The 72,089-nt window shown below is 33.8% G+C and overlaps 1 protein-coding gene and 1 non-coding gene across 4 annotated transcripts; one reads left to right on the top strand and one right to left on the bottom strand.

The window, feature by feature from the left end:
* The first annotated feature begins 20,868 nt into the window (after positions 1–20,868).
* On the top strand, positions 20,869–62,006 carry LOC108466813 (callose synthase 3-like). Of its 3 annotated transcripts, XM_053031391.1 has the most exons (44): positions 20,870–21,168; positions 21,289–21,326; positions 21,596–21,841; positions 22,659–22,759; positions 23,810–23,934; positions 24,050–24,143; positions 24,303–24,413; positions 24,490–24,606; positions 24,713–24,805; positions 31,174–31,265; positions 31,446–31,572; positions 34,890–35,027; positions 35,164–35,240; positions 35,319–35,409; positions 40,148–40,273; positions 40,361–40,478; positions 41,275–41,609; positions 41,695–41,747; positions 41,837–41,897; positions 42,184–42,265; positions 42,351–42,400; positions 42,498–42,584; positions 42,971–43,105; positions 43,211–43,305; positions 43,388–43,472; positions 43,542–43,702; positions 43,834–43,957; positions 44,054–44,154; positions 44,253–44,397; positions 44,762–44,913; positions 55,407–55,516; positions 55,599–55,724; positions 55,845–55,913; positions 56,074–56,260; positions 56,351–56,501; positions 57,048–57,167; positions 57,321–57,439; positions 57,519–57,602; positions 59,095–59,207; positions 59,295–59,524; positions 59,605–60,402; positions 60,491–60,541; positions 60,664–60,849; positions 61,395–62,006. In XM_053031391.1, exons 3-44 carry the CDS (start codon positions 21,655–21,657, stop codon positions 61,641–61,643), a joined length of 5,856 nt encoding a protein of 1,951 aa, XP_052887351.1. In that variant the 5' UTR covers positions 20,870–21,168; positions 21,289–21,326; positions 21,596–21,654; the 3' UTR covers positions 61,644–62,006. The 3 variants fall into 3 exon arrangements, with proteins under 3 accessions (XP_052887352.1, XP_052887353.1, XP_052887351.1); XM_053031392.1 differs by lacking the exon at positions 21,289–21,326 and having other exon boundaries at positions 20,869–21,104; XM_053031393.1 differs by lacking the exon at positions 60,664–60,849 and having other exon boundaries at positions 20,869–21,168.
* A 7,456-nt stretch (positions 62,007–69,462) lies between these two features.
* Positions 69,463–69,569, bottom strand: LOC128279918 (small nucleolar RNA R71). The gene has a single exon (XR_008270103.1). It is a non-coding gene; the product is annotated as a small nucleolar RNA R71 (small nucleolar RNA).
* Between the last annotated feature and the right edge of the window lie 2,520 nt (positions 69,570–72,089).

The following is a 72,089-nucleotide window of genomic DNA, read 5'->3' as shown; positions in this document are numbered from 1 at the left end:
TAGTAGGAATGGAATTAAATAGTGAATAAATTATGTAAACGAACCTTGACGAGTCTATTTTCATAGGAAAGTAACGAAACAATCATATGAACAGTATGTTAAGAGATATTTAAGTTTTCGTGAGACAGGGCCAGAACAGCTTCTGGAGTCCCTGTTCGGACTTTGGAAATTCTTTATAAATTGACCAGAGATAATTAGAAGTCATGCCATATATTTACAGATTCCTTTTTGAGTCTAGTTTCTGTAGAAACAAACGGCATCAGTATTGAAGCCCTGTACAGGGAGATATCCAAGTCGTAATGCGCAAAGGTCAGTATAGTCGATCCCTGTAACATGGGGGACTTTAACTAATAAACTGTACTAATTGGACCGACCAAAAATTCTAGAAAAAAATTTTCAGATGCATATATGAGTCTAGTTTCAGGGAAAAATCACGAAACTGATTTTTGAGTTGTGGAACTCAAGATATGATTTTTAAGGTGACAGTGACACAGTTAGCCAGCTGTCTGGAAATTTTTAAAATGAACTGTGCAAGTAAGTGGATTAAGCCCGTTAACCCCTCGTGTCCGACTCCGGCGACGGTCTCGGGTACGGGGTGTTACATGTACCACAAAATGATATTCCATTTTATACCAAATTCATATTTCCAATTCAGCTAAATGGACGCTTTCAAACATGCATCAATTTACCTAAACCCAAAAGCATACTAATTCTCAATTCATCAACCATTTGACATCCACAATACCTATTATCAACAAGCATCACATATCCATCATTTAACACATAACCAAAGCCATATGCACCATTTTATACAAAAAAAAAAACCAACCAAATTAGGCCAACTCTCATTGCTATATACAAAGCATAATTTAGACATTTACAAGCCAATTCAAATGACCAACGTCATTACCAACCCATATACCAAAATGACCAAACTCCTATACGTGCCATACACTTAAAACACTTAAGTTCAAAAGTACCAAAGAGATAGTAGGATAGTGTGACGAAGTCTCCGACGGTCCTAGAATTCGAGCTAGCTTTGATTTCACTATACAATATAGAAAAACTAAACAAAGTAAGCTATAAAGCTTAGTAATCCCTATGAAAATAATAAGCAAAATTCACCATTTAATTATCATTCAAAATATGCATATAACATACTATAAAATATTTAATCACAATATTAACATGTATACAAATCACCTATTTAACAATGAAATCATTTCTTCCATATGTTCGATGCATATATAGTTTTCGTACATACCTGTATTGATATGTATCTATTTCTCACCATTTCATATCTTCGATATACCCGTTGAACCATTTGGAATAATACAGGATACTCAAGAATCTCTCACCCTAAGTGCCAAAATATATAGCCGAAGCTATCTCAATATCATATCTCAATAATGCTCAATCTTGAGATATCAACGGGTTTACTCACACAAGCTGATGGTCATGATGTAACTACACGGTGTTGCTCACACAAGCTGACGAGAATCCGCAACACATGCTGGATAACTCAGCCACCGGTAGGACGTACGGACTAGCACCCAAAACAATAATAACCCCTAATGACAAGTCATCCATATCCTAATCTATTCCTAAGGTTCAACAAGGGTTTCCAATATCGAATCTTCGTCGAATAAGTCTGCAATGTCGTGTTCACAATTTATACAATAGTAAAGCATTTATAACACAAATCTAATAATACTTATTACATACGAACTTACCTCGAATGCAAAAAAGGTAAATTAAGTCGATTAATCCGAAACCTTATTCTTTCCCCGATCTAAACTTGTATTTCGCCTTTCTTGATCTAAATATAATCAAAATTAACTTATTTAATAATCTATTTATTCAATTTAATCCAAAAACACACATTTAGGGAAAATTTACATTTTTCCCCTAACATTTTAATATTTTTATAATTTAGTCCTTATTTCATAAAATTACAAATTCATGCAATTCAACCAAAACCCATGCTAGCATAATTTCAATTAGGCCCCTAGCAATCCATATTTTTCATTTATTTCACAATTTAACCACAAAAATTATACTTTTCATAATTTAACCCCTAATTGGACTTTTCACTAAAAATCACTTTATAAATGTTGTTTATCTCACAACAAAGATGCATTTTCTACCATTAAACATCAAAATACATCAACATTCATCAATGGAAAACCCTAAACCTTTAACAGTTTTGCAAATTAGTCTCTGGGCTATCTAGACTAAGCTGCAACAATCTAAAAAACATAGAAATCATTAAAAACGAGACAAAAATCATAACTTAATTACCTATACAAGATTGACCAAATAAAACCTAAGTTTGGCTTTCGTCTATTCAAAATTCGGCTAAGGAAGAAGATGAAAGCACCAAAAATTTTGTTTGTTTTATTTTATTAACCTTAATACATAATTTACTAAATTAACCTTTAATATAATTCATTAAAATCATTTAATATAAGTTCATAAATGTCCACTAACATTAATAATGGTCTAGTTACAACATAAGGACCTCCACTTTAATATTGCATAGCTATTAGACACCTTTAGCTTGTAGAACATAAGTTTTACATTTTACACAATTTAGTCCTTTTTATTAAAATAAACATTCAAACGATAAAATTTCTTAACCAAAATTTCATACAAACATACTATAATGTTGTAGACATCAAAATAATAATAAAATAATTATTTCGACTTCGAATTTGTGGTCCCGAAACCATTGTTCCAATTTGACTAAAAACAGGCTTATTGTTATTATTCATCCAACAATCTCCAAAATGTCATTGACCATATGGTTGACACTCAGGTTTATTGTTTCTCACGCTACCAACACTCGATACTGATGTAGCTTAAGCTTTAGGACTTGAGTATTGCTTTCCACGATCTCTGTTTGGATACCCGATTGAAGTAATTGAACGAGTATATGAATCTTTTGATTTGTTTGAAAAAGACTGATACGATTTATCCATCGATCTTTTTCTCAAATCTCTAGCCTCGAAATCTGCCTTTCTCTTTTCTTTGCCAAGTTCTTCGACTTTACAAGCTCGGTCAACTAGCACTAAGAATTCTTTCAACTCTAGAATCCCAACTAGCAATCTGATATCCTCGTTCAACCCATCTTCAAATCTTTTGCACATAATGGCTTCATTTGAAACAAATTCTCGAGCATACTTACTGAGTTCAACAAACTCTCACTCATATTCAGTCACAGACATACAGCCCTGTTTCAGCTCTAAAACTCTTTGTGTTTTGATCGATAAACCGTTGACTGATGTATTTCTTTTCAAACTCAGCTTGAAAGAATTCCCAAGTAACTCTTTCTCTCGGTACCACATGTAACACCCCTTACCCATACCAGAGGCCGGGATAAGGTACGAGGTGTTACCGGACAAACATACAAACATTAAACTAAAATATAGGCCATAAAATTTCATTCATATTTCAAAACATTCATTCACTTACACATAGTCCCTTATTTGAGTCTACGGAGCCCAAAACATACTTTAGAAAGGGTTCAGGACTAAACCGAGAACTTACGAAAATCTTGGAAATTTCATGCTTTAAGGTTCCACACGTCCATGTCCCAAAGTCGTGTTCCATACACGGCTGAGACACATGGTCGTGTCTCTACCTGTGTGGAATATACCTAGGGTATTTTCCAAGCTTTGGTCAACCTTAATCTCTTACACACTTATACATTTATACCAAGATTATCATCTTACCAAATATCTTTAGCTTAAACATCAAGCATTCATATTTAAAGCTAGATCATATCTTTATAAAATACCACAATTCAGATCATGAGAATAACATGTTTGCTCGAAACATTTCAATTCAACTCCATAACCAACAAGCATTACATTGAGACTAGTCATATATATATATATATATACATGTCATGATACATATCATTCTCTTTCTGTTTTCTTATAAACACATATCATTTATTTCATTATATCAATATTTCATATACCATACTTTCCATGTATTCCACATAAATTTATTTTCCTCCTCCTCCTCTCCATTCCACATCCTTAATGTATATAGCATTCTTGTAAGTACGATTGCTATTTAAGACCTCGTAATTAATATTTCAAAGCAATTTCATACTAGAAACTTCTAGAATGCAAGTTTTGCAACTTATTCAATTTAGTCCCTAACTTCAAATTGAGCACTTTATGCATAGAATTTCTTCACGAAATTTTCACAAAATCATGCAATCATATTATAGACCTCAAAATAATCATAAAATAATTATTTCTATCTTAGATTTTTTGGTCCCGAAACCTCTGTTCCAACTAGACCCAATTTTGGGCTATTACGCCACAGACACCGAAGTATTCCACCATTGATACGCAATGTCCCTCAGACGTGATATGACATATTTTAAACACTCTGATTGTGTGCAAGAAAGTTCATCAAATGATCTGATAGTGTTTTCAATCCAAAACTCGGCTCTCTTGGGATCGTCGTCAATATTAGCTCTAAACTTTTCAGCTTCGTGTTTTCGAATCTTATCAACTGGCCACTTATTTAGTCGTAAAAGTTCCACACCTTGAGGAGCTACAGGAACCTGTTGGGGATTAGGTAGGGGTGGAGGTTGTTGAGTAGCCAGATTTGTTCGAACAAACTCCGTAAACCACTCATTCATCATCTAGAAGAAGGCTTCTTTAGCCTCTCCTTGGCTACCCGATATGGGTCTCACTCTGATTGCACTACTCTGTGAACAGAGGTAGCCGCATTACTTTCAACATCATCAGCTACAGCTCGATTGGGATCCATTTACTATACAAAAACACGATTTAAACTATTAGGAGATATCACACTGTCACACGTTATATATGGCATGTATAGCTAGATTCTCACATACGTTATGTTAGTTCAAGAATCAACTAAACCGTAGCTCTGATACCAATAAATGTAACACCCCTCACCCATATTCAAAGCCAAAATAGGATTACGGAGCATTACTTGACTTATAAGACAATTAAATATTCAATTCACTTACAATTTCAAATTTCATGCAAACATCATTCAAACTCAATCACATTGTCCCTAATACGAGCCTATGAAGCCCTAAACATACATTTGGGGTAGTTTGGGACTAAACTGATAACTCGAGATTTTTACAAGACATAGAAAATTTTTCAAACTATAAGGGACACATGGCCAAAGACATGTCCATGTCACTGGCCGTGTGGACATTCGAAATGGGATCACATGGTCGTGTCCCAGCCCGTGTTTGACCCTATGTATCTCTCTAAATTGGGTCACACAGCCAACACACACGCCCGTGTGACTAGCCCGTGTGCCCTAAAAATGGCCACAGACACCCATGTGCCAGGCCATGTGCTAGGCCATGCCAAACCTGTAAGGTATACTGACTTATGCCACACGACCAAGTCAAACGCCCATGTGCTAGGCCGTGTGGAGCATACTAACTTGATCTCTAATTGTAACACCCCAAACCCGACCCAGACGTTATTGTCAAATTTGAGATGTCACATTGGGGTGTTAAAAAACAAATTTCGTGAAAATCCGTTCTACGTAAAATCTTTTCTAGGTTCCTAACAAAAGTTTAGTATGTCTGGTTCATTGTGAAAACTCAAGTTGTTTTAGAAAAATATTAATTATAATATTTTGTTATTAGAACTTTAAAACAGTGTTTGTTGCGGAAGCTTTCAAAATGTGTTGCGTAAGCGTGGTGTTTTCAGAAAACATTTGTTTATATTTTCTTGGAAATCCGAGGCCTACTACTACCAGATTGAAATTCAAGTAACTAAATCACCAAAATAAAAATAAAAATTAAAGAGGCCTTATTACATAATGAAACCCAAAATAAAGACTTAATTAATATTAAAGAAACTTCATCGAGTGGCCACCTCTGAGTCTTCCGTCGCCTCGATCCGTCTAAGCTTGGGGATTTCCTACAAAGTTAACAAATGGGTTAGTTTACAAAAACTCAGTGTGTGAAATCCCATAAAAGCATACAATCAGAGTAAACACAATTTGGGTCTAAGCCCTCAGTTTCAATTAGGGCCTTAGCCCCTCTTTCAGTAGTAGTAATAGTCTGGGCCTAAGCCCATTTCAGTATCAGTGGCAGTCAGGGCCTTAGCCCATTTCAGTACAGTATGCAAACACAGAATCCTAGCCAATCCATCTGCTACACACCATCTTCGTACCAGCCCTACACACCATATGGGGATAAAATCGACTCATCCAACCCTACACACCAAGTCGTACCGGTTACGGCACTAAAATAGTATTTGCAGCATAGCTGCCAGTAATAGGCTTATAGCCTTTCAATATATTTCCTTCGAAATCATATATCCCACCCCATGTAATGCAACATGATATAAATGTACATATAGTAAAAATGGCATGCTTAAACAGTCATACATCACATAAGGGTAAAACAATCATCTTACCAAAAATAAGGGTCCAGGTACACTTACCGGCCCAACAGTAGGTCTACAGTAATCTTGGGTGACCCGTGCAACCTTAACAGTCAATCGATGATAATGGGCCTATGGCTCATATTGCTGGCCCATGTGGGCCCACATGCTCATATGGTCCACATAGCCCAAATTGGCCTTAGCCATCTGGTTTACACATCCTAGCCCAATATAACCACACTTTTATGTGATTGATTTTGTGTGGGGTCCATAGGCCCATTGGGCCTACATGGCCTAGTTCGGCACAAAATGGCCCGGTATCGTTTCAGCCCATGAAGACGCTCATGGCCATCTCTTCGACCATAGGGCTAAGTTTTGTCACACGACCTGCCGCACGGGCTCCCACACGCCTGTGTGGTGTCGTCAACCCACTTCTGGCTTTTTAGCCTTTGTAGTTTCACATCCAATGGCAGTGTTACACACACCTGTTATGGGGTTGTAACCGAAACGCTTCCGAGATCAACGCACCTATGATTAACAACAATCCCTCATTAGCCTAAAACCATTGTTAATCCATACCACGATATCGAAAAGGATTCGTTCGATCCACTGTCACTTACCAAACTAACAATCGCAGATCCTTACTAACTTAACACCCACGTACCACTCCAAAACTTCGACCTCCATAAGAAACATTTGATCGATTCATAAGTATTTAAAGTCCAATAAAAACACATCTCACTTAAAGCACTTACCCCAAAAGTGAATAGACCGCTTGTAATGAGAAGAATAATAGACCTAAACTTCCACAATAAAATCCACACTCCTACCAAGATTAGGCCGATCATAAGAAGTATAGACGAAAAGCATACCTTCGACCCCAAAGAGAAAGAGAAGGGGAAAGCCGAAACTTAGCAGTAGAGCTAACAGAGATTCGGCTAGAAAGACATAATGAAGCGATTGTACTTACCTTTACCAATAACTCAAATGACTTTCGGCAATAGTCAATCAAGCAGACTTGGCCAAAGCAAGAAGAAAAGACAGATTTGAGAGAGGGAAGAAGGAGAATCAATGAAGCCAACCGAATCAAAAGCAATGGAGGGGAGTTGATGAGATATTCCACCTAAGGCAAAAGAAAAGGTAAATGCTAATGGCCGACTGGGAGAGGGGAATAATAGAGGTTCGGCAAAGGGTAAAGAAAATAAGGGGAGAAAGATGAGGGAGAGAGAAGAGTCGATCAAGCACAACATAATATTGGAGAGAAACCCAAAATAGGCTAACACAAAAATACTCTAAAGGTCAGAAATAACATTCGGCTACCAACAAATAGCAAAACCGAAGATGCAAAAGAAGCAGAGAGAGTGGTGGTTATCGAAATGGAGAGCAAAAGCTAGAGCAATTTCGGCACTAAGTGGCAAAACTATCCTATGGTCGAATAGCTAAGGACACCAAAACAAATGAATGGTTGAAGAGAAACCCATTTCGACACCAACTCTTTCACATTTCAAATTCCCCATTTTCCTTCCTAATACACTCCTAAAATCCCTCCTAAAATCCCTCCAAGACCAATTCAATCTCCACTTCACTCCACTCAGTAGTGTTTTAGTTACCCTCTACTACCCACACAGCCAGTGCAGCAAAAATAAACACTCACATGGGTCAAAAGGACTTGAACCTCAGACCTCTTGGAACACTCTACACGCCACTTACCACTAGACTAGCAGGCTTTTTCTGTCATGTTTTATCCGTATTTATTTAAGAAGCCTACCTACAAGAGGCAGTGCTTAACCCTTTAAAAACAAAACTTTTTGCACCTGACCAGGCTTGAACCCAAGACTTTTCAAACACTTTCCAAAGCACTTAACCACTGAAACAGACACTCAATTGTGTGTCACTTTCTTAAGTGGTGGATGCATGTTGAAGTGATAAATGTTTGAATATGTTAGATATCCTATTTTATTGTGATTTTAGGCAAAATGTACAGAGGTACTGATAATCAGGGCATAGGTATCGATACCTCGATGTACAAATGTGCAGGAAGTTAGTAGCTTAATTTCGTATCGATACCCTTATTCGAGTATCGATACTCGGGATGAAAATATAGATACTTTTGCTTTGTATCGATAATTTTGCTTAGTTATAAAATTTGAGGAGAAACATAATGCTAAATGGTACCAATTTTCTTAATGGTATCGATAACTATCTTCGTAAATATCGATACCTGCGATTTAGTATTGATACCTACGTGATTGTCTTTGGAAATTTGTTAGATGGTTCCTAAGCACATTTTTAAATTGCTCATAATGTTGATTAATGGTTGTTAAGTCATTTTGGATGTTGCCTAAGGTGATTTACATTTAATACTCCTATAAATGTTTGAATGTGATGACTATTGTATGTAATTGAGACTGTGTAATAATGTATGAGTTTAATGTTTGATGTAGTATCCTATTACTTGGGCTCAAAAACCGAGACGAGTATAGGGTGCTACAAATATGATCTTATTTTATGTCATGCTAACCATTACATCTGTAACACCTTGATGCCCGACCCGATCATCGGGTTTGAGTAACTGAATGTCACATTTGTTGTTAGAGAAACTTCCATCGAGATTGCTTCATTTAAGATCATTTAAACACTCAAAAAATTCATAATACAATCATTACACATTAAAAAACCTTTCCGAGACTCAATTGAGCCTACGAAAACCCAATTACTAAACCGAACATGAAATAGGACCAATTTGCAAAAAAAATTAATTTTCTGAACATGTATTGATACCCTTTATAGGTATTGATACCATTTTTAGTTTCGATGTTCAGAAAAATCAAATTAAATAAAATGGTATCAATACTAAGCTTAAAGTACCGATACTTAAGAACTGATATCGATACCTTTGTATGGATAGCATTTTATGGTTTGATATTTTGCCAAAATTTAACAAAAACCAATTGTATCGATACTTTTGTAAAGTATCAATACTCTAATATAAATTATTGATACTTTAGTTTGGTATCAATACCATTTTGAGATTCTATTTCTTGAAAAACTTGCCTGAAAAGTGCTAATCGATATCTTTACAAAGGTATCAATACTTTAGCGCTGAATATGTCAAAATCCTCCATTTTGGTACCCATTTCATGTGACAGCCCTAAAGTGACCCTAGTCGGAAAGCGGTTTCGGGACCGCTAAACCGAGTCACCAAATTATTTGAATATGATAATTATTGTCTAAAATATGTGAATATGAATGTGTGAAAGTTTTAAGCTTCGATTTAGTTAATTGCTTGTGAATTTAGTTAATAGGACTTATGTGTGACACTTGTGAAATGTGATAGGTTAATCTATAAGGACCTATTAAAGCATGTAGTGAAAACAATGGTTTTGTATGTCAAATACTCCTTTTTTTATACATAGTGGCCGGCCATGATGGTGCATATATTAGAACATGTAGTGAATCTTCATGAAATGTTCATTATTTTATGTAAAAGAAAGGAAATAAATAAAAGAATTACTAAGGATAATAAAAGAAAGAAAAGAATGAAAGTGTGATGAAAACAAGAGAAGAAATCGGTTCCTCTTGGCCGAAATGAAAAGAGGAAGAAGGGAGTGAAGTATTCGGTCATCTAAGGTCAATATTAAGGTAAGAAGTTTTGGTTAATTTTTGAAATATTAGTTAAATCCTAGTAAATTTCTAAGTTCCTTATTGGACCCATGTTAAATTTTTGATATTTGGTGAATGAATATGGGTTTAGGTCATGGTAGATAACAAGGAATGTGGTTGTTGTTCTTGTTAATTTGGATGAATTTTTGGTGGATAGGTGTTTGAATCAAACAAATGATCATGTGTGTACACTAGGTGCTAGTTGAGAAGAATCGGTCACTATATTGGAGGCCATTGCCGAATATGAACTTAGTTATTGTGAGTGATGAATGTGTTTTGAGTTGATGCAATAAAAGAATGCTTAAAGATGTGTTACAACAAATTATATGTTAAGCTAAGGTTGTTAAATTATCAATCTTTCTTCCTAGCCGAATATGTGTTTATAAAGTTGAGTTGTTAAATAGATTTTGAAGTTAGCCCATGCATTTATTTTTGAATTTAAGAAGAATGATACATTCGACTATGCTTTGATGTGCTTGGATTGTTGTTCATTGAGTAAATGATTGAGGAATGGTTAGAAGAATTTGAATGCTAAACTAGTTGATTTGTTTATAATGTCCGATTATGACCATTTATAGAGATGTGAATGAATTATTGTTATGTGAATAAATATTTGTTTGATGATATATATATGTATTTGGCAATGGGATAAAATGTGTATTAAGGCAAGTTTCATGGTGATTATGCTTGTGATGTTGGGTTAATATTCGGCAATATGATTAAATTCATGTATAAGGAAGCATGATAAATTAAGTGGCTCTTTGCTTGTGAATGTGAATTAGATATAAATTAAATAATCATGAGATCGAGTCATGGCATGAATTATTAAATATGATACATATTGAAATCTATTATTTTAGATATAGACTAAATGATATGTGATTGCCAAATGCGATTGTTAAGTGAATAATATTAGTTAAGTACTTAAGCAAATCTATTGTTTCACTTAAGCTTAAGAGCAAAGAGGATCAAAGTCGGATAGGGGAAAAGAGAAAGTAAACGAATAGTCGTGGATATCTAGTCGTCGACCACTTCCAAGGTAAGTTTTAAGTGATTAAACGTTGAGTAAATTCAATCATAATAGGACATAATGAGTTGATTTAATAAGATATGATGTGGCCATGATATGTTTTAAACTCAAATGGTGAGTTCATAAGTGTTTGGACTTGGAAATTTAAGAGCAAATTGTAATATTTTGCTTAGGACAGCAGCAGTAACGTGATTTTAGAAAATCACCATAAATTGATGATGTGGAATTATAGGCTGAATAAAATATGTAATCAAAGCTTAATTAGTCTAGTTTCTTATAAAAGAGACCGTGTGAGCAAATAAATTTCCTATAAAGAGATATTTAAAGTTGAGTGAGACGGTGTCGAATGACTCGAAATCCCTGTTCGGTTTTAGAAAATCATTATAATTTGTACAAAAATGGTTATAAGATAAAATTTATATGCTTAGACTCCTTAATGAGTCTAGTTTCAAATGAAATCAAATAGAACACATTTTGAATTCTGTACAATGAGAAATTTGATTCGTAGTGAAGAGTGGTCAGATTAGTCAAACAGTGAAACAGGGGAAACTTTAAGAAAAATCTGGTATTGATTGGCCAAACCTAAAATTCTGAAAATTTTATGGATAGAAGATATATGAGTTTATATTCAGGGAAAATTAACGGCAATTGATTTTGAGTTTTGTAGCTCCAGTTATAAATAATTTAGTGACTATTGCTCAGGAAAACAGCTTGTAGTGAATATGTGAATTTATTGTAAACATTGATGAAACTATTTGAGTTGCTTATAAGCTGTTGCTGAAATTGATGTATAAGATATGTATATGTGGTAAAGCCGAATGGCTAATGTTAAATATGTATGAGATATGTATATGTGGTAAAGCCGAATGGCTAATGTGAAATATGTATGAGATATGTATATGTGGTAAAGCCGAATGGCTAGTGTGAAATATCTATGAGATATGTATATGTGGTAAAGCCGAATGGCTAGTGTGAAATATGTATGAGATATGTATATGTGGTAAAGCCGAATGGCTAATGTGAAATATGTACGAGATATGTATATGTGGTAAAGCCGAATGGCTAATGTGAAATATGTATGAGATAGGTATATGTGGTAAAGCCGAATGGTCAATGTGAAATATATATATGAGATATGTATATGTGGTAAAGCCAAATGGCTAGTGTGAAATATGTATGAGATATGTATATGTGGTAAAGCCGAATGGCTAGTGTGAAATATGTAGGCGATGTGCGTATATTGTGGCCGAACGACCAAAAGTGAAAGGTGTGTATTATTAAATATTTGATGAGGCAAATGAATTACAAATATGACAGTCGATGTGAATGTTGTAACATGTGATTAAATGTACATGAAACTTGGAAATATATTCCGGGTAAGACCCGATGACTACGTGTAGAGATTATGTCCGGGTAAGACCCGATGACTACGTGTGGAGATTTTGTCTGGGTAAGACCCGATAACATCGTGTGGAGATTTCGTCTGAGCTAAAGGTCTCGCCGATAATCCGAGTAGAGGTTAAAGCTATAAGACTTCGTAATAAGAATTGCTTATAAATATATTCAATGCGAAAGGTTAAGCAGTATGTACTCCAAGTTTATATGTGAGCCTGATTTGAACTAAATCATAAGGTAGTTATGTGATGCATACGAGAGCAATCTATGATACTATTCCTATGATTATGTGACATCAGATCAGTGTGAGAGGTTATGTGAAATTATACAATATATCTATGTCACATGAGCTCACTTTTATGTGAAAGTTTATCTGCCTATTGTATATGATGAGATGTGCATATTCGGTAAAGGGATAGTATGCCCGAAGGAAGAGTGAAATAAAAATACGAACAACTATGTTATAATTTGATTGTTATTTGTTGACACTGCTTAAAACTTACTAAGCATTGTAATGCTTACTCCGTTTACTTTGTTTTCTCTGTTTTATAGATCTCATTTCGAAGCTACAGGCTCGGGGATCGTCAGCAACTAGTCACACTATCACTATCCACTGCTTGTTACTGTTATGTTTAGAGTTATTTTATGGCATGTATAGAATAGACCAGTGGTCGAAGAATATTTTGGTTAATGTATATAAGCCATGCGAAAATGGCATCTTTTGAAAGTGTACTTATAGAAGTTTAAATTGTATCCCTGACTGTCTTTAGTACTTATCTAAAGGAATGTTCAAAAAAAAAGTAAAAAAAAAAAATTACTGTTCTGATATGAGTTTCAAGTCCGGTAATGCCCCTTTACCTATTCCGGGGACGGATACGGGATTGGGGAGTTACATTTCATGTCCAAAACAAACCTATTCAATTTGGTGCCTATATGCACACTTAAAACTTGCACAAACCAATTCAAAAGGTACCTCATATTCAAACTCAAACATTTCTCAATCAACCAAAATATACAATCTTTAAATAAGCACCTAATTCACACCATTCAATTTAACATTTGATCATACTAACTCCTCCATTCTATATTCCCATTTCAATCATGCATGTTCCTAATTTATCAACTTTCAAAATTTAACATAAAAACCAAGACATACCACTTTACAGACCAACTTGCAAAACATAGTTATATGTCATTAACCAATTCTAAATTAAACATCACAACATAGCAAAATTGTAACGCCCCCTAACCCTATACCGTCATCGAAACAGGGTTATGAGACATTACCAGTCATTACAATCCAATTTCGGTCATTAATTAAAATAAATATTTTCACACATCCTAGTTTTAAGATGTCGTCCCTTTAATGGGCCCTCGCGGTCCAATATGAACAGTAAATTCAATTCGGGACTAATTTAGAATCACTACGAATTTTTAGTAAATTTCAAAATTCATACTACATACCGTTGCCAACCATAATTTACTCATTTCATGAGTACATCTACAACCTAAATGACTCTCATAAAACATCCTAGGTACATGCCATTACCAATAATTAACACACTTTACCTTAATGAATTCGGGATCGAATCGGGATCTTGATTCAACGTTCTATCTTTACTAAACTGCGCACGAAACAAACGTGACACTGAGTATGGTATACTCAAGTGGTATTTCCATAATCCGAACACTTAATAATATAACAATTAAACTTAAAATCACAATAACAATTATAAGTATTCATTTATTTGTTTTATAGATAAAATTTCAATTACTTACCATATAAATTCTATACAAGTCATATAACAAACACAATAACATATTTGTTCAATTCTTTTCATTTACTTACCGTATAAATTCTATACAATATATTCACAATTCACTTGTTTTCACACTTTACTTCTTAACAATATACCATTTTAATTCATTCTAACATCAATCATCATCCATATGAACTTCACTCATTTCATGAACCTTTTGGTTCATGTTTTCAATCTCATATCTCAATTTCAATTCTCAATTCAATTTCTTATTTCATTCCAATAGCTCAATCTATCAAATTCACTCGATTTATCTTTTCACTTATTTACCCCTATTAACAAGACTCGGACCTTGGCGGATACACGGATCCAACCAAACACACCAATATGGCACCCAGTGCCTCATCGGATAGTTCGAAGCAATATTTGACACCCAGTGTCTCATCGGCCTAGTCAAGTAAAGTTGGTACCCAAGACCTCATCGAATCTATCCAAGAAATATAGTGACACCAGTGTCTCATCGACTCGAGGTCGAAGAATCCTGAACACTTCCAATCCTATGGCATGCCAACTATATCCGACTCAGCCCGATCATCGTTAATAGGGTATTCAATTCACTTTCAATTTTTTAATCAATACACATTTTAATTAATCACATAAATTCATAATTCAATACAATTCAATTCACTTTTCAATAACAAATATCCAAATATCGCAAATCTCATATTTAAAATTTTCAAACAATTTATATTTCAATTCAATTCAAATAATCAATATATATTCAATATTCAATATATATATCTATATATATATCGCCAATTCAATCAATATAAATTCAATAAATTCATCACATACTATATCAATCCATTTCATTTGCAAAACACAATAATTCTTACTTCAAAACACTTAATATACATATTAAGAAATAAATTCAACAATTAAGTATTAGGTTCGGATTATAGAAATACAAACCGTAATTTTCGAGCTAACTCCGTTGACTTTGTCTTGTCCTTTCTTAGCCGAGATTTACGGTACCACATTGACTACTGAAATTAATACAATTCATAATCATTAATACATTACTAATTCATATCTTGAGTTATAGAATTCTAAATTAAGATCCGCTAATTTTTCCTGAAACTAGACTCACAAATCTTCTTACAATAAAATTTTCAGAATTTTTGGTTTAGCCATTAAGTACAGTTTATTCTTTAAATTCACCCCTATTCTGCTGTCGACAGTTTCGTCCCTTCTTCACTAAAATTAATTATCTCACAGTACAGAACTCGGATAACATTCTCGTTGATTTCTAATGAAAATAGACTCATTAGGGATTCTAAACATATAACTTTGAGCCTCTAATTATTTTTATTCAATTTTTGGTGATTTTCCAAAGTCAGAACAGGGGAACCCGAATTCATTCTGACCTTGTCTCACAAAATTTATTATATCTCATAGTTTACAATTCAATTGCTTATATAGTTTCTTCTATAAGAAACTAGACTCAATAATATTTAATTCTATATTTTATTCATCCTCTAATTCAATTTCTACAATTTTTGGTGATTTTTCAAACTTAGACTACTGCTGCTGTCCAATACAAAATGTTGATTTACTTTAATTTCAATTTAATTCTAACTAAATTCACTTACTTTTCTATCTTAATTCATACTTTATTTCTACTCAATTTTTAACCAAACTTAGACATAATTATCTATTTTTCATCATAAAACCATAATTTCGAAATTCTTCCAATTTAGTCCTTAAAGCATAAAACTTATGAATCACTTTACAATTCAATCCTTATATCATTTCTAACTTGAATTTCTATCAATTTAGCCCTTAATTCATCATTTTATTTAACATGGACACTATCTAAAAATATAATAACTTCAAAATATTAACTTAATTTCATCAAAACTTTGTTCTAAAACTTCTAAAACATCAAAATTAAGTAAAATGGCTAAATTGACTTACCAATTAAAGTTTAAAGCTTCAAAACATTAATTTTCCCTTTTCTCCCTTTCTTTCTTTCTTTCCTTTCTTTCTCCCCTGTTCTTCTCTGTTTCGTTTCCATTTCATTCTGTTCTTATGTTTATATATAATATAATATAATATAATATAATATAATATAATTAAAACATAAAAAAAATCTTAGATTTTCTTCACGGTACACCGCCTCACTTAGGACAAATGGCATAATTGTCATTTTGGTCCTCTTCATTTTCTTTTAATCTACAATTTAACTTTCATCCTTTATTCAATTTAGTCCTTTTTCTTAATTACTCTTCATTAAATTAAATTCACTTAATTAAACTCTAATTAACCACTCATTTTACTTCGTAAATATTTTTAATAAATATTTACGAATCCGTTTTTCAGAAATGGAGACCCGAAAATACACTTTTTCAGTAACGGTAAAATTCGGGTCGTTACAAAAATATAAAAGACTTCACTAGGTACATGTCAATTAAATAACAAAAGAACATCACCAACATTCTCGAGTCCAGGATTTCGTCTAGATGCTGATGTCAATAATCAGGATCTCATATTAACCTAACCTGCACACATAAAATAAAACTGTGTGCTAAGTAATAAACTCAGTTGTATTTCAACAAATCAAAGATCAATGCAAGTAAAGCTATTGTATGCTAGTCATGTTATCAATTGCAACATCTATATTATATGAATCAATCCACACAACAAAGGTTAAGTTGAGAATATTCACATTAACATATCAAATTTCAAATAGGGTCATTTGATTCATTCACTATGTACCAATCTTCCGGTTCACATAATATTTCACAGTAGTAATTCATGAGTAATTTTATTAAACCAACCTATTCAAAAAAATTATAAGTATACAAACAAATATACTATACTTAGGGCACTCAATTCAAAAGATAATACTTCAAGCCGATTTTACCTTAGACACACCCCACGGTAAATATTGTAATGTAGGACTTCACTAGGGAGATTTCCTTAAGAGGACAACTAGTCATATATGTTACTCGTTGAGATTGTCCCATGATGATTCATATGTAGTACATATTTATGATGGGTGTTGAGTTTATGGTTATGCACTAAAGATTATTCTAGTTAAGTAAGTTCCCACGAAGCTCTACTTAAGTTAGAATAGTGGAAAAAAATGAAATGATTATTCATATGTGTGAATGTCAAATGAATTAAGTCCACGTATTAATTGGATGGAAATCCATGTTCTTACTAGTTGGTTAAGATTACCCTACAGTAACTTAATTTAGTGAGTGTATGAATTATCATTGTAATAGCTTACAAATGTTTTCAAGGTTTAATGCATAACCATACATCATTTAAAAGCATATGTATGTTGCAAAATTTGGGAATATTTGCTTAAATACATGATAATTAATGGATGAACATTTTATTTTAAATTCAAAAATGACACCAACTCCCTCAATTAATATCCTAACTAAGAACAAATTGAATGGAAACAACTATAAAGACTAGAAAAGAAATCTTGATATTGTCCTAAGCTATGATAAACACAGGGTAAGAAATTGTTAGAAGGAATATAATAAGATAGCTCGTTACTATATACTAGCAAGTGTGACCAATACCTTATAAAAACAACTAGAGAGTTGTAATTCCACTAAAGTGATGATAGACAAAGTAGAGGACATGTTCGGAGGCCAAACTGTTTTGGCTTAATAGTCTAGGATAATTAATTTGATGACTGCTCAGTAGAAACTCAACACTCTGATCAAAGGTCATATGTGTTAGAGTATGCCCAAAGACCAATTATGAGATGGTTGTAATTACATACTCATTTTACCTCATTATTAATATAAGGCAATGCCATTGTTATTTCAATTTCTTTTTCTATGTATATAAATAATCTGATCAATAATAAAGTCCTAAGAATAATATGATTATTCTTAAAAGGTCCTTAACCAAGTATTATTGTGGGCTTAGACTATAATAATGCATTAATACTAATTTGTAGTTGATTGATGACAAAGTGTTGTCATTGACATAGGGATGTCAAAATCAATACATGAGTATGTGTTAGAGAACAACATATTAGACTGACCCGCCATGAATATGTTTCTTGAATTATTATGCAATAGTCAAAAACATTACTCATAGTGATAACTATGTATATGATTTTCAAACTTGAGATCATCATTGTCTCAACATGTGAGTCGTATATTTTGATACAGTCAAATGTCTCCATAAAAGGTTATACTATAAATACTGATGTTGAGTATACCATAGTCCATGTAGTGAGATATGATTGATCACATCTTACATAATGGGAGTAATATAATAGGTCACTTGATAAAGTGAGACTAGAAATGTATAACCATACTCAAATAAATTGATATGAGATATCACACTTATTTGTTTATTGTAGTCTATTCGAATATCAAGAAATATGAGATTGGACTATATAAGTATGACTATATCATGACTTGTGCCCAATCTAGATATAAAGGATAAAATGATATGATATATGAAAAAATTATCATAAAAAATTATATCAAATCACGACTTCTTATAACTTGAATAACAACAATGCATTGTAAATAATTATTAACTTTATATTAAACAATCCACTAACGAAAGCTTTCCATTTTTATTAAGGCTTAAATGCGTGGAAAATATAAACTATGAAAATTATAATTGTAAATAGTAATTAGCTTTATATTAAACAATAGACTAACGAAAGGTTTCCATTTTATTAAGGTTTAAATGCGTCCAAATATTTCTACTTTTTAAAATTTAAGATTTAGTTTTTATACTTTAATTTTCGAGATTTTGAGTTATTGTAATTTTTATTTAAAAATATTGATCTCTTCATGTAATTTTGTTATTAAATTTAACGGCATCAAAGATAAAATAAATTTTTAACTTTCAATATTTATATTTTTGTGAATTTGATCCTTACCCTTCAAAAGTACATAAAAGTTTAAAAATATTTTTTATATTTTAAATAAAAACAAAAAATTATAATTTTTTAAAAATAAAAATAATTATGAAAATAAAAACTGTTTAAAATAAAAAAATTCAAAATTCAAATATAAAAATTCAAAATTTAATGTTATCTAAATTGGATCGGATTGGCCAATCGAATTGATTAGACCAAGAACCCATTGGGGTATCGGTCTGGAGAGATAAAAATTGGTTGACTTATGAATCAATATGGATTGATTGAACCAAGCTAAAAAATTGGTTGAACTAGTAATTGAAATGATTTTAAACTAGTTTGACTAATTGATTCCCAAAATGATTAGATCGATTGATTCAAAACAAAAAAATATATTAAAAAATAAAAGAAATTATAAAAATTGGTTGAGCTGGTTTTTTTAGCCCGATTCAACCAACTCGTACCAATTCATGGGTCAATCGATTTTTTTACTTCTCATAGGACCAATAGCCTAACCGATTCCTAATCCAATCGATCTGATTTAGATAATATTGAATTTTGAATTCTTTTATATTTTTAAATAAAATATTTTTATTTTTTATTTTTAAATAAATTTTTTTTCCATATATTTGATTTTTAAAATATAATTTTTATTTTATTTACAAAAACATATATAAAAATGAATTTTAAGTTAAAAAAAAGCTTTACATACTTTTAAAGTACATGGACCAACTTGACAAAACATATAAATATTGAGGGCTAAAAAAGTTTAAAATTTTAAAAAACTGGTTGACCTATAATCTAGTACGAACTTGTTGAGTTGAGCTAAAAAACCGTTGAACTGATAATTGAACTGATTTTTAAAATTTTTTAATAATTTATTTACTTTTAATCAGTAAGATCGATCATTTTGAGAACCAATTGGTTAGACTAGTTAGAAATATGTTCAACTATCGGTTCAACCAATTTTTTTAGCTTGATGTAATTAGTCTTTATCAGTTCCTTTGGTCAACTGATTTTTACCTTTCGCTAACCAATACCCAATTGGTTTTCATCCAATCGCTCAATTGGCGAGACGGTCTAGATAACATTAAATTTTAAATTTTTTATATTTTTAAAATAATTTTGTTTTTTCAATTTTGAAGAGTTTTAAAACAAATTTTTAAAATTAAAATATTTTTAAGAATAAAATTTTAAGTTTTTATTTAAAATATGCAAAAAAATTAATTTTAAAATCTTTTAAAATTGTTTATGTGCTTTCAAAGGATAAAAATTAAATTGACAAAAATATATAAATATTGAGAGCTAAAAATATTATTTTATATTTCACATCATTAAGTTTAACTGTAAAATTAAATGGAAGGATCAAAATTTTTCAATAAAAAATACATAAATTTAGTATCTCAAAATTAAAATAAGAGATTAAATTTTAAATTTTAGAACATTACAGGATGTTTGGTAGATTTAAACTTATTTTTTGTAATACCCAAACCTGTTTTGAGAAAAAACATGAACTCATATGCGTTGGAATTTCTGTGTGATTGTGGGGTCCAGTTGAAACAAAAGGACAAAGCAAACAGACAATCATCTCCAACCGTTGGATCTGATCATATTAAAATTTTTCCTTTTAAGATGCTTACCTTTAATCAAACTTCTAATTTACTACCAATTCAATCTTTTTCGCGCTACATAACAAAAAGGGGAGAATTCTGAAATTACCATACATTATCTCTGGTTGATTTACCTTTGCTTTTTTCAACACCGAGGATGAAATATAGTATCAGTAAATATTGAAAAATAATGAATTTACTGAGAATAAAATGGTCCTTTCATGCTTTTGAAACGGCTACATTCTCCTTTTCCCCAATAACTCTACTTGGGATCATAAAGAATCTTACCACTTTTTGGAAATTTGAATCCACTTACCAGAAAGACCTTAGGTGTGGGTTGTAATGTAGACTTGTGTTTTTTCTTAGCTTCACTCTCTGCTTTGCTCCCATTGAGGTTAAGTAGCTTAAAGTAGCCGCCCTTCTGTTTCTCACTCTATAATGCAGTTTTTCTTTCTAATTTTCTCCTCACATTACCTTTACTGGTCCAGTGTTTAACCTGTTCCTATTTATGCAGATGGTTTAGTAGCTTAAAATCTTCTTTCTAGTGATCTAGTACGTCACTTTCTTTTCCCAGCTACTTTATTTTACGATGTTCGATTAGGGTTTTACTTTGCTTGATCTGTTAATTTTTACTAGGCGTTACTGTAGTTTCTTTGCTCTCACCCGTCTTTTTCTTCTCTTTCGAATGCTAGATTTACTTGCTTTTGCTTTCTTGGCTTCTATTTTTTTTTGTTTTGTTTGTTTAAGTTGAACTAGGGGTTAAATTTTGGTTCTGATGTTGTACTTATATGTTTCTAAAAGGATGTTTTTTTATGTCGCAGGGAAGTGAGTGTTTTCCTTTTTTCTTTGTTGAGATTTTGAGTGGAAGACGAGGGCAAAAATGTCCTCGAGCAGGGGGTCAGATCAGTCACAGCTGATGAGGCGGATCACCCGAACGCAGACTGCTGGTAATCTAGGAGAGACCGCTTTTGACAGTGAGGTGGTGCCATCTTCTCTTAGCGAGATTGCACCCATTCTCCGTGTTGCCAATGAGGTCGAATCAAGCAACCCAAGGGTGGCTTACCTCTGTAAGTTTTTTATTTAGTTTGCTTTCGTATATGATTATGATTTTTGTGTGATTTTTACTTAATGCTGTTACTTGCAGTATTATTTTAATGTCTGTTTCTAGCCGTTAGTATGAGCTAGCTTTATTCTGGATCAGTTTTGAATAACAATAAATCTAACCAGCTTTGTTAACCCTTATTGTGCTGCTGGATATACATTCGGTGTTTTTGCACATACCTGTGAAGATATACATAGTGTCTTGTCTCTTGACATGTTGGTGCATGCTGTTTTCTACTTCACTGAGTTAATTATTTTTGTAGTACTTTTGCTTTTAGTTGCATCACTTCCTTGTTAAGATACTTACTCTGGTTAGGAATATATACCTATCTAGCTTTTGGTTGTTTCCAATTATATATTGTTTAAAAATGGATTTTTTGGTCCTATTGTTGTTATATTAAGAGTATCTAAAAAAATATGAAATTTTGTGATCTGTTATTTCGCCCAAATGGTCAAGAAATAATACTTTTTCCCGTTTCCTGTCCTCAAGATCTTAAAATCATACTTTTTTGGAGTGTCGGTAATTTAGTGGATGTTTGACATCACTACATACTTAGTTTTGCTTTGGGGCTGATATATAAAATTCCTTATTTTATGTTTGTAACATACTTTTTACATTTATAAGCATGTTTATTTATATGTCTATTTTTAGTAATAAGCATCTTGGAATAGCTTATTTCTTTTCATTCTTGCTCTAATCTGCTTCATACTTCATGGTTACGAGCTGTGTGATTCTGTTATATTGTCTACAGTTTTAAGTAGAATTTATGGTATTCTTTGTAGGCCGATTCTATGCATTTGAGAAAGCTCACAGGTTGGATCCCACTTCTAGTGGACGCGGTGTTCGCCAATTTAAAACTGCACTCCTTCAGCGTCTTGAAAGAGTGAGTATAGTTGTGTTTGCATCTAAAGATTTTGCTTAGCATATATTTGAAGGGCCTTTGAAATGTAGAAATGTTTTTGCAATTTGGGTAGATTAGTGTGACAATAAAGGTGTGCTTTATAAGCATTGGGGTTTAATTATCTGTGGGCAAATAATGAATCATCCGTTCACTTTACTTCTTTCACACCGTCAAAAAATTGTATTTTGTTAAACATGTTCTTAGAGTAAGAGTTATCATACAGAAATTAAAATGCTTTATACAAGGGAGGGGGAACATAGACTGTTTTATAATAAATTTTGTTGTTGTTGTTAGAATTGTTCTTTAGAACTTTGGGATCAGTTGAAAGTCTGTTCCAGGCTTTTGGCTTCTTCTTATGAATGTGATTTACCATTCCTGCAGTTTGTTTCTTTTTTTTTCGGAAATCTACGCATGCCAGAAGGTTTTTCACAAATTGGCTAATTGAGAATGAGCTTATCTGCTTGTTCAATTTCACTTGTATTAAAATTCCTCTGAGGCTCTGTGTTAAACTAGCTCTAAATTATTGTCTCTTTTCTTCCTTTCTCTCATGCATGGAATGCATCTGTTGTAAGCTTGTTTGTCTTTTTTGCTTAATGAATTTTTGTGCTTATCTCTTTTTATGGAAACTTATGTTAGCTCATACATAACTTTGCATTAGATGCTTTGTGCTGATAAGCCCAAGGGTGATTATTTTCTAACAGTGATTTGTGACATGAGGCTTAGTTGTGACAATAGACATTTATTGTACATGAAACATGACAAATTGCTTATATTTCCCTGGAACATAGAAAAGGACATGCAATATTTGTTTAAAAATCATCATGAGCTGGAATTTTCAAATTAATTTATCTGATACTTAATGGCTTTAGCAAAGTATATTATTTTGTTTGATCTTATGTAGTTCTTAGAAGTTACCGGATTAGACTATCAAAGCATCCTTGCATGTTTTCATTTGTACATGTTTATACTTCTAGTTTCACATCCCTTTTTTTGTTATTGTTCTTATGAGGAGATATGATCTTGTTATTACAGGAGAATGATCCAACTTTACAGGGAAGGGTTAAGAAAAGTGATGCTCGTGAAATGCAAAGTTTTTATCAACACTATTACAAAAAATACATCGAGGCCTTGACAAATGCTGTTGATAAGGCTGATCGGTAAGTCATCAGATTACATGGTGATATTTTTAATATTCAAGTTATTTGGATGAGTTTTTGTGGAAATTTTATTAGCAGTTTTTCATTTGATGGTAAATTTTTTGTTCTGTTGTAGGGCACAACTCACTAAAGCATACCAGACTGCGAATGTTCTCTTCGAGGTTTTAAAGGCTGTCAATTTGACACAATCTATTGAAGTTGACCGTGAGGTACCCTTTTAGATTTCTTGACTTGTTATCATTTTTTGATGGTGTCTTGTTTGATGTAGATATCTTTCACTAGCTATGACTAATTTGCTAGAAAATTATGAACTACTAATTTCAAAATTCTATATGCGAAGGAGGTTATAATTATTAAGGTTTATGCAGATTCTGGAAGCTCAAGATAAAGTTGCAGAACAAACACAGATTTTGGTCCCCTACAACATCCTTCCTCTTGATCCTGATAGTGCAAACCAGGCTATTATGCAATACCCTGAGGTATGTTTTGAATTCGTATTTTTGAACTAAAAATTTACTTTGCCTTTTTCTCATATTGTTATTTACCAAAATGTAGATCCAAGCAGCTGTTTATGCTTTTCGTAACACAAGGGGTCTTCCATGGCCCAATGATCACAAGAGAAAGAAAGATGAAGACATCCTAGATTGGCTTCAAGAAATGTTTGGGTTTCAGGTGAAAAACGAATTGACTAGAGTAAATTAACAATAGAATATTGTTTAAGAGTCGGTTCAATATGTTTTTTGGACCTGTACTCATATCTTAGTTGTGATTTCTTCAGAAAGATAACGTGGCAAATCAGAGGGAACATTTGATCTTATTGCTTGCCAATGTTCACATAAGACAATTTCCAAAGCCTGATCAACAACCCAAGGTGTGTTTGTTAAGTGGCTAACTTTGTTCTGTTTTTCTTAATGAGCATGAACTTTCTATGACATATTAGAACGGTGATGGTTATGTTTATCCTCTTTTTATCTTATATATTGCCAATTTCAGTGTTGAATTTTTATCCAAACTATGGCTCTCTCTCTCTCTCTTTTTAATATATTTGATATTTTGATTTTGACATTTTATTTGGTTAAATATATTGGTGTGGTGAAAAATGGACCCATATTAACCGATGTTTGAAAGTTTTCAAGAGAGCATTTAATAAAACTGTTCTATATTTAATTAATTAAAGAACTGAATTTAAATAAAGAAAAGAGTCATAACCTAATTGGGAAAATAATTCTCTTATTTTAATAAACTACTAAAAGATAAGGGAAAACAGTTCTCTTATTCTAATAAACTACTAAACAATGAGCATGAACTTTGTTCTGTTTATTTTAATAACTTTGTTCTATTTTTCTTAATGAGCATGAACTTTCTATGACATATTAGAACGGTGATGGTTATGTTTATCCTCTTTTTATCTTATATATTGCCAATTTCAGTGTTGAATTTTTATCCAAACTATGGCTCTCTCTCTCTCTCTCTTTAATATATTTGATATTTTGATTTTGACATTTTATTTGGTTAAATATATTGGTGTGGTGAAAAATGGACCCATATTAACCGATGTTTGAAAGTTTTCAAGAGAGCATTTAATAAAACTGTTCTATATTTAATTAATTAAAGAACTGAATTTAAATAAAGAAAAGAGTCATAACCTAATTGGGAAAATAATTCTCTTATTTTAATAAACTACTAAAAGATAAGGGAAAACAATTCTTTTATTCTAATAAACTACTAAACAATAAAATAAAATAACCCTAGAATATCTCAAATGATTTATTTTAAGATTTATCTACCTAAACACCCTCCTTCAAGTTGGTGCATATATATCAATGATGCCCAACTTGTTTACAAGACAATCAAAGCTTGTTTTGAATAGCCCTTTGGTGACTATGTCAGCAATCTGTTGTTTTGAAAGAACAAATGGCATGCACATTTGACCTTCCTCAATCTTCTCATTGATAAAGTGTCTATTAATCTCAACATGTTTAATTCTGTCATGTTGGAATGAGTTGTGAGCAATCTAATTTTAGCTTTACTATCATAGTATAACTTCATTGGAGAAATTATTGGTTTCTTGCTCTTTCATAATTCTTTTTAACCACATTATTTCACAAATTCCTTGAGCCATTGATCTAAACTCAGCCTCTGCACTACTTCTTGCTACAACACTTTGTTTTTTGCTTCTCCAAGTGACAAGGTTTCCCCAAGCAAATGTATAGTATCCTGATGTAGACTTCTATCTATTATTGAGCTTGCCCAGTCTGCATTTGTATAAGCTTCAATTCCTCTTTGTTCGGATTTCTTGAAGAATAAGCCCTTTTCAGGTGAACTCTTTAAGTATCTTAGAATTCGAAAAACTACTTCTTCATGTTTCTTCATTAGGGAGTGGATAAATTGACTCACTAAGTTCACGGCAAAAGCTATGTCTGGCCTTGTATGTGATAAGTAAGTTTACCAACTAATCTTTGGTACTACCCTTTATCAACTAATTGACCTTCTTTATTTCCGAATTTTACATTTGGATCAATTGGTGTGTTAGTTGGGTGGCAATCGCTCATCCCAGCCTCTTTTAAAAGATCAATCATATATTTTTTCTGATAGACCAGAAGACCCTTCTTTAATCGAGCAACTTCCATTCTAAGAAAGTATTTCATTGGACCCAAGTCTTTAATCTCAAATGCCAATTCTAGACGCTCCTTGAGACGCCTTATTTCATCCACATCATCTCCTATAAAAATGATATCATCAACATAAGTTATAATAACTGCTATTCTACATCTTTGTGAGTGTCGATAGAACATTATATGATCAACTTGCCCTTGTAAGTAACCTTATTTTCTAACAACTTGAGTGAACTGTTCAAACCAAGCTCGAGGAGATTGCTTTAGACCGTACAAAGATTTCCTGAGCTTACATATTCGAGTTTCAAATTTATATTCAAAACCTAAAGGAGGAACCATGTGAACTTCTTCAAGTTTCCTATTTAGGAAAGCATTCTTCACATCTAGCTGCTGTAAAGACCAATCAAGATTAACAACAATTGATAAAAGAAATCTAACAGAATTTAATTTGGCTACTGGAGCAAATGTTTCGAGATAATCTATCACGAATGTTTGAGTATACCTTTTAGCCACCAGCGGGCTTTGTATCTATCTAAAGATCCATCTTGTTTGAATTTGGTTGTGAACACCTATTTACATCTCACTGATTTTTTCCCTACGGGTAATTTCATTGTTTCCTATGAAACTATTTTTTCAAGAGCGCGCATCTCCTCTAAAATAGCCTCCTTCCACTCAGGAATCTGTAGAGCATCTTTCACATTTTTGGGTATTTTAACAGTATCGAGACATGAAACAAAGGTTGAGAATGTCGAAGACATGAGATATTTGACAATATTTTTAACACCTTTTCTTTTGGAAATTGGAATATCTAAATCAGAAAATTTATTGGCTGGATTATAAGCTGTACCTGAACTTTTGACAGGATCTTGCGAGTTGGATTCTTGGTGATGAATCTGGTGGATTCTACTTGATTTCGATTTCTTATTGAGTAAACAATTAACTCCTTTGTTTGTTCTTTATTCTCATGATCAGACTATACATTTTCATACTCCTTTTCATTAACATTAACATCATTAATTTCTGTGTTAATCATAAATTCACCTTCCCCATTATTAGAATCCCTATGTTATATATTCCTAATCTTTTTTTTATCAATTATAGAATCTTCCTTAGTATAATTCCCTCCTTGAAGATTAGAATCAAAATAAGATTTTGTTTCAACAAATGTGACATCCATGGTAACAATAATCTTCCTATCAATTGGATCATAACATTTGTAACCCTTTTTATTAGAAGCAACTCCAACAAAGATGCATTTTTTTTTGCTCTAGGATCTTGTTTACCTTGATTGTGAAGATGAACAAAAATACTACACCCAAAAACTCGGAAGGATAAATCTGTGATCATTTAGAGTTAGAAAGGTTATCTTTAAAGGGACGAAAAGGAGTTTTATAGTTTAGAGTTTTACTGGGCATTCTATTAATAAAATATTTAGTTGTTAACAAGGCCTTGCCCCAAAGATAACATGGTACCTGACTAGTGAACATCAAGGCTCTAGTTACTTCCAATAGATGTCGGTTTTTTTCTTTTTGCAATCCCATTTTGTTATGTATTTTTACAAGAGCTTTAGTGGACTATTTCATGTTTGGTTAAAAAAAAATCTAATTGGCAATTAAAAAATTTCCCACCATTGTCACTTCGAAATACTTCTATTCTCACACCAAATTGTGTTTTCCTATAACATAAAAAGAAAAAAACACATTTTTAACTTCAGACTTATCTTTTAATAAAAACACTCAATAAATGTGAAAACTAACATTTTCCTGAAAAAGTTGAGACTCTCGAAGGTCCCCAAACATCATTATGAATTAATGAAAAAGGTTTGGAAGCTTTACATTTTTAAGGTAGAAAGAATGACCGATGATGTTTAGCTAATTCACAAAATTCATAGTGATATGCAGAATGACTTTTATTTTTAAATAGATCAAGTAACAAATATCTTCAATGGTAAAAATTAGGATGTCCAAGCCTAGAATGCCAAATTATAACCTTATCAAAACTAGAAACAAAATTTAAATATAAAGTAGTTGTTGGTTGACTTAGATGATCGTTAAGAAAGTAAATTCCACCAGATTCTTTAGCATTGCCAATCATTCTCCCCGATACCATGTCATGAAATTTACACATAGAGAAGTTAAATATAACATGACAATTTGAGGAATGGGATAATTTATTGACTGATATGAGATTAGAAGTTAGGTTTGACACATGTAAAACATCATGTAAAACCAAGGAAGGCGAAATTTTAACAGTGCCTTTCTCGGCTATTGCCGAGAATGACCCAATATGCTACTTTGTGATCTTTTTGTTTCGTACACAATGTGTGTAAGTTGAGAAAAGAAAATGACTACTAGTTATATGATCACTAGCTCCAGAATCAACGATCCATGTGTTTGTTTTACAAGACTTGTCACTGAAAAAAACAAAAAAATTAGTACCTGATTGGGCAAAGGAGGAAGAAGGATTATTGGATTAGTTAGGAATGGAAGAATTCATTCAAAACTGTGGTGATTGAAAAAGCTTGTGTAAATGCTCTAATTGTTCCTTAGTGAATTGAAACCCTTTTAGGGAACTTTGGCCATCATAATTTTCATTAATTGTTTGGAAAGTTCTGCTATCACCTGATTGTGAACCACGACCATTGCCACCCTTCTTTTTTCCATTCGTCGATTTTCCATAGAGCTTCCAACACGTTTCTTGAGTGTGCTAATTTTTTTTCAGTGATCGCATATGGTTTTTTTTCTTTTTTCACTATCAGCATTATTTTTGACAGTTACAAGAGCTGAATTATCATCATTAGCTTCAAATCCTGGCCTTAACATTACTTTTCTCCTTGTCTCTTCTTTTCTAACCTCAGAAAAAATCTCACGGACTCTTGGAAGCGGTTTTTTTTCCTAAGACCCGAGATCTCATTTCATCAAATTCTCTATTTAAACCAGCTAGAAATAAATGAGCTCGTTCATTCTTTTCTTTTATCATAGCTTTTACACCATTTTCGGGACGTTCCCATTCATCATTATAACACTTATACAGTTCTTGCCAAAGAGACATCATCTCATTATAATAAAAAGTAACTTCCTTTTCCCATTGTCTATCTTTTTAGAGTTTTATTTTTAATTTAAAGATTTGTGAAGCGTTTTCTAAATCTGAATAGGTGTCTTTCACAATATTCCAAGCATCTTTAATAGTCGGGAGAAAAAGAAAAGGTTACCTATGGATGCTTCCATGGAATTAATAAGCCACGCAATTATTATAGAATTTTTTAACCTCCACTTGCTCATCTTTAGATCGCCCACTTGTGGTTGCTTGGGCTTCTCCAATTAAATGACCTAGCTTACTATGCCCATCAATTGCTAACTTTATGGGTTGCGACCATTTCAGATAATTCTTGCCATTCAGCTTTTGAGATGTCAGCTGAAAACAGAGGTGAGATGCCTCTGTCCATTGAGTCATTATACTCTCGGTAGTTGTTTCAACGGTAGAACTTTCTACCTCTGTTTGATTGTTGGATCTCTTATCACTAGTGAAGGCTGTTTTAACCATGATGTTACTAGAGATTTAACGTAGCGCAAATGCCATAAAAGTTTTCAAGAGAGCATTTAATAAAACTGTTCTATATTTTATTAACTAAAGAACTGAATTTAAATAGAGAAAAGAGTCATAACCTAATTGAGAAAATAATTCTCTTATTCTAATAAACTACTAAAAGAGAAGGGAAATAATTCCCTTATTCCAATAAACTACTAAAAGACAAAATAAAATAATCTCAGAATATCTCAAATGATTTATTTTAAGATTTATCTACCTAAATAACTTTAAAATATATCCCCAAAATATATGGGTTTCACATATTTCAACAATGTTAGTATATAATTATGATTTCTCTCCTTTTTTTTTTCAAGATAATTTCACAACTTTATCTTATAGATTTGTATTGAAGTCCTTGTGTCATGTCACTCTTGGCACCACCAAGTGAGCAATATGGTTTTTCCTTTTCTGCCAAAACTGTTATAGGTGCTATTTGTTAAATAGAAATAATTCAACACTGAAAAATTAAGCATTGATTTGAAAATTAAAAGCACTAAACGTATGATATGGTAATTTTTTTTGTAAGCTACTGAAAATTGTGTTTAAGTAGATTCTATATTCAACCTTTCATAAGAGAGATAGTTTTATAGGTATCTTTTCATTTTATCAAAAGTTTAGAAGGAAGATAATTATGGTTAGTAGGAGCATATAAGATTAATGTAATTGAATAACAGAATTTTCCTTGAATAAAAGTAACTCAATACATTTAGTAGTTTTTAGCTGCAGTAAGTTTTTCTACACTTTTTCATCTTACATCTTTCATTAAGTCATATCTAAAATCAGTTATAAATGCATCGAGAAAATTTATTGAAAATTTTAATTTGCAAAGGTTTATCAAAGCTGTAGTGATGATTTATGAACTATTATGGGAAAGCATAAAACAAGCAAATCCTTTGGACATAATCTAAATTCTCGAAGAGTAAAGATGCAAAATTCTTGATCTGGGTCGGTTAAAAATGTTTTGGATCTTATCTTCTTGCTTGAATTTTGGTGCTTTTATGTGGATTAAAATTGTGACTTTTTTTTTCTTGCACAGTTGGATGACCATGCACTGACAGAAGTGATGAAGAAACTTTTTAAGAACTACAAAAAGTGGTGCAAGTACTTGGATCGCAAAAGTAGTCTTTGGTGAGATGCTAAACTATTATCAAGCAATAATATTTGGCTGGACTAGTCATCAATGGAAGCTTTTATGCTGCTTCGAGTATATTTTTAAGAGAAATGCATGCTATGAAATAAGTTAATATCAGCATAAATAGGTATCTCATATTTTTCTGTCTTAATTCTTCTTGATATTTAAATCTGCAGGTTGCCCACCATTCAGCAGGAAGTGCAACAGAGAAAATTATTATACATGGGTCTGTACCTTTTAATATGGGGTGAAGCTGCAAACTTGAGGTTCATGCCAGAATGCCTTTGCTACATCTATCATCATGTATGCTCTAGACACTCTATCCCCCCCTCCGGCCATAAATGTGCCTACTCATGTAGTTTTAAATAAGTGGGGTCAGGTTTGGCTATAATTGTATGGAGATAATAGTCATTTTCTTTGACCTTACTTCTCTTTCTTGTATTATTGGCATTATTTAGATTGACTTCCATAAGAAAAAATTAGCAACTGATATGAAGTTTGTTTTTTAGTCGTTAGAAATCTTGTTTTTGTGGAATTGGACATTATTACACTTGAATGTTTTCATTGGTGCCCTGGATGGTAGATGTTAAATTAGAATAGGTCATCCTTTGATAGTATTGCATTGCTCTCTCGCTATTTACAAGAGGTTATCAGACTTGATGCATGATGTGAGGTTTATAAAATGTTAGTTCTTTGTAGCCAAAACTGGTAATATGCTATTGGGGTTTTGAATTGCATCCGGTGCTAATTTCTATTAGTTTGAATGATGATTGTTGATAACTGATACATTTGTAAAATTGGTTAAGTCATCGTGCTACACTCAAGTTTTCATGCGTATGATATTGCCATTATAAATGCATATAGCAGTCATTTTTAGTGATGAATTGAGTATTGTTATTGCAAATTGGCTAAGTTTGGGTTGTGGTGTTTTATATTTAAGTTAATTCTTTTTACTTAGGTCTAGTTGTTATTACTATTTCAAAGCCTAGTTTGGGTGTTGCCTTGCTTGTTATGTTTGTTGTTACTACTACATATATTTTAATGATGCAAGATTGTTTAAATTGCTACTGATAATATTGGTCATATACATATAAGCGAGCATGTCAATAATATGTCACACATTGGCAAAGTTTGGAATTGTTGTATCTTATATTTAAGTTAATCCTATTCACTTTTATCTAGTTGTTGTTACTATTTCAAAATCCATTTTGCTTGTTTCCTAGTTTGTTATGTTTGTTATTGCTACTCTCTCTATTTTTAATGATGCAAAATTGTTAAATTGCTAATATTGGGCCTACTACAAATAAGAGAGTGTAAGTAATACTTCACATGTTGGTAAAGTAGTGTTTCATATGAGAGTGCAAGTAATATATTTGCAAAATTTTAACAAAGTTGTCCCCTCATTATTGACCTTTCCAAGAGGGTTTCTTTTGCCAATGCTTTACATTGATGCCATGAAGTAGGAGATAGGTTTTGTCCCCTTGTGTCCTAAACATCAAGTACTTACAATTGCATAGGCCTATCATTCCTAAATTTGAGGCAAATGAAGGTGGTGCTAAATACAAATTTATGATGATTAAATTTTGGAAGTTTTTGGGATTTTTAATACGAATGAGATTGGTAAAAAGTGAATCTTAATGATTATGTTTGGGATCTCTTAGGGATTCTTTAATATGGGACTCAAATGAAGGTGGTGCTAAACACAAATTTATGATGATTAAATTTTGGAAGTTTTGGATGTTTTTGGGATCTTTAATATGAATGAGATTAGTAAAAAGTGAATCTTAATGATTGTGTTTGGGATCTCTTAGGGATTCTTTAATATGGTTGAGTTCTCATGTCACTCTTAAATTTGAGGCAAATGAAGGTGGTGCTAAACACAAATTTATGATAATTAAATTTTGGATGTTTTTGGGCTCTTTAATATGAATGAGATTGGTAAGAATTGAATCTTAATGATTAAGTTTGGGATCTCTTGGGGATACTTTAATGTTGTTGAGTTCTCATGATTCATTTTGAATCGGTTTTAAGTTAAATTCCATGTTATTATGATTGGACAAACTAATATAAGTTTTCTCTGCCCATATTTTAATACTGTTAGTGAAATGACATTGTTCCCATCATGTAGACATAGGTGTCCAAGGGTTTACTGTTTGCCCTAACTGCTGGCTTGGCTTGCTTTATGCGTTGGGGCTTGGGCATAGATATTTAGATTTGAGCTTATTCAAGATAGACAATTACATTCAAAATAGAAATAAGATAAAAAAATAATTTAAAACTGTTTTAAACTAGATAAAAATTAATCATAAGATTACCTTAGTATGCCACGACAAGTAGGGGTGTTCAAACAGTTAACCGTACCGAACTAGTATTTAACCGAATTGTATAATAATTTAACCGTTAACCGAATCGAAATATTTCTTTTAATTCTGTCGGTTAACTGAATTAAGCGAAATTTATATGTTTTTGGTTTTTTGGTTAAAACAAGTATAGAACATATAAAAAAACACATTGATAATGTTCATTTGTCTTTAAAGTTAACCGAATTAATGGAATTAACTGAAAATTTAAGTCTTAAAATACTACATAATTAAAAACACTACATAATTAAGTTTGGTTAATTCGGCTAATTACCTGATTTTGAACCGAAAACCGAACTTCCAAAAAATCATTAATCTACTTCTGACCTGTTAATTGACCGGTTAACCGAATTAGATCGGTTTTGTTGGTTAATTCGGTTTTAACCAAAATTTGGACATCCTTACCTGCAAGCTTGATGGCCGGTAGAGGCGTAATCTTAGATTGATGATGACAAAAACTCCTAAGATTATGTTATTATGTCTTTGTAAGATTGATGGTTGGTAGAGAAGCAATCTTGGATTGACTATGACAAAAAAAGCGCGAACAATTGATGGTAATAAGGTGGATTTTCTACTGAGAGTGTTGTGACGGGGCCTTTTCTGAGTTACAGCAGCGAAGAAGTGAACAGAGAATATTGTGATTTTGCAGAATATGTGAATTGTGATGTAATATCCATTGGGCAAGGCCCCCTCAACCGACTACCAAGAGAGTCGGGCATGATTGGAGCCGATGATTGGCTGGTGATAAAGAAAGCTGATTGGTTAGCTTTGGTGAATCAAAGTTGGCCTTGTTTCAGTCAAAAAAAGGTAAAAAGTTGGAGCTATATGAAGATCCAAGAATTCATTTTAGCGGAAGGGTAAAAGAAAGAAAAAAAAGTCATTGTTATTAATAAGTAATAACATGTTTATTTAATTTTAATTCCAAAACTTCTGTGTAAATGTTGATATACAATATTTTGCTGGTGTACATAACCAGTATGTAAATTGATAAGCCTGTCTCGATCTTGGTTTTTAAAATGAAAGGTTCAGTATATGTGACCTAGCCTGAGCCATGGACACCTCAACATGTGGCTTGTCAATGTTGATAAATGAAAACTAGCCTTGTAATTTGTTTCCTTACATAGTGGCATTTTCAATGTTGTTTCTTCTACTCGTCTTGGACTGAAGTTATGTAATTTCTGTATGATGCCTGGTTTGTGCTTTCACATATCTATCTTAATTTTGTAGATATTAAATGCTGCTACCCTTTGTTTACTGCAGATGGCATTTGAACTTTATGGTATGCTGGCTGGAAATGTCAGTCCACTAACTGGAGAAAACATCCAGCCAGCCTATGGAGGAGAGGAGGAAGCTTTTCTGCAGAAAGTTGTTACACCCATCTATGAAGTTATTCGAAGGGTACCATATGCATGTCCTGTCTATTTATTGCATCCATCTGTCTCTCTCTTATTGTGTGTGTGCCATTTTACTAAAAAAGGTGATGATGTTGGAGAATTCGTCTTCCCAACCCTGAAACAATTGACTTTCACTGCAGGAAGCTGAAAGGAGTAAACGAGGGAAATCAAAGCATTCACAATGGAGAAATTACGATGATTTAAATGAATACTTCTGGTATGGATTTTTTATTCATGAGTTTTATCTCTCGACATTTTTATACTCAGCGATTTATTTACCTTTGTTTAATTTTAGGTCTGTTGATTGCTTCCGATTGGGTTGGCCAATGCGTGTTGATGCTGATTTCTTTTGTCTGCCAATTGAACAACTTAACGAAAAAAATGGAGTGAGAATATTTTTGGATCTCTAGTCTTTCTCTTTCCCACCTCCGATTGTTGTAGAGCAATTTTTGAAAGTTTTCAAGAGAGCTTTTAATAAAACTGTTCTATATTATTAATTGAAAAATTGAACTTAAATAGAGAAAAGAGTCCTAATCCTAATTGGGAAAATAGTTCCTTATTCTAATAAACTACTAAAATATAAAAGAAAATAGTTCCCTTATTCTAATAAACTACTAAAAGATAAAATAAAAATATTCCTAAAATATGAATAAAACTTATCTACCTAAATAAGATTTATCTACCTAAATAAATTTAAAATATATACATATTTCAACACCCTCCCTCAAGTTGGTGCATATATATCAAGCATGCCCAACTTGCTTACAAGAAAATCAAAGTTTGTCTTAGAGAGTCTTTTGGTGAGTATGTCAGCAATCTGTTATTTTGAAGGAACAAACGGCATGTACACTTGGCCTTCTTCAATCTTCTCCTTGATAAAGTTTCTATCAATCTCAACATGTTTAGTTCGTCATGTTAATGGGTTGTGAGTAATACTAATGGTAGCTTTGCTATCACAAGACAACTTCATTGGTGAAGTTATTGGTTTCTCAGCTCTTCCATAATTCTTTTTAACCACATCATTTCACAAATTCCTTGAGCCATTGATCTAAACACGACTTCAGACTACTTCTTGCTACAACACTTTGTTTTTGCTTCGCCAAGTCACAAGGTTTCCCCAAACAAATGTACAGTATCCTGATGTAGATCTTCTATCCATTATTGAGCCGCCTAATCTGCAGATCAGTATAAACTTTAATTTCTCTTTGTTCGGGTTTCTTGAAGAATAAGCCCTTTCCCGTTGAACTCTTCAAGTATCTTAGAATTCGAAACACTGCTTCTTCATGTTCCTCCATTGGGGAGTGCATAAATTGACTCACTAAGCTCACTGCAAAAGTTATGTCTGGCCTTGTATGTGATAAGTAAATTAACTTACTGACTAATCTTTGGTACTGCTCTTTATCAACTAATCGACCTTTTTATTTCCGAATTTACATTTGAATCAATTGGTGTGTCAGTTGGGCGGCAACCACTCATCCCAGCCTCTTTTAAAAGATCAATAACATATTTTTTTTGAGAGACCACAAGACCCTTCTTTGATCGAGCAACTTCCATTCCAAGAAAGTATTTCAAAGGACCCAAGTCTTTAATCTCAAACTGCAATGCTAAATGCTCCTTGAGACGCCTTATTTCATCAACATCATCTCCTGTAAGAATGATATCATCGACATAAACTATAATAACTGCTATTCTACCTTTTTGTGAATGTCGATAGAATATTGTATGATCAGCTTGCCCTTCTGAGTAACCTTGTTTTTTAATAACTTGAGTGAATCGTTCAAACTAAGCTCGAGGAGACTACTTCAGACCATACAAAGATTTCTTGAGTTTACATACTCGAGTTTCAAATTTTTCTTCAAAACCTGGAGGAGGATCCGTGTAAACTTCTTCTTCAAGTTTTCCATTTAGGAAAGCATTCTTCACATCTAACTGCTGTAAAGACCAATCAAGATTAACAACAATTGATAAAAGAACTCTAACGGAATTTAATTTGGCCACTGGAGCAAACATTTCAAGATAATCTATCCCGTATGTTTGAGTGTACCCTTTAGCCACCAACCGGGCTTTGCATCTATCTAAAGATCCATCTGGTTTGAATTTGGTTGTGAACACCCATTTACGTTTTGTTTTTTCCCTACTGGTAATTCCATTGTTTCCATGTACTGTTTTTTCAAGAGCGCATCTCCTCTAAAATAGCCTCCTTCCACTCAGGAACCTGTAAAGCATCTTTCACATTTTTGGGTATTTGTACAGTATCGAGACACGAAACAAAGGTTGAGCATGTCGAAGATAAGGCTTTATAGGATACAAAGTTAGACATGGGATATTTGACAATATTTCTAACACCTTTTCTTTTGGCAATTGGAATATCTAAGTCAGAAAATTCATTGACTGGATTATGAGTTTTACCTGGACTTTTGACAGGATCTTACGGGTCGGATTCTTGGTGATGAATCTGGTGGATTCCACTTTCTTGATTTCAATTTCTTCTTGAATAAACAATTAACTCCTTTGTTTGTTTTTTATTCTCATGATTAGACTCTCCACCTTCATCCTCCTTTTCATTAACATTAACATCATTAATTTCTGTGTTAATTATAATTCGCCTTCCCCATTATTAGAATCCCTATGTTGTATATTCTTAATATTTTCTTGATCAATTATAGAATCTTCCTTAGTATAATTCTCTCCCTGAAGATTAGAATCAAAATAAGATTGTGTTTCAACAAATGTGACATCCATGGTAATAATAATCTTCCTATCAGTTGGATCATAACATTTGTAACCCTTTTTATTAGAAGCATAACCAACAAAGACACATTTTTTTGCTCTAGGATCTAGTTTACCTTGGTTGTGAAGATGAACAAAAACACCACACCCAAAAACTCGGAGGAATAAATCTGTGATCAATTTAGAGTTAGGAAAATTATCTTTAAAGAGACTAAAAGGAGTTCTATAGTTTAGAGTTTTACTGGGCATTCTATTAATAAGATATGTAGTCATAACAAGGCTTCGCCCCAAAGATAACGTGGTACCTGACTAGTGAACATCAAGGCTCTAGTTACTTCCAAAAGATGTCGGTTTTTTCTTTCTGCAATCCCATTTTGTTGTGGTGTATTTGTACAAGAACTTTGGTGGACTATTCCATGTTTGGTTAAGAAAACACCTAATTGGTCGCTAAAAAATTCTCCACCATTGTCAGTCCGAAATACTTCTATTTTCACACCAAATTGTGTTTTCACCATAGCATAAAAAGACTGAAACACATTTTTAACTTCAGACTCATTTTTTAATAAAAACACCCAACAAAGTCGAGTATGATCGTCAATAAATATGACAAACCAACGTATCCCTGAAAAGGTCGAGACTCTTGAAGGTCCCCAAACATCACTATGAATTAACGAAAAAGGTTTGGAGGCTTTATATTTTTGAGGTGGAAAGAATGACCGATGATGTTTAGCCAATTCACAAAATTCACAATGATATGAAGGACTTTTATTTTTAAATAGATTAGGTAACAAATATCTTAAATAGTAAAAATTAGGATGTCCAAGCCTATAATGCCAAATCATAACCTTATCAGAAACAGAATTTAAACAAAAAGTAGTTGTTGGTTGACTTAGATGGTCGTCTTCAAGAAAGTAAATTCCACCAAATTCTTTAGCATTGTCAATTATCCTTCCCGAGACCATGTCCTGAAACTTACAAATAGAGGAGTCAAATATAACATGATAATTTGAGGACTGTGATAATTTACTGACCGATATGAGATTACAAGCTAGATTTGGCACATGTAAAACATTATGTAAAACCAAGGAAGACGAAATTTTAACAGTGCCTTTCCCGGCTATTGCCGAGAAAGACCCATCTGCTACTTTGATCTTTTTGTTTCTTGCACAAGGTGTGTAAGTTGAAAAAAGAAAATGACTACTAGTCATGTGATCACTAGCTCCAGAATCAACGATCCATGTGTTTGTTTTACAAGGCTTGACCTTTGAAAAAGTAAAAATCAAGACTGATTGGGCAAAAGAGGAAGAAGGATTATTGGATGAGTTAGGAATTGAAGAATTCATCCGAAATTGTGGTGATTGAAAAAACTTGTGTAAATGCTCTAATTGTTCCTTAGTGAATGGAGACCCTTCTAGAGAACTTTGGCCCTTATAATTTCCATTAGTTGTTTGGAAAGCTCTGTTATCCCCTGATTGTGAACCATGACCATTGCCACTCTTTTTCCTTTCATTTGTCGGTTTTTCATGGAGCTTCCAACACGTTTCTCGAGTGTGCCAATATTTTTGCAATGATCGCACTAAGGTTTTTTCTTATCTCTAGTAAAGGTTGTTTTAACCATGATGTTACTAGAGATTTTAACCTAGCTCTGATACCATGAAAGTTTTCAAGAGAGCTTTTAATAAAACTGTTCTATATTATTAATTGAAGAATTGAACTTAAATAGAAAAAAGAGTCCTAATCCTAATTGGAAAAATAGTTCTCTTATTCTAATAAACTACTAAAATATAAAAGAAAATAGTTCTCTTATTCTAATAAACTACTAAAAGATAAAATAAAATATTCCTAGAATATGAATAAAACTTATCTACCTAAATAAGATTTATCTACCTAAATAAATTTAAAATATATACATATTTAAACAATTTTTGGATATCGAACACACCTCCTTGCATTTGTTAAATAGAAAGAAGAATGTTCAATTGGGAGTTAGGAGTTTGTTTTATCTATGGTTCCCTGCTCTTGCATCCGGAATTTTTGGACTATTAAATCTATTGTGACAATTCAAGTAATTTTGCAAATTGTCCTATTATTGGTTCTAGCTTGCATGTTTTGTATTTGCTTGATTTGCTTGTGTCAATTACTCTGTAGTGAACATGAGTCTCAAATGTTCTGTTTCCTATTTTCCATAATGGTATACAAGTCATTATTTTGATGGTATTGTGGTTAAGGGAATTGATGTAGTCTATAACTCCAACTTGATGTGGAGATTTCAAGTTGTGTTGGTTGCCAAAAACAAGTTAGGAGGTAGCAATAATTGCACCTGTCTAATTGTTATTTACCAAGAATAATTTCTCTTATCATATTTACTGTTCGCACTTTGTGGCATGCGTGTAGGATAAGAAGCCACAAGCTACTAGGGACCGATGGGTGGGGAAAGTTAACTTTGTTGAGATACGCTCATTCTGGCATGTTTTTAGAAGCTTTGATCGAATGTGGAGCTTTTTCATTCTTTGCTTGCAGGTAAAACTTGACAATTTTGCAAATTATTTTATTTCTTCCTTTGAGAATTTTTTGGCCATGGTGTTGATATTGTCTGATTCGTGCAAGGTTATGATCATTGTTGCTTGGAATGGCAATGGTCAACCAAGTTCCATCTTTACAGGTGATGTGTTCAAGAAAGTACTGTCAGTCTTTATTACTGCTGCTATATTAAAGCTTGGCCAAGGTGAGTGAATCCGGTTAATCTTACGTTATTGTCTATCATTATAGTTTTAGTTGTTGGCAATACAAGTTTTCTTGATTAGGTGGAACAAACCTTTTAAATGGTAGAGAAGCCATTATTAAGATTAGAAAGAAAAGAAAGCATCCTGTTGCTTTCTGAATTCTGTGGTTACTCTGGTGAATTATCTTCAAGTCCTTAGCATGAAGCGATTTTCTTTTTAACTCTAAAACCTTGTTCCTAGATCTCATGCATGGGTGACAATAAATATTTGTAGTTAGGAAACATTTACTGAGCTGGCAGATTTGCTTCAAGTCGGTAACTTTTTCTGCATGCTGAATTGTAACTTCAAGTAGATCACAATTCTTGGTTGTATTAATGCAACTCCTCCTTGTTTATATATTGTAGATAACCTATTATTACTGTACGGACTGTTTCTGGCATTTGAAGTGGCTAACCTTATGTTATTTACATGCACATTGTTGGTTCACTCTTTCCATCTTTTTAATCATCACTAATAATATGACTGGTCTTGATCTGTTATATACTGTTGGTTAATGAAAGCCTCCAATTTAAGGCGCCAAATACTATTGGGGCTGTTTTGAAGTGCCAATTATTATCGAGCGTTTTTTATTATGTCTGGCGTTTTAACCTGCATGCTTGTGTATCAGTTAAATTGGAATTTTCTTGTTTTACTGTGGGTCTATGCATACATGTTTAAGGCTTATTTGCACAACCTTTCCATCTTATTGCATACCAGCTATGTTGAAATTTCTACTGATATTTATTTAATGTTTTGCAGCTGTCCTTGATGTAATCCTTAGTTGGAAAGCACAGCAGAGCATGTCATTTCATGTTAAGTTAAGATACATATTGAAAGTTGTTTCAGCAGCTGCATGGGTGATTGTTCTGCCCGTTACTTATGCTTATACTTCAGACAATCCTTCAGGAATTGCGCGAACAATCCAAAGCTGGTTTGGCAGTACCTCAAGTTCACCTTCCTTGTTCATTTTAGCTGTTGTGATTTACTTGTCACCAAATATGCTGGCTGCAATATTGTTTCTCTTTCCGTTTGTTCGTCGATTCCTTGAAAGTTCACACTACAAGATTGTGATGCTTATGATGTGGTGGTCACAGGTAGTGATAACTTCTCTTATATCATCATCTTCTCTCAAATTTGTTTCTTCTCTTGTTCACTTATTCCCTTGCTTGAATCTTTCAGCCTCGTCTCTATGTTGGTAGGGGAATGCATGAGAGCACATTTTCTCTCTTCAAGTAAGAGTTAAATGTTTGTAGGATCTACCAATTTACTTTTGTGGCAACTATTTGGGATATTTGATTTCTATTTGTATTTGAACTTTCAGGTATACAATGTTTTGGGTCCTACTTATCATCACTAAATTGGCATTCAGTTATTATATTGAGGTGTGCCCTCCATTCATTTCACTCTAAACTGCCACGAACAATCATACTTCTTTTCTTTTCTTTGCACTGATCATTAATCAATCAAAAGATTGGCACCAAAAGGCTGGCCATGATTAAGATTATTATGATCCTATGCTTAAGGCTACCTAGAATCACTTTCATTGGTGTTTCTCTTGTTTTAATTCTTAAAAAGATCTTTTGCATCTTCCTCCTTTGATTAGCATGTCAGGTTTGATGTGTTTTTAGAGACTGAATAATCCATCACTTCTTCCTTTTGGTGTTACAGATAAAACCTTTAGTTGGTCCCACAAAAGCTATTATGTCTGTTCGGATAAGGCATTTCCAATGGCATGAATTTTTCCCCCAAGGTATGACTCTTAAAAAATGTCAATCTATTATCTTTTCGACTTTTCGAGAACATGGAAGTTCATTTCTTGATTTCATTTATTGCAGCAAGGAACAACATAGGCGTTGTGATTGCTCTCTGGGCTCCAATCATTCTTGTATGCCATATCTCTTGATCATAATTAATCCATTTTTTTTTGTCATTACTTGGCTCTGATAGTTCAAGGTCTAATTTGCTGGTTTTTACTTTTCAAGGTCTATTTTATGGATACCCAGATTTGGTATGCAATATTCTCTACATTATTTGGAGGCATTTATGGTGCATTTCGACGCCTTGGAGAGGTAAGTTGAGCTCTACATAACTAGTTAATTATTACCATTGTTTTTCTATTACCTTTTCCTAGCGTGCTTATTTTTCAAAATTTTCCAATGAAAATGTCTTGGTTTTGCCAAGCATTTTCATGAAACAGGCACGATGGTGGTGGTCAACCATTTCTTTGCTCTATTCACTTGTTTTATGTAGATGATGTAGGACATATGGCCTCTTTCTATTTTGTAAACTTCACCTAATGAAACGTGGCAGTTTCTTTTTAAATATATCGAAAATCCTCTCATTCTCTGCTTCTTTATAATTATCATAGAATCTCTTTAGAATCTATATTAATTGTTTTTCCTTTCCAGTGTTTGTACATTTATATTATTTCTATATATATTTTTTTGAACTCCAGATTCGAACATTAGGAATGCTCCGGTCTCGTTTTGGATCATTGCCTGGTGCTTTTAATGACTGCTTAATTCCAGGGGATAAGAGCGAGAAAAAGAAAAAAGGATTTTGGCTTTTTTTCTCTCGCAGCTTTGGGCAGGTCAAATCTCTTTAATATTATATACTATAAACTTTTATCTCTCTGAGTTTTTGGCTGAAGAATCACAGAAATACACTTTCCATCTAATACTGTTCTATTTCTCAGCCACTGTCTAATAAAGAGAAAGAGGCTGCAAAATTCGCTCAGTTGTGGAACAAAATTATCAGTAGTTTTCGGGAGGAGGATCTTATAAGCAACAAGTATTTACACTCTGTGCTCCATGTTATATACGTGTTACATTCATCTTACTGTTTCTATGTATTGAGCTTGTTTTATTTTTAGGGAGATGAATCTGTTGCTTGTTCCCTATTGGGCAGATCGTGATTTAGATCAAATCCAGTGGCCACCTTTTTTGCTTGCTAGCAAGGTTTGCATCAAATTCTCTGGTGATCTTTAGAGTTGAGTATCTTGATTTTAGCTGTGGATTTTCATGTAGATCCCAATAGCGTTAGACATGGCCAAGGACAGTGATAGCAGGGATAGAGAGCTGCAAAAGCGGATTGAAGCTGATCCTTACATGTTTTGTGCAATTCGTGAATGTTATGCTTCATTCCGAAGCATTATTAGGTTTTTAGTTGAAGGGCAGCGTGAGAAAAGGCAAGCTTCTTTTTAACTTAGACTTTTAGCCAAATATTTAATTAATCTGCAATTTTCTCTTGTTGGTATTATTATTTTGTGAAACATATTGTTGCTTAATTTCATTTATATTGATCCTAATGTGTTTCCAGGGTTATAGATGACATATTTTTCAAAGTTGACAAACGAATAGTAGATGGTAGTCTAATTAAGACTTACAAAATGAGTGCCGTTCCTAGTCTCTGTGACCACATTGTGAAGTTGATAAAACTCTTGGTAATTTTTGAAAATTAATTTGGTTCAAGATGATTTCATACCTTTTGCATTTGGGTGTAATAGGAAGTTCCTATATAACCATGTTGATTTTTGCAGTTGGAAAATAAGCAAGATGAAAGGGGTCAAGTGGTACTTTGTTTCCAGGACATGCTGGAGATTGTGACAAAGGACATAATGGCAGAGGAAGAATTCTCTAGGTTTGGCATCTTCATGTGATTGTCTCCTCAAACACATGTATGTTCTAGTGCCATAACTTACTATTATTTTATTTTATTTCATCCTTTTTCCTCTCAAGCTTGGAACATGGAGGGTCTGGGCATGATGGGATGAATCCAGATCCACTTCATCAATTATTTGATACAAAAAAGTTAGATCAATTATTTGCTTCAACTGGAGCTATCAAATTTCCAACTCCTGTTTCAGAAGCATGGAGAGAAAAGGTGAGCTCTTTGTTGTGCTTTTCTGATTATTAAATGGTTTTATCCCATATTAGTGGAGTATTAGGTTCCTTGTGGTTTTGTATTAAAGTTGGGCTCCTGCGCCTCTTGCCAATTGGTTTTAGGTTGGATGTTGAACATGGTATTAGTGCCTTGCCCTACCCTATGTGATGTTGACGATCCTTGGTGAGGTTGTCCATGTGTTGGCCCTGTGAGCTACACGTGAGTGGGAGTGTTAGTGGTGTTAGCCCACATTAATTAAGTATTGCGTTCCTCTATGGCTATGACTTATATTAAAGTTCGGTCCCTTCACCTACTATCAATCAGTTTTAGGTTGGGTGCCTAATGTTACATTTTTTTTTTGTAGATCAACCGGCTCTATTTATTGCTTACCACAAAGGAATCTGCAATGGATGTACCCTCTAATATAGATGCTAGGAGGAGAATTTCTTTCTTCTCAAATTCTTTGTTTATGGACATGCCTGCTGCACCTAAAGTTCGCAATATGCTTTCTTTTTCGTAAGTTTTCTCCTAGATTCATTGGTTCATTCTAATACTATTGTTTACTCTTTCTTATACATCAAATTGGTTTTTAACTAAGAGCATATCATGTTGATTGGATAGGAAATTGGGAGAGCTTTCTTGTACTACTTTTTTATGCAATTATTGATATATAAATAGGATGTTATTGAAAGTTTTCAAGAGAGTTTTTGATAAAACTGTTCTATTATTATTAACTAAAGAACCGAACTTAAATAGAGAAAGAGTCGTAATCCTAATTGGGAAAATAGTTCCCTTATTCTAATAAACTACTAAAGATAAAATAAAAATATTCCTAGAATATGAATAAAATTTATTTACCTAAATAAGATTTATCTACCTAAATAAATTTAAATTATATACATATTTCAACACCCTCCCTCAAGTTGGTGCATATATATCAATCATGCCCAACTTGCTTACAAGAAAATCAAAGTTTGTCTTAGAGAGTCTTTTGGTGAGTATGTCAGCAATCTATTGTTTTGAAAGAACAAACGGCATGCACATTTGGCCTTCTTCAATCTTTTCCTTAATAAAGTTTCTATTAATCTCAACATGTTTAGTTCTATAATGTTAGACTGGGTTGTGAGCAATACTAATGGCAGCTTTGCTATCACAGTACAACTTCATTGGTGAAGTTATTGGTTTCCTCAGCTCTTCCATAATTCTTTTTAACCACACCATTTCACAAATTCCTTGAGCTATTGATCTAAACTCAGCCTCTGCACTACTTCTTGCTACAACACTTTGTTTTTTGCTTCGCCAAGTCACAAGGTTTCCCTAAACAAATGTACAGTATCCTAATGTAGATCTTCTATCTATTGTTGAGCCTGCCCAATCTGCATCTGTATAAGCTTCAATTTCTCTTTGTTTGGATTTTTTGAAGAATAAGTCATTTCCAGGTGAACTCTTTAAGTATCTTAGAATTCGAAACACTGCTTCTTCATGTTCCTCCATTGGGGAGTGCATAAATTGACTCACTAAGCTCACTGCAAAAACTATGTCCGGCCTTGTATGTGATAAGTAAATTAACTTACCAACTAATCTTTGGTACTACCCTTTATCAACTAATCGACCTTCTTTATTTTCGAATTTTACATTCGGATAAATTGGTGTGTCAGTTGGGCGCCAACCACTCATCCCAGGCTCTTTTGAAAGATCAATCACATATTTTTTCTGAGAGACCACAAGACCCTTCTTTGATTGAGCTACTTCCATTTCAAGAAAGTATTTCAAAGGGCCCAAGTCTTTGATCTCAAACTCCAATGCTTGATGCTCCTTTGAGACGCCTTATTTCATCCACATCATCTCCTATAAGAATGATATCATCGACGTAAACTATAATAACTGCTATTCCACCTTTTTGTGAATGTCAATAAAACATTGCGTGACCAGCTTGCCCTTGTGAGTAACCTTATTTTTAACAACTTGAGTGAACCGTTCAAACCAAGTTCGAGGAGACTGTTTTAGACCATACAAAGATTTCTTAAGTTTACATACTCAAGTTCCAAAATTTTCTTCAAAACCTGGAGGAGGATCCATGTAGACTTCTTCTTCAAGCTTCCCATTTAGGAAAGCATTCTTCACATCCAGCTGCTGTAAAGACAAATCAAGATTAACAGCAATTGAAAAAAGAACTCTAACGGAATTTAATTTGGCTACTGGAGCAAATGCTTCAAGATAATCTATCCCGTATGTTTGAGTGTACCCTTTAGCCACCAACCGAGCTTTGTATCTATCTAAAAATCCATCTGGTTTGAATTTGGCTGTGAACACCCATTTACAGCCCACTATTTTTTTCCCTACAGGTAATTTCATTGTTTCCTATGTACCTATTTTTTCAAGAGCGCGCATCTCCTCTAAAATAGCCTCCTTCCACTCAGGAACCTATAAAGCATCTTTCACATTTTTGTGTATTTTTACAGTATCGAGACACGAAACAAAGGTTAAGAATGTCGAAGACAAGGCTTTATAGGATACAAAGTTAGACATGAGATATTTGACAATATTTTTAACACATTTTCTTTTGGCAATTGGAATATCTAAATTAGAAAATTCATTGGCTGGATTATGAGCTTTACCTGAACTTTTAACAGGATCTTGCGGATTGGATTCTTGGTGATGAATCTGGTGGATTCCACTTCCTTGATTTCGATTTCTTATTGAGTAAACAATTAGCTCCTTTGCTTGTTTTTTATTCTCATGATCAGACTCTACACCTTCATACTCTTTTTCATTAACATTAACATCATTAATTTCTGTATTAATCATAAATTCGCCTTCCCTATTATTAGAATCCCTATGTTGTATATTTCTAATCTTTTATTTATCAATTATAGAATCTTCCTTAGTATAATTCCCTCCTTGAAGATTAGAATTAAAATAAGATTTTGTTTTAACAAATGTGACATCCATGGTAACAATAATCTTCCTATCAATTGGATCATAACATTTGTAACCCTTTTTATTAGAAGCATAGCCAACAAAGACACATTTTTTTTATCTAGGATCTAGTTTACCTTGGTTGTGAAGATGAACAAAAACACTACACCCAAAAACTCAGAGGGATAAATCTGTGATTAATTTAAAGTTAGGAAAGTTATATTTAAAGATATGAAAAGGAGTTCTATAATTTAGAGTTTTACTGGGCATTTTATTAATAAGATATGTAGTTGTTAACAAGGCTTCACCCCAAAGATAACGTGGTACCTGACTAGTGAAAATTAAAGCTCTAGTTACTTCCAAAAGATGTCGGTTTTTTCTTTTTGCAATCCCATTTTGTTGTGGTATATTTGTACAAGAACTTTGGTACACTATTCCATATTTGGTTAAGAAAACACCTAATTGGTAGCTAAAAAATTTCCCACCATTGTTAGTCCGAAATATTTTTATTTTCACACCAAATTGTGTTTTCACCATAGCATAAAAAGACTGAAACACATTTTTAACTTCAGACTTATCTTTTATTAAAAACATCCAACAAAGTGGAGTATGATCATCAATAAATATGACAAACCAACGTTTTCCTGAAAAAGTCGAGACTCTTGAAGGTCTCTAAGCATCACTATGAATTAACGAAAAAGGTTTGGAGGCTTTATATTTTTGAGGTGGAAAGAATGACCGATGATGTTTAGTCAATTCACAAAATTCACAATGATATGAAGAAAGACTTTTATTTTTAAATAGATTAGGTAACAAATATCTTAAATAGTAAAAATTAAGATGTCCAAGCCTATAATGCTAAATCATAACCTTATCAAAATCAGAAACAGAATTTAAATATAAAGTAGTTGTTGGTTGACTTAGATGGTCATCTTCAAGAAAGTAAATTCCACCAAATTCTTTAGCATTGCCAATCATCCTTCCCGAGTTGAAACTTACACATAGATGAGTCAAATATAACATGACAATTTGAGGACTGGGATAATTTACTGACCGATATGAGATTACAAGCTAGATCTGGCACAGGTAAAACATTATGTAAAACAAAGGAAGACGAAATTTTAACAGTGCCTTTCCCGGCTATTGCCGAGAAGGACCCATCTACTACTTTGATCTTTTTGTTTTCTGTGCAAGGTGTGTAAGTTGAAAAAAGAAAATGACTACTAGTCATGTGATCACTAGCTCCAGAATCAACGACCCACGTGTTTGTTTTTCAAGACTTGACACTGAAAAAAACAGAAAAATCAGTACTTGATTGGGCGAAAGATGAAGAAGGATTATTGGATAAGTTAGGAATAGAAGAATTTATCCCAAACTGTAGTGATTGAAAAAACTTGTATAGATGCTCTAATTGTTCCTTAGTGAATGGAGACCCTTCTAGAGAACTTTGGTCCTCATAATTTCCATTAGTTGCTTGGAAAGCTTTGCTATCCCCTAATTGTGAACCACGACCATTGCCACTCTTTTTCTTTCCATTTGTCGGTTTCCCATAGAGCTTCCAACACGTTTCTCGAGTGTGCTAATATTTTCTGCAGTGATCGCACTAAGGCTTTTTCCTTTTTTCACTATCATCATTATTTTTAATAGTTACAAGAGCAGAATTATCATCGTTAGCTTCAAACCCTGGCTTTAACATTACTTTTCTCTTTGTCTCCTCTCTTTTAGCCTCAGAAAAAATCTCACGAAGTTTTGGAAGCGGTATTTTTTCCTAGGATCCGAGATCCCACTTTATCAAATTCTTTATTTCTCCTTGTCTCACGAGATGATTTCTCTTTATTCAAATTCTTTTTTCATAGCTTTTATACCATTTCCGGGACACTCCCATTCATCATTATAACACTGATCCAATTATTGCCAAAGAGAAATTCATCTCGTTATAATAAAAAGTAACTTCTTTTTTCCCCTTGCCTAGCTTTCCAAAATTTTATTTTTAACTAAAAAATCTATGAAGCGTTTTCTAAATCTGAATAGGTGTCTTTTACAACGTCCCAAATATCTTTAGCAGTTGGGAGAAAATGAAAAGGTTTACTTATAGATGCTTCCATGGAATTAATAAGCCACGCAATTATCATAGAATTTTCTAACCTCCACTTGCTCATCTTTGGATCGCCCACCTGTGGTTGCTCAACTTCTCCATTTAAATGACCTAGCTTGCCGCGCCCATCAATTGCTAATTTTACGGGTGAGATGTCAGTTGAAAAGAAAGGTGAGACGCCTCTGTCCCTTGAGTCATTGCACTCTTGGTAGTTGTTTCAACAGCAGAACTTTCTTTCTCTGTTTTTGGATGTCTTATTTTTAGTGAAGGCTGTTTTAACCATGATGTTACTAGAGATTTAACCTAGCTCAGATGCCATGAAAGTTTTCAAGAGAGCTTTTGATAAAACTGTTCTATTATTATTAACTAAAGAACTGAACTTAAATAGAGAAAAGAGTCCTAATCCTAATTGGGAAAATAGTTTCCTTATTCTAATAAACTACTAAAACATAAAAGAAAATAGTTCCTTATTCTAATAAACTACTAAAAGATAAAATAAAAATATTCCTAAAATATGAATAAAACTTATCTACCTAAATAAATTTAAATTATATACATATTTCAACAGCTTATGTTGCAATAGAGCCATTTGTTTTGTTTGTTTTACAATAGAAATCTCCATTTTATTTGTATATGGGCAATTCTACCTGAAAGTTTTTAAGAGAGTACAATAAAATTGTTCTAATTTTATTAAGCAAAATAATGAATATAAACAGAGAAAAGTTTCATAACATAATTGGAAAAGTAATTTTCTTATTCTAGTAATCTACTAAAAGATAAGATAAAATATTCCTAAAAAATCTTAATTGCTTATTGCTTACAAGAAAATCAAAGCTTATCTTAAAAAGCCATTTGGTGAGTACGTCAGCAAATCTGTTGTTTTGAAGGAACAAATGGCATCTTGGCCTTCTTCAATCTTCTCCTTAATAAAGTGTATATCAATCTCAACATGTTTAGTTCTGTCATGTTGGACTAGTTTGTGAGCAATGTTAATGGTAACTTTGCTATTACAATACAACTTCATTGGTGAAGTTATTGGTTTCCTCAGCTCTTCCATAATTCTTTTTAACCACATCATTTCACAAATTCCTTATGCCATTAATTTAAGCTCAACCTCTACATTACTTCTTGCTACAATACTTTATTTTTTACTTTATCAAGTCACAAAGTTTCCCCAAACAAATGTACAATACCTCATGTAGATCTTTTATCTGTTATTGAGCTTGCCCAGTCAGCATCTGTATAAGGCCTTACTAGATGAACTTTTTAAGTGCATAAATTAACTCACTAAGCTTATTGCAAAAGCTATGTCTAGCCTTGTTAAGTAAATTAACTTACCAACTAGTCTTTGGTACTGCCCTTTATCAACTGGTTTTTTCTTTTTTGTTTTCGAATTTTACATTTGGATCAATTGGTGTGTCAGTTGGGCGGAAACCACTCATTTCAGTCTCCTTTAAAAGATCAATCCCATTTTTTTCTGAGAGACCACAAGACCTTTTTGTGATTGAGCAACTTTCATCCCAAGGAAGTATCTTACAGAACCCAAGTCTTTTATCTCAAACTCCAATGCTCGATGCTCTTTAAGATGCCTTATTTCATCCACATCATTTCCTGTAAGAATGATATCATCGACATAAACTATAATAACTATTATTCTACCTTTTTGTGAGGGTTAGTAGAACATTGTGTGATCAACTTGCCCTTGTGAGTAACATTGTTTTTTAATAGCCTGAATGAACCGTTCGAACCAAGCTCGAGGAGATTGCTTTAGACCATACAAAGATTTCTTGAGCTTACATACTTGAGTTCTAATTTTTTTTCAAAACGTAGAGGAGGACACATATAAACTTCTTTTTCAAGTTTCCCATTTAGGAAAGCAATCTTCACATCTATCTGTTGTAAAGGCCAATTAAGATTAACAACAATGGATAAAAGAACTCTAACAATATTTAACTTAGCCACTAGAGCAAACGTCTCAAGATAGTCTATCCCGTATGTTTGAGAGTACCTTTTAGCTAGTAGCCGAGTTTTGTATTTGTCTAAAGATCCATCCGGTTTGAATTTAGTTGTGAACACCCATTTACAGCCCGCTGTTTTTTCCAACAGGTAATTCCACCGTTTCCTATGTACCTGTTTTTTCAAGAGCACGCATTTTTTCTAAAATAGCCTCTTTCCATTCAAGAACCTGTGAAGTATCTTTCAACATTTTTGGGTATTTTCACAGTATTGAGACACGAAATAGAGGTTGAGAATGTCGAAGACAAGGCTTTATAGGACATAAATTTAGATACAAGATATTTGACAATATTTCTAACACCTTTTTTTTAGCAATTGGAATATTTAGGTCAAAAATTCATTGGGTAGATTACGAGATTTATTTGGACTTTTGACAAGATCTTACGGGTTAGATTCTTGGTAATGAATCTGGTGGATTCCACTTTCTTGATTTCGGTTTCTTCTTGAGTAAACCAACAACTCCTTTGTTTGTTCTCTATTCTCATAATCAGACTCTACACATTCATGCTCCATTTTATTATCAACATTAATATCATTGAAGTCCTTTTTATTAACAACATTAACATTATTAATCCCTGCGTTAATCATAATTTTTCCTTCCCCATTATTATAATTCTTATGTTGTATATTCTTAATATTTTCTTGATCAATTATTGAATCTTCCTTGCTATAATTCCCTCCCTGAAAATTAGAATCAAAGTATGATTGAATTTCAACAAATGTGACAACCATGGTAACAATAGTCTTCTTATCAATGGGATCATAACATTTGTAACCCTTTTTATTAGAAGCACACCTAATAAAGACATTTTTTTGCTTTAGGATCTAGTTTACCTTGATTTTGAAGATGAACAAAAATACCTTGGACGCATTTTTAAATAGTCCCCTGCAATGCCTGCTTATCTTGCATGTGCTTTCGGAGCTCCCCACTCATTCAATCACTTGCTTGTGATTACAGCCATTCCCCGAAAAGGGAATTGTCCGCTCCCGTTAATGGGAAAAACCGAACATCGTTAGGTCTCGAATTCTGCGAACCATCGGATCTCTACCAAGATCTCCATTACGTAGTATGAGATATTGATCTGACCCAAAAACATGAAGAGGTAAATCTGTGATCAATTTAAAGTTAGGAAAGCTATCTTTAAAAAGGTTGAAAGAAGTTATATAGTTTAGTGTTTTATTGGATATTCTATTAATAAGATATGTAGCTATTAAGGCCTTTCCCCAAAGATAACGTGTTACTTGACTAGTGAACATCAAGACTCTAGTTACTTCCAAAAGATGACGATTTTTTCTTTTCGCAATCCCATTCTGTTTTGGTGTATTTGTACGCTTTGGTGGACTATTCCATGTTTGGTTAAGAATGCACCTAATTGGTCACTAAAAAATTCCCCACCATTGTCAATTTGAAATATTTTTATTTTCACACCGAATTGTTGTTTTCACCATAGTATAAAAAAACTAAAATACATTTTTAACTTCAGACTTATTTTTTAATAAAAACACCCAACAAATACGAGTATGATCATTAATAAATGTGACAAACCAACGTTTTCCTAAAAATGTTGACTCTCGAATATCCTCAAACATCACTATGAATTAACGAAAAAAGTTTGGAAGCTTTATATTTTTGAGCTGGAAAAAATAACCGATGTTTAGCCAATTCACAAAATTTACAATGATATGAAGGATTTTTATTTTTTAACAGATCAAGTAACAAATGCCTTAAATAGTAAAAGTTAGGATGTCCAAGCCTATAATACCAAATCATAACGTTATCAAAACCAGAAATATAGTTCAAACATAGAGTAGTTCCTGGTTGACTTAGATGGTCGTCATCAAGAAAGTAAATTCCACCAGATTCTTTAGCACTGCCAAATAATCCTCTCTGAGACCATGTCCTAAAATTTACACATAGAGAAGTCAAATTAACATGAAAATTCGATGACGGGGATAATTTACTGATAGATATGAGATTACAAGTTAGATTTGTTAGATTTGACATATGTAAAACATCATGTAAAATCAAGGAAGGAGAAATTTAATAGTGCCTTTCTCGGCTATTGCCGAGAAGACCCATATGCTACTTTGACCTTTTTGTTTCATGCACAAGGTGTGTAAGTTGAGAAAAGGAAATGACTACTAGTCAATCAACGATCCAGTTGTTCCGATTTTTATCTCTGTTTGGTTATTGGATCTATTATCTCCAGTGAAGGCTGTTTTGGCCAAGATATTACTGGAGATTTAACCTAGCTTAGATGCCAAAGTTTTTAAGAGAGTACAATAAAACTGTTCTAATTTTGTTAAGCAAAAAATTAAATATAAATAGAGAAAAGTATCATAACATAACTGGGAAAGTAATTCCCTTATTCTATTAAACTACTAAAAGATAAAATAAAATATTCGTAAATAACTTTTAAAAAATCTGCTTCAACACATATTTCAACACTACGTATGGAAATAAGTAAATTGGTTCACTTCAGAAAAGAAGAGAAGATTTTTCTATGTTTCTTGATTTTTTTCGTAAATAGGAGTAGATTAGACAATTGGGCATGCCAGCTATCATCTACAACATTGATCAATGCCTTGCAAATGTGTTGTTCTAACCTTTGAGTTAAACTGGCTCAATTTTCAGCAAAATGTTAGGATATTCATATTAATATAATTGCCATTTATTTTGGTTATTCATAGTTAGCATGAACTACCTAATAAGTTAAATATTTAAAATTACTATTTATAAACCCTAAGTTTTGCCCTACCTATCTGTCTATTACTCTTCCATGGAATGGAAGGTCTTTTGATGTATGTTTTTCCTTTTATTTTCTCCCATTTCCGTTTTATTTTCCCTATTCTTGTTTTGTTGCTATTGTTTACACCAGCTGTTCTATAATAACACAATAGAAAGATCAATAGAATAACGAAGTAAAACTCCTCCTATTTTTACTATTCTTGTTTTGTTGTTATTATTTACACCAACTGTTCTATAATAAAACAATAGACAGATCAATAGAATAATGAAGTAAAACTCTTTGTGGTTTTACTTTCATAATTTCTGTCTTTTGCCTCTTTTAGAGTTGGCTTTGCATAAAAAAGTGTTGTTATGGGCGTAAGGCGCAAAAAGAAGTGCTAGCCTGAGTGAAGAAAAAGCACAATAAGTTTATGTGTGCGTTTTTCTATGTTGATATAATATAGCATAAGACATTAGTAAACTCTGAACTGTGATCTACAAAACATGCAACTTTTTTATTGGTCAATGTACATGATTTCTTGTGGTCCATGTTTGCTGTTGAATACTCAAATATTAAGAAGCAGAGAGTTTAATACTATCCTTTTCTTACTAGTAAAGATATATTTGATGAAAAAAGTGAAAAATAAAAGAAATTAAAAAGGCCTCAATGACATGGGCTTTTTATGCCTATTTCCTTATCAAAGAAAGTGCCTAGGAGCACCTGGCATGCACTTGATTAAATGGGCCTTGCCCGAAAGGGTTTGAGGCACTTTTGTTGTCTGTTGCTGAAGCGCAATGCTGGCATAGGCATGTCTAAGGCACACGACTTGACTAAACTGCATCAAATAATGTAATTGAATTAAAAATAAACAACTTGACATATTGTAATTTATAAAATTTGAGAACAACCTAATCGATTCCATTCCTGTCTTAAATAATGTAATTGCATGAAAAATTAAATAACTTAACAAAATGAAATGTATAAAGTTTAAGAATAAATTAATTTACTTAATTATTAATATTCATTTTGGCCATGCTTATCAAGTAGGTTAAAATTGTTTTCCTTTGCAATTGAGTTGACCTTCATAAATTGCTGTAGTTATAATTGTTGAACCGCTGGTTAAGTACCTGAAATGAGTTACTCTTCCCTATTTATCTGGTAAAATTTTATACTTATCATTATATCAATCTATTGAATTGTTAAACCTCTGTTTGTTTGTTTGTTTTTTTTTTTTTTTTTTTTTTTGGTAGTGTTTTAACTCCTTACTACACAGAAGAAGTTCTCTTCTCCTTGCAAGAATTGGAAGAGCCAAATGAAGATGGTGTTTCCATTCTGTTTTACTTGCAGAAAATCTTTCCAGGTTTACACTCACTTGTATGCCACAAAAGTTAAATCTTTGCATTGTTTTTAAGTTGTGGCTGATTGCCATTAATAATTTCCAGATGAATGGAATAACTTTCTTGAAAGGGTGGAACGAAACAATGAAGAAGAACTTAAAGAATCTCCTGAATTAGAAGAAAAACTTCGTCTCTGGGCATCATATAGGGGGCAAACTTTAACAAGAACTGGTCCTCTCTCTCTCTCTATATATATGTGTGTGTTTGTCTGTGCCTGCTTGTTCTGGCACCTATGGCTGTGTTTGGATTTGTTTCCATTTTTCTTGACTAATAGATCACTATAAATGGCAGTTAGAGGTATGATGTACTATCGAGAAGCATTGGAGCTTCAGGCTTTCCTTGATATGGCCAGACATGAAGGTATATGTTTCTGTTTCCTGTAAACTTCCAGTATAATTGATTGTACGCTGCTAATCACTAATTAGTTGTACATATTGATCGCAAATTTATCTACTTGTATGGATTATTACTGATATGAGATTTGTTCAATCTTACATTGTTTTAATTTCTACCTGCTTAGATTTGATGGAAGGCTATAAGGCCATAGAACTAAATACAGAGGATAGTAAAGAGAACAGATCACTGAAGGCACAGTGTGAAGCTGTAGCTGATATGAAATTTATGTATGTGGTGTCTTGCCAACAATATGGCATTCAGAAGCGATCTGGTAGTGAGCGTGCACAGGACATTCTGAGGCTTATGACAAAGTGAGCATGCTAACTTCCATTAGTAGTAATTGAAGATTTCAGTTGCTAAACAAGTGTACATATTTTTCAGTAAGTTGAATTTATTGGCAGATACCCATCACTCCGTGTAGCATATATTGATGAGATTGAACAACGTAGTGAGGATAGGTCGAAGAAGCTTAATGGCAAGGTTAATTATTTCTCAGTTCTGGTGAGGGCTGTGCCAAAGTCCTTTGATTCTTCAGAGCAAAATCTAGACCAGGTAATGCAAAACCATGGTTTCAATATCACATGTTGTTGTTGTTTGTGTTTCCTGGGGATTATTTAAGAACAGTTGAACTGTTCAGGGCTTTCTTAGTACTTTAGCATATTTTAACATATGGCCATACATGTAGAAGTTAAGAAGCCGTTTCAACATTTTGTTAATAGGCCCTCTTTGACGGATCTGTAAGAAGATCAATGACCATACCAGAAAGAAATACAATATTGGCATTTAAACTGCATCTTGCCTGATGTTTCTTTGGTTTATCAAACATTGGTTAGATAACAGAGAGGTATCATCTAATAATATGCCTTCTCTTCTAGTGGCAGCTTTGAAAGATTGGATTTGTTGCTTCTGGTATGCATTTTGTTCTTGAACTTTCATCTTGGTATTCGAAAATTCTAAATTCAGTGCATGAAATCACTTGATTGTTCAAAGTACGCTGTTTTGAATATTCACTTTCAATTTGGATATCTATCACTTTTTCAGCATCCTAAAGTTTTTCATTTTTTAATTATCTTTTCATTGTGATCATTTTCATAACAGGAAATTTATCGGATAAAGCTTCCAGGACCTGCTATCTTGGGTGAAGGAAAACCAGAAAACCAAAACCATGCTATCATCTTCACACGAGGAGAAGGGTTGCAGACAATAGACATGAACCAGGTTGCTAGTTGTGTTTTTAGTAAACATCATTGTTCATGATGTTGCCTTCTATTATTTAATTGCTCATTCTCGTAGGATAAAAATACCTTTCATTTCTTTGAATGCACTGCAAAGGATAATTGCCTTTTTATCTTTTTTTAATGAATCACATAGGATAATTACATGGAAGAGGCCTTGAAAATGAGGAACTTGTTGCAAGAATTCCTCAAGAAGCATGATGGTGTGAGATACCCTACAATACTTGGGCTCAGAGAGCACATATTTACTGGAAGGTATACTGGCAGTTTGTTTTCTCTAAGTTATAAACTATTTCTTTTTTATAGGTTGTTGATACTCTGCTGTTTGGTGCAGTGTTTCTTCTCTTGCGTGGTTTATGTCAAATCAGGAGACCAGTTTTGTTACTATTGGTCAGCGACTGTTAGCCAACCCTCTAAAGTAAGCTATTGTGTTAGACCATTTTTCAGAGTTATAATTCTTTTATATTTCTTCAGTGGGGTGGTTGTTGGGATTTTAATCTCTTATTAAAAAAAATAAGTGTCTATGAATTCTTAGATCTGCTTGTTCCTTATTCATACATGATCAATTTACTTTCCCCTCTCTTATAGAAGAAAACTAAGGAGGACTTTTTTGAGCTATTGTGATTAGTTTTTTAAGTTTGACATCAGACAAGGTGTTAGAGCCCATGTTGTTTGTTGTTCTCTCTATTTCGTGATTTGTTGTTTCACTTTTTATTCTTTTTATATTCATGTCCACATTGTAGGCCTTAATTTTCATGTCAGTGGTGTTGAGCCTAGAGAGATTTTGTTAAATGGTATTTCCAAAATATGATCGAGTTTAGGAGTTGGTGTTTATTGGACACGAAGTGTTAAAATGGCCATATCCAACATTGATTGAATTTGAGAGTTTGTTGTTTGGGATATTTTATTTATTAGTTGGTTTTGGAATTGATGTTAACAATAAACATGAGAACAATCCTAAATAGATTTCTTTTAGGGTTTGCTTAAATGGATTTTGTGAAGCATCCTACCTAAAAACAATTGGTAATAGGTGGTGAGTCCGACTCTAATATTAGTTGGTTTTGGAATTGATGTTAACAAAAAACATGAGAACAATCCTAAGTAGATTTCTTTTAGGGTTTGCTTAAATGGATTTTGTGAAGCATCCTACCTAAAGCCAATTGGTAATAGGTGGTGAGTCCAACACTAATATAAGGCCACAAGAAGCCTAATAATTTGGGGATAACACCACTTAATGCTCCCCTTCATGTGTAACTCAACGGTCTACATGTGAACAACTTCACATGGGTTAGGCAGAACACACTTGGGACTCTGATACTATGTTAATTATAAACCTAAAATCAATTGGTTATAGATAGAGTAGATGTGGGGATAACACCACTTAACAAATCCTAATTCTAGAGCTTAAACTGCATACCCTAATAGTTAACATGTCATTTGTAATTATCATTGTTAATTCTTATCTAAAATTTGTGCATTCCTTTTGGCAAAACCTTGAAATTGATCAAAGTTTTGGGAGCCTATTTTTGCATATGATTAAATCTTGATTAGATTTGAACTAAGTTATGGACAATGGGAAAATCTATACTTAATAGATGTGGGATAACACCACTTAATACATTCTAAATCTGGAGCTCATCAACTTCATGTTTATCTACTGTCAAATTATTATATATATTGGACAACTCATCCCACTTATTGTTTCTCTACTCTCAAATTAGATGTCATAAAATACCATCAAATTTTTTTGTCATACTAATGGATCTTCCCCGTCCATGCTACTATGGTACTGTGGGTTTTACTCCTAGCAAACAAAAAATGTTCTTTCATTCCTTTATCTCTGGCTCTTACATTTTTTGTACATTCTGTTAACCAATGCTAGATCACTTATGTGTTTGCTGTTTGTATAGGGTTCGATTCCATTATGGCCATCCAGATGTATTTGATAGGCTCTTTCACCTCACAAGAGGAGGTGTCAGTAAAGCATCCAAAGTCATTAATTTGAGTGAAGATATTTTTGCTGGTAGGAAGGCCTTGATTATTTTTAACCGGGTTTTGATTTTTTGCCTGACTTTGATTTGTAACTTCTGTGATTTGATTGTGATTACAGGCTTCAATTCTACACTTCGTGAAGGCAATGTGACTCATCATGAATATATACAAGTTGGGAAGGGAAGGGATGTGGGTCTAAATCAGATATCTATGTTTGAAGCCAAAATAGCTAATGGCAATGGTGAGCAGACATTGAGTCGAGATATATACCGGCTGGGACATCGTTTTGACTTTTTCAGAATGCTGTCTTGTTATTTCACGACAGTTGGTTTTTATTTCAGTACTCTGGTAATCCCGCAAACTTTCCCCCTTTAACTATAGCTTTAAAATGTCATACAGACCAAACATCATTCTGTGTTCTTTGGCAGGTAACAGTGCTTACCGTCTATGTGTTCCTTTATGGGCGCCTCTATCTTGTACTCAGTGGCCTTGAACAAGGATTGAGAGAGGAACCAGCAATTCGTGATAATAAGCCTCTTCAAGTGGCTCTTGCTTCTCAATCTTTTGTTCAAATTGGATTTTTGATGGCACTACCCATGTTGATGGAAATTGGCTTGGAAAGGGGTTTCCAAACTGCATTGAGTGAATTTATATTAATGCAATTGCAACTGGCACCAGTATTTTTCACATTTTCTCTTGGAACAAAAACCCACTATTATGGAAGGACATTGCTTCATGGAGGTGCTAAGTACAGGCCTACAGGCCGAGGGTTTGTGGTGTTCCATGCAAAGTTTGCTGAAAACTACCGGCTTTATTCACGTAGCCATTTTGTTAAGGGTATTGAGATGATGATCTTGCTTATCGTGTACCAAATCTGTGGTCATACTTACAGAAGTACAGTTGCTTATGTATTGATCACTGCATCCTTGTGGTTTATGGTGGGCACATGGCTTTTTGCTCCCTTCCTATTCAATCCTTCTGGTTTTGAGTGGCAGAAGATTGTTGATGATTGGACTGATTGGAATAAGTGGATAAACAACCGAGGTGGTATAGGTGTACCTTCAGAAAAAAGTTGGGAATCGTGGTGGGAAGAGGAGCAAGAGCATCTTCAATATTCTGGCAAGCGTGGTATTATTGCTGAGTTATTGTTAGCTTTACGTTTCTTTATCTACCAGTATGGGCTTGTCTATCACTTGCATGTTACAAGGGGAACCAAAAGTTTTTTGGTAGGTTCCTCTCTATTTCCATGGCCATTTTTCCCTTGATTTTCATCCTGAAAAATTTACACTGGGTATTTTCATTCTTTTGTCACAGGTTTATGGTGCATCATGGCTTGTGATTGTTCTAATATTGTTTGTAATGAAGGTAGGTGACTAGTTAATAATTCCTTATAGTTTTCCTGAAGTTATTAGTCTATGCATAAGTTGTCATCAGGCATTTATTTGGAATTGAACTGTATATCTTAATGATTTTATACTTTTTCATAGACTGTATCTGTTGGAAGGCGAAAGTTCAGTGCAAGCTATCAGCTTGTTTTCCGGCTTATCAAGGGATTAATTTTCTTGACATTTGTGTCCATTCTGGTTATTTTGGTAACACTTGCTCATATGACAATTCAAGACATTATAGTGTGTATTTTTATCTTCATGCCTACGGGTTGGGGAATGCTTCTGGTAAGCTTGTCTCCTCTGTCTCTCTTACAGTTTTACAATCATATGGCAATGGTTAACTTGCATAGTTCTCTTTAGCTGTCGAATGCATATTTTATATATTGAAGCTCAAAAGATAAGCTTCCACTATTATGCACTGCTGATTTCTCAAAACATTTTGCCTTCTGAATTATAAATGCTTGTGGTTTGCTGATCTGGTATGTGTTGCTTTGTTTTTCAAGATTCCATAGTGATCTGCTGCACCTAAATGGTTCTTCAAAGCTATATTGTGGTTTGCACCTAGAATTATTGTGCTTTTAAATGGTAAAGGCAGTCAGTCATAGTGCACCAGGTGCACATTTCTTTTCTCAGTCATAGTGCACCAGGTGCACATTTCTTTTCTCAGTCATAGTGCACCAGTTGCACATTTCTTGTCTCTTGGCATTCATTTTATAAAAGTCAACAAATTGATGAATGCTTGTAGAGACTAACAGGAGTTGGCAATCTAATCATTTGTGGTAATTTTACTTCATAATGGATGTTGATGCTGTTTTCATATCTGTCATCAGATTGCTCAAGCTTTGAGGCCTGTTGTAAAGAAAGCTGGTTTTTGGGGATCAGTTCGAACACTTGCTCGTGGATATGAGATTGTAATGGGCTTGCTTCTTTTCACTCCAGTTGCATTCCTTGCCTGGTTTCCATTTGTCTCTGAGTTCCAGACTCGAATGCTTTTCAACCAAGCATTCAGCAGAGGTCTGCAGATTTCTCGAATTCTAGGTGGACACCGTAAAGATCGTGCTTCTCGTCACAAGGAGTAATATACTAAGTGGCTGCAGGTTGTAATTATATTGTTGTCGATCCCTCACTTGAATTCAATCTTGAAAATCTTGTCAATTGTTGTAATTATATTGTGGTTATTGATGCAAGGGGCTTGGCAATTTTGGCATTTTGAATGGAACAGTCTTATGATATGGGTGCCAATGTATTATTCTGCATACCTATTACTTTTGTCGGCTAAACACTGCTGGGAAATGGGAATGGATGTTATGAATTACTTTCTAAGGGCAGAGTCTTAGGCAATTCAATTTCCTTGCACCCTGCATTAACAACTAATGTGGAGATTGATTTTGTCATACGTTACTCGTCTGATAATAGTAGTTGATTAATATTTTGATTTGTTAGTGATATTTGCATACGTACAAGTCTATATAGAGCAACTATGGGACGAGTAAAACCTGATGCATTGATAAAAGAATAGGAAAAAGATTTTATTGTCTGTAAATTATTATTATTTTCATTATTATTGTTTTTTTTTTCAAGTGCTTGAATGCAGAATGAACACGAAATAAATCGGCTGCCCTATTTTGTATGAACTGCCTGAATGAACTAATTGAAATAATAGAGATCATTCTACTCAAGTTTTGAGACGTAGATAGCCGTTAAATACATCGATGATTTTCAAGGGTTGTAGTCGAGTGACAAATGAAAAACGGTTATACTAAAAGCATAAAAAATTTTAAATTAGATGATTAAAGTGATCTTTGGCAAGATTTTCTTTTTTTGGCAGGATAGTATTGTGGAGGATTATATAATATTAGTGGGATTTCTCATACTTGAAAAAATGTCTTATTTTGGGAGTGGTGCCTAGAGTTGTTTTGAGGCATGTGTAAATTATGTGCAATATAACTAATTTCTTTATTTTTCGGTTTTGTGCAACTTTGAATTAATGAGAGGTCATATGTAGCAATTGGTTGGAGAATCAAATGGTTTATTAATGATTGCTTTCGAAGTGGCAAGCATTGATTGATAACTAAATTCCTGTGTTTTTAAGCTTTTATCAAATGCTTCACTTTAAAATAACATTGTTGATTATGAAAACAACTGTTAACCGTTTTAAAATGATTTTCTATTGCGTAGGAGTAGGTTGGATTTATTGTTGGAAGAAATATTATTGACAATATTTTTATAGTCCAGGAAGTGATTAATTTCATAAAAAATAGACATACTAATAAACAATGGATAGCTGTTAAAATTGATTTAGAGAAAGCCTATGATAGGGCGCGTTGGGAGTTCATTGATGCCTCTCTCCAATTTGCAAGTGTACTAGACTTTCTTAAAAAAGTAATTATGTCTACAATGTCAAAATTCACTATGCAAGTTTTGTGGAATGATGTCTCAATACAGAAACTTAGGCCAACTAAAGGGGTCTGTTAGGGATGTCCTTTGTTATCGTATCTTTTTGTCTTGTGCATAGAATGAGTTGTGCATAGTATTCGTGCTGCGATTAATAATGGCAAGTGGCACCCTATTTGGCTCTCTCGATTGGGTCCAGTTCTATCACACCTCTTTTTTCCAAATGATTTGGTCTTTTTCTATATAGCAAATATGCAACATGCTTGTCTACTTAAAGAAATATTAGAGCATTACTATGCTCTTTCTAGCCATCGAGTCAATGTTTTAAAGACTAATATTTTCTTCTTTAGTAGTGTTGATGATGCTTTAGTAGATTTGATCAATGGTCTTCTCAGATTTTAAAGGGTGCAAAATCTTAGGACTTACCTAGGAGTGCCTCTTTTTCATGAAAAGGTCACTACCAACACTTTGCAATTTGTAGTGGAAAAGGTTCGCAACAAGCTACAAAGTTGGGATGCCATTGATTTCTTCTTTAGTAGTGTTGATATGCTTTAGAATATTTGATTAATGGTCTTCTTGGATCTCAAAGAGTGTAGAATCTTGGGACTTGTCTGGGAGTGCCTCCTTTTCATGAAAAGACCACTAACAACACTTTGCAATTTTTGGTGGAAAAAGTCCACAATAAACTGCAAAGTTGGGATACCAGGCAATTATCTCTAGATAGTAGAGCTACTGTAGCACAATTATTCTTTTTGATTGTACCCATTTATTGCATGCAACCTCTGATGGTCCCTAAGGGACTTTATGAGGAGATAGAGTGTAACAGCCAGATTTTGGCCTAGTTGGAATAGTGATTTCGGGACCAAAAATCTGGAGTCAGAGAAATATTATTATTATTATTATTTTGGTGTTATAGCATGATTATATGAGTACATGAAAATTTTGGTGAATTAATTTTAGCGATTGTGAGCTCAATTACGAAAAAGGACTAAATCGCATAAAGGGTAAAAGTTTTGTTTTACTAGCTAGATGTGTTAAATAGCTAGAGAACCATAATTTGGAGTCTTTAAAGTGCAATTAGACCCTTTTAAAAGAGGTGGGTGGCCATAGGGGACAAAGAGAGTCATGTTGACTAGGTTAGGTGGACATTTGGTGACTTATTAGACTAAAATAAAAATAAAGAAAAGAAAGGCTATAGTGTCATCTTCTCCATTGATTTTTTCAGCAACTAAGGGGGTTTAAAGATCTAAAAATATCAGCCATTTGTATCTCTTGCAAGTAAGTCATTTAGAAGGTTATTCTTGATAGTTTTTGTATTTTTGGACCTCTTGTAGCATGAGCTTTCTAATAAGGAGACTATTTTGAAAAATGAATGAAATTCTAGGGTTTTGACATGAAATAATTTATGTTTTTAGCTGAAATTTTATGGAAGAAAATGAATCTTGGTTGTTAAATAAACAACTTTTGTGAAAGAGGTTTCACGAAAACACCTAAATCGGCTATTTTGTAAAGCTTGTAAAATAGGTGGTAATTGTGTGAAATGTTTCAAATTTTGATTTGCTATAGGTATAAAAATAGTTTGAATAGGCTTGGTTAATGAGGAAACACGATAAAAATTGATTTACAAGCCTAAGGGAAAAATCATAATTTTTGTAAAGTCTAAGGGCAAAACGATCATTTTACCGAATTGTGAATTGTACTATGTTTTTGTTAATGTGATGATTAAATGAATGAAATTTTATTATTATAGATCAAGAAATACACAATCCGGACCTAGACCGAGGAAAAGCCAAGCAAGCGGATTAAATACAATTAGTCGCCTACATTTTGTGTACCGAGGTAAGTTGTACGTAAATAATGTAACTTATCTGTATATATGCATTGTATAATTAATATGGCATAAATTGTGGACTATTGTTGTGAATGTGCATGATGAGAATTGACGTAGTAGAGACTCCCAGTTGAACCTTAGGAATAATTTGGATATCCATGCCATGACATTTGGGTGATGTGTGTGCTAGTGTAAGACTTATCTGGGACATGGCATCGGCATCGATAGATGAGAGCCAGTGTAAGACCTGTCTGGGATGCGACATATATGCAAGCCAGTGTAAGACCTGTCTAGGACATGACATCGGCTTGAGGCATGCCAGTGTAAGACCTGTCTGAGACATGACATCGACATATATAAGTAAGAGTCAGTGTAAGACCTGTCTGGGACATGGCATCGACTTAGATGTGAGAGCCAGTGTAAGACCATATTTGGAACATGGCGTCGGCATCGTACCCTACGTTTGAGACTTAGTGATTATCCTGTAGTATTCCAAATGGTTCAATGGGAAATTTACGGTTTATGTCAAAATGATAGCGCTTATGACCATATTGTAAGTGGTACAGGTACTTATATGAAATTGATGATATGTGAACTCTATTCTTGTTGCATGAATAGCGAGGAATGAACATGAGTAAGTTGTTTTATGAACATTTACTCTTTGTGTGAGTTATGATATATTGAGGGTATGATCACATGTGGTAACATGGTTGTTATTTGATATTTTACATACAACTTACTAAGCTTTATGCTTACCCTTTTCCTTTCCATTTTCTTGTAGTGCAGCCAAATTAGCCCATGGATCAAAGAACATCGGAGGCATCGCTCACACTATCACTCGAAGCTTTTGGTATAATTAGTTTTATTATCTTGAGTATGGCATGTATAGGGATTGAATCTTTTTGTTATGTGTCATATTGTTAAGTTAGCCAATTGTGTTGGCTTGGGATGAAAATCTTCTCTTTTTTTAGGCCATGGTCGATGGCTAATATTCATTATTGATAATTGTAAATGATGATGCTTCCATGGATGAACAAAATGTATGAATGATCAAATGCATGTTTAGTTTGTTAGAATGTCATGTTGCGGTTGATTTAGTCTTAAATTGCTGTGTGGATTGGAGATATTTGTTGTTGTGCAGGTTGGTGCAAGTAAGGGTGGCAAAAAGGGCTTGGTAGATAGCCTTGTATTTTTCCATACAGGTAGACACACGAGCATGTGTCTAGGTCGTGTGCGACACACGGTCAGCCCCATGGGCGTGTTGTCCTGTCGTGTGTCCCCTGCACCTTAAAATTTCAAGTCAGTATGCATGGTAGTAAACACACGGGTAGAGACATGACTGTGTGTCTCAGCCGTGTGGAAGACACGACCTCTGGGCATAGGCATGTGTCCAGGCTACCTGAAATTTGCACCTTAAATGTGGAATTAAATTTACCACACAGCCTAGCACACGGGCGTGTGCCTTGGCCGGGTGCCTTTAAATGGTTACTGACATCAAAAACATAATGTCAAGGTTATTGGACACAGGCTGAGACACGAGCATGTCATGGCCGTGTAGGGGACACAGGCCATGGACACGGGCATGTGCCAGGCTGTGTGAAAACCCTTGTAGGTTCAAATTAGGAATTAATTCCACACGGTTTAGGGACACGAGCGTGTCCTGATGTGTTTAGGCCTTGTGAACTGCACGGGCCTTCAACTCGACCATGTCAAGATGGCCACACGGGCGTGTTGCCCTTTCGCTATGGGCGTGTGCCCCTGTTTCAAGGGTCATTTTCTAGAGTTTTTTAAAGGACCCGGTTTGGTTTTGAATCGTCTTTAAAGCTTGTTTTAGGCCTTGTAGGCCCATAATAAGGAATTCTAGACAAGGTTTGAAAAGTTTTAAGTTTGATCAAGTTTTTTATGATTTGTAAATGTTGGAATGCATGTGTTTAAGTTTAGTAATGCCTCGTACTCAGTCCCGGCCTCAGACTCGGGTAAGGGGTGTTACATAGAGTGTATGGTTCTATAGTTTATTTGGGATTCTTAAAATGGTAGAAGGAAGATAACTTTAGTCAGTTGGAATCTATTTGTCAACCGCGTTCATGTGGCGGACTTAGTTTTATACAGATGAGGGTCAAAATAGTTTTTTTTTGTTGAAACTTAGCTATAATATAACGTCAATTTCCAATGCCTTATGAGTTATGTATTATGCTCGAAGTATGGTATAAAGGAGGATGTGCTTGAAAATATTTCACGAGCTGAATGTTCCTTTCTTTAGAGGGCCTTTTCTAAGGTCAGACCCCTACTTCGAGATAATTTAGCTTGGTTGGTGAGAAATAGAAATAGTATTTGGTGTTGGAGGGACTTTTGAGTTTCGAATGTAGGGCCATTGATCTAGAAAATTCCCTATCATGCTAATCTTGTCTCATATTTTTTACCTAATGAAATGGTGACAGAATATGGCTCTTGAAATTGCGATATATTTCATGTTTGGTTAACTAAAGATATTGTAAGGAGATTTGTTGACATTCCCCCACTTCATCCTACAGTTGGACTTGATAGGATTGCCTGACTTCTTTCCTCAATAGGTTCTTTTTCCATTAAAAGTGAGTATTGGATGTGATAAGTCGTAATTTATACATATTTTTATCCCATGCTTAGCATATTTTTGGATGAATTATCATCAGATTTGCGGAATTCGATGCTCCTAATCCTTTAATTTCATGTTTTATACTTAGCTGAGCATAGGAGAGTAAAAAGAGTGAGAAACGGGCCAAAAACGGAGAAAATGAGTCAACGTGGGAAATCAACATGGCCTGGACTTCCTCACATGGGTAGTTCACACGCCTGTGTCTATTTAATAGATTGCAACACGGCCTATGCCACACCACACGGTCGTGTCTATTTAGCATACTTTAAACACGACCTAAGCCACCTCACACGGGTGTGTCACACGGCTGTGTCCCTGTCGAGCCCAAGTCTAGTTCCACTCGGAAAAGGCCATTTTTGAGGGTTTTGAAGCATTCTAAAGTCTATATAAATACCCGAGGAGCCACCTAAGAGCAGGGAGTAGGAGGCAAGGAATTACTCAAAGAAAGCTGATTGATCCATCTCAGAAGCCTGATTCTCTTTCAAGACTAAAGATCTCCCTTCAATTTCCTTCAGGGGTTTTTGGGTTTTCTTTATGTTTTATTATTATTATTATTCTGAGATGTTTCCTTTTACACTTATGAACTAAGTTCCCTAAATACCTAAGGGGAATGAAACCTAAGATGGATCTTGTTATTATTTTTTAAATTATATGATAAATACTTGATTTGTTCTTAATTATGTGTTCTTAATTATTGTTTTAATATTCCAAGATATTGATTCAAGTTTTGATATGCTTATTCAGAGGAGCAAAAGTCCCTTTCTAAGAGTAGATCCAGCATAATTAAGCAGAGTTGATTGCAACCCTAGATATAGGGCGACATAAATCTATCAGATTAGGGTCAAACCTAATAAGGGAATCCATAGATCGAGTTAATGCAACACTAGGGGTTTTAATTAGAAATAGATTTCAATTAATCAACCTAGGGTTAGACATTGTTAGTCTCGAGAGAGATAATAATATAAATTAGGGATTTCTACGGATCAAGTCAAGTAACAAGTGAAGTCTAGGTGGATTTTTCCTTGGGTATTGTCCAAATCAATCAGTTTTCCCAAAAGTATCTCCCCAATTTCTTCCTGTGCATTCTTAGTTTAGTTAATTAGTCTAGATAAAGTAAATGCCCTTATATTTTAGGCTAGATAATAAAAAGAAAGTTAATACTAGTACTTTTAGTTCCCGTGGGTTCGACATACCGGTCTTGCTATAAACTATACTACTGTTCGATAGGTGCGCTTGCCTTCATCGTGATAATAGTTAGTTTTCAAGTACGATCAATCATAAATATAAAACTTATCACACATACATCAAGGTTTTGGCGCCGTTACCGGGAACTAAGATATTAGGAACGCTTAATTTTTATTACTTTAGCCATTTATTTTATTGCAATTTAAATTTTATTTTAGTTTTGTTAATTTTACTAAATTTTCTTTTGTTTCCTTCTGACAGGTTTTTTATAGTTTATGACTAGAAGAAACCCGTCAGGACCATTACTTTTTGACAGTGAGATTGAAAGCACAGCTCATAGAAATTGAAGAGAAATAAGGTGAAGCCTAAGACACATAGAGGAAGGACAAGAGGACGATATCCATAATACAACCGAGGAGATGGCTAAAAATCAGAATAATCAGCTTCCTCCTGTGGTTGCTGTAGATCTAATAAATCAGAATCCTACTCCTCGTACTATGTATGATTGTGCTAAACTTACTTTAACAGGAACCGAATCGAGTATAGTTAGACCTGCTATTGTGGCAAATAATTTTGAACTGAAACCTAACACGATTCAAATGATACAACGTTTGTTCAGTTTGATGGTTTGCAGGACAAGGATCCAAACACTCATTTGGAAAATTTTCTGGAGTTTTGCGACACTTTTAAGATCAATGGCGTTTCTGACGATGCCATACGCCTTCAGTTGTTCCCATTCTCATTGAGGAACAAAGCTAAACAATGGTTGAACTCGTTACCACGATGGTCAATCACTACTTCGGAACAAATGACCAAAAAATTTTTACTAAAATATTTTCCGCCGGCTAAAATGACTAAATTGAGAAATGATATCTCTTCTTTTGTGCAGATGGATCTAGAAACTCTTTATGATGCATGGGAGAGATACAAGGACTTATTACGAAGGTGCCTTCAACATGGGTTACCTCTATGGCTGTAGGTTCAGACTTTTTACAACAGTGTGAACCCCTCAACAAGGAAACTTATCGATGCAGCCGCCGTTGGAACTTTAAACAAAAAAACACTTGAAGAGGCTTACGAATTTATTGAAGAGATGTCATTGAATAACTATCAGTGGCAAGTCATGATAACAAAGCTGACAAAAAGCAGCTGGTGTTTTCAACCTCGACGCGGTTACTATGCTATCTAACCAGGTAGAACTTTTAAATAAAAAGATTGACGGTTTATATGGTTCTACTCAGGTACATCCAGTGATGAGGTGCAATGCCCATGGAGGAGGAGTGCACACAGAATATCAATCTTTCAACCCTAGCACCAAGGAGGAACAAGTTCAATATATGGGTAATAATAATTCTAGACATCAAAATTACCCATACAATAACACTTATAATGCAGGTTGGAGGAACCATCCCAACTTCTCGTGGGGTGGCCAAGGAAATCAAAGGCCACAACATCCCCCAGGCTTTCAACAACCACCTTACCAGCAGGAAAAGAAATTGAACCTTGAGGAGATGCTAACGAAATTTATCTCAGTGTCAAAAAATCATTTTTAGAATACCGAGACAGCACTTAAGAATCAACAAGCATCGATCTAAGGGCTCGAAACCCAGATAGGTCAACTGGCCAAACTGATCTTTGAATGACCACAAGGTAGCTTGTCGAGTAATACTGAATCAAACCCAAGGGAACAACTCAATGCGATTACCGTTCGAGATAAGGAAGGGTTAGTCAAACTTGAACCAGAACTGAGGCAAGAAATTGTGGTAAGTAAAGGTAAAGGTGAGGTGGACCACAATGAGCAAAAATTGGTAAGTAGAGAGTACAAACCTCGTGTGCCATACCCCAGTGTGACAAGGAAAGACCACACGGATGAACAATTTGGTAAATTCCTTAAATTATTAAAGAAATTACATATTAACTTACCGTTTATTGAAACTCTTTTGCAGAAACCGAATGTAGTTAAATTTTTAAAGGAACTTTTAGCAAATAAGTAGAAGTTGAATGAGGCGCTGCATGTAGAGTTGAACGCAGTTTGCTCAGCCATTCTACAGAATAAGCTACCCAACAAGCTGAAAGATCTAGGGAGTTTTACGATTCCTTGTTTAATTGGTAGTTTAAACGTTAACAATGCTTTGGCTGATTTAGGGGCTAGTATTAATGTCATGCCCTATAAAATGTTTAAACAAATAGGTCTTGGGAAACCCAAACAAACTAGGATGAGCATTCAATTGGCAGATAAAACAATCAGATTTCCTAAGGGTATAATTGAAGATGTACTTGTTAAAATTGAAAAATTTATATTTCCTATTGATTTTGTTGTTCTAGACATAGAAGAGGATGATGACGTGCCTTTAATTTTAGGAAGACCCTTTTTAGCAACTGCCAGAACTATTATTGATGTTGGTACAGGTGCACTCACAATTCGTGTGGGTGATGAAACAATCACTCTTCAAGCTCGTAATTCGAATAACACATCAAATATCGAGGGTGTTTGTATAAATCATGCTACTAATACTGATCATGTGGTGCAACCTTCTTTACAGGAAACACGTTCGAGGAGCATACATGAGCCATGTTCAAGTAACAACAAAGGACCCATCTATGAAGAGCTAAGGCTACAAATCGAGGAACTAGATGAATGGCGTGCACAGAAACTGAGAACACACGATAAACCAAAACCACGCCAAGACAGACTCAATGTTTCACCAAATCAACTTAAGGTTGGAGACAAAGTACTATTAGATGCAGCAGACCCTCGCATTACCATTTTTGAACCTAATGGAGCAATCCCTTTTACGGTACTTAACATTTTCCCATACGATACAATCGAGGTCACTCATTTCAAATTCGTCTCGTTTAAGGTAAATAGTACTTGTCTAAAACCATAGTTTGATAAAATTGATAGCAGTAATGAGGAGTGTAAACTCCTCACACCACCATGACCACACAACAAAGAAGTAAGTCTAGCTTAGACTATAAACAAGCGCTTCTCAGGAGGCAACCTGAGCACTAACTGTGTCGATTTCTTTAAATTTTAGTTTTTAACATCTAAATTACTAATTGAGTCCTTGAACACAAGTTTTCCAAATCCACACAGCCAGGCACACGGGCATGCCTTAGGCCGAGCTCATACCACGGGAAGTGACACGGCCGTGTGAAAATAGAGTAAAATTTTTCCCCAACATGGGATTCGATACGTTGCCACGACTGTGCGACATGGCTGTGGGCAATCCTGCCAAATCAACACGGGCGTACGATACGCCAATGTCTATAAGCCATGGTAGAAACTGAGAAAATAACATGGGTGTGCGACACGCCTATGTCCACCACTCGTGGTTGAAACTGTCAAATTAACAAGGGCGTGCGCACATATCCACGAGTGTGGGAGAAGCGAACAAAGCAGGACACGGGCGTGCGAACAGGCCGTGTACACCAACATGCCCAAAGAACACGGGCGTGGACCGAATTCTAGACTCGCCTAAC

The sequence above is a fragment of the Gossypium arboreum genome, chromosome 8 (genome assembly GCF_025698485.1).
Source record: "Gossypium arboreum isolate Shixiya-1 chromosome 8, ASM2569848v2, whole genome shotgun sequence".
In the NCBI taxonomy this organism is placed as follows: domain Eukaryota; kingdom Viridiplantae; phylum Streptophyta; class Magnoliopsida; order Malvales; family Malvaceae; genus Gossypium; species Gossypium arboreum.
This window is presented reverse-complemented; position numbering and strand designations above follow the sequence as displayed.

What these genes read in the sequence shown, in the direction of transcription:
- LOC108466813 (XM_053031392.1), top strand. Translation starts at nt 21,655, where the DNA reads ATGTCCTCGAGCAGGGGGTCAGATCAGTCACAGCTGATGAGGCGGATC. An exon ending in AGCCTGATCAACAACCCAAG is followed by an intron (nt 24,806 to 31,173) that starts GTGTGTTTGTTA and finishes TTTCTTGCACAG; the next exon opens with TTGGATGACCATGCACTGAC. An exon ending in GATTTAAATGAATACTTCTG is followed by an intron (nt 35,241 to 35,318) that starts GTATGGATTTTT and finishes GTTTAATTTTAG; the next exon opens with GTCTGTTGATTGCTTCCGAT.